This window comes from Pimephales promelas, chromosome 3 (genome assembly GCF_988280905.1).
Source record: "Pimephales promelas chromosome 3, fPimPro1.hap1.1, whole genome shotgun sequence".
NCBI classification, from domain to species: Eukaryota; Metazoa; Chordata; class Actinopteri; order Cypriniformes; family Leuciscidae; genus Pimephales; species Pimephales promelas.
Genome location: NC_142771.1, coordinates 31,660,539 through 31,729,799, shown reverse-complemented (window position 1 = coordinate 31,729,799; position 69,261 = coordinate 31,660,539). Strand labels below are relative to the sequence as shown.

The 69,261-nt window shown below is 37.9% G+C and overlaps 1 protein-coding gene across 6 annotated transcripts; it reads left to right on the top strand.

Annotated features, from left to right (window-relative positions):
* Positions 1–14,094: 14,094 nt before the first annotated feature.
* On the top strand, positions 14,095–62,145 carry axin1 (axin 1). 6 transcript variants are annotated; one of them, XM_039686155.2, is made up of 11 exons: positions 14,095–14,250; positions 21,194–22,168; positions 41,966–42,106; positions 47,050–47,146; positions 50,471–50,608; positions 52,930–53,477; positions 54,301–54,471; positions 54,587–54,835; positions 55,538–55,645; positions 56,199–56,348; positions 59,997–62,145. In XM_039686155.2, exons 2-11 carry the CDS (start codon positions 21,282–21,284, stop codon positions 60,121–60,123), a joined length of 2,616 nt encoding a protein of 871 aa, XP_039542089.2. In that variant the 5' UTR covers positions 14,095–14,250; positions 21,194–21,281; the 3' UTR covers positions 60,124–62,145. The 6 variants fall into 6 exon arrangements, with proteins under 6 accessions (XP_039542089.2, XP_039542091.2, XP_039542092.2 ...); XM_039686157.2 differs by lacking the exon at positions 14,095–14,250 and adding an exon at positions 18,248–18,662 and having other exon boundaries at positions 54,304–54,471; XM_039686158.2 differs by lacking the exon at positions 14,095–14,250 and adding an exon at positions 18,248–18,662 and having other exon boundaries at positions 54,590–54,835.
* Positions 62,146–69,261: the final 7,116 nt, after the last annotated feature.

Here is a 69,261-nt window from a genome sequence, read left to right as displayed (position 1 = left end):
TATATATATATATATATTTAATAAAAATGTGTTCTTAATATATAAAATATTTATTTGTACACATAATAGTAATTATGTATAAATATATATATAAAGTATATAGTATACATGCAAATAATTCTTAAATATATACATGCATGCGTGTGTATTTATATATACAAAATAATTATACACACTACACACACATATATTACGTAAACACAAACTTTTATTTTGGATGCGATTAATTATATATATATATATATACATTTATATATGAACACCATTGCCATTGTATTATGCATGTCCTATCATGACATTGTGCACATTAAATTATAAACTTATGAAATATGCAAATAAAGCATAAAAATATTCATAAAAGAAGTGTATTTTGATATAATAAGCTGCATACTAATCATTATTAGACTTTTTTTTTACATTATACATATATATATCATCTATAATATATATATATATATATATATATTTATAATGTAAAAATAGTCTAATAGTAAATAGTATGCAGCTTATTAGTCAAAATACACTTCTGCTTATATTAATATTTGTATGCTTTATTTTCATGTTGTTCTATCTAAAAATACACAGAGCTAGTAACATTTTTTCTAAACGTTTGTCTCAATTTTTTTCTTGTAAAATGATGAATGTAAATTGAATGAGTAACAGTTAACAGGGATTTATTGTCAATTCAAATAGTTCTTAGTCACGAAGGCACCAAACTTCTAATTTTATAGTAATTCAGAGATGACCATAGATTAAAAAAAAAGTATGATATTAAAGATAACTAGTAGAAGGCTGTCTACAGGTTGGTTATTTGGTTTCTTAATTTCAGAATTGTTTGGTCAAAGTCACATCTATTTTGTGTGCTTATATACTAAAACATGCGAATTTGCCGATCAGAAACGATTTCTTTGTCATGCATGAGATGGGATTTGATTCGTCAAGCACACTTTGTCTTAGTTTCTTCCAGGAGTGAGTTTGAGTCATTGGGGGATGGAGCGATCTTTGAGGTGTTGGATTTTGATTGTTATGCAGAATTGATTCAGTCTTCTGAACACCTTTGCTCTCCATTGATCTTCAAATCAATGCAGCACTGCAAACGTATAACCGTCCCTGAGTCTCAATATCCCTTAATGAGGCATTTTTATTCATGCAACAGTCGACTAAAAAGTCTGTTCGTACCTTCTTTGTGAGAACAGGGAATTCTGAGAATGTCTTCCAGCTGTGAATTATGTTAGGTGAACCGGTTCACTGTTTGAGGTGAGAAAAGCCTTTCTCTGTAGCTCTTGGAAGACAATTCTGAGAGATGATCCTGAGGATAACATGACTGACTGTCTGTCTTACAAAGGAAAATAGATTTCAGCATGTGACTCGCAGGATAAAAGTGTACCAGAACCCATGATTATGTTGATTTATCATTGCCGGTTGTCAATTTTTTAGGAATCGAGTGTCCTTTTGTTGTTGGCATGCTAATGTTCGCTCTATTTAGGAGGTGTGCCATTAAAGTGATATGAACTGTTTGCTGCCCTTATTTTGCCAGCAGGACACTGGATACTCTTTTGACACACCTTCAAAGCCTCAGGATATTTCACTCTGTTTTTGCTGACACTTTTAAGCCACTCCTCCTGACATTTCCAGTCTGTTTCAGTCCTTGAAATGGATACCTTACTATTATTTGACACTTCTTATCTGTTTAATCTCGGGCGAAGATGCGCCCTGACAACAATTACAATTTTACTGTCAAAGTTTTTTGTTAATCACATGTTCCACAATCTTTTTGTGTCAACAAGAGTGGCAGTAAAAATGGTTGAATCTCTTGTATTATTCAGAAGAGAATTCTCTTCTGAATAATACATCAGTCTGCTCTATAATAATGACCTATACATCTGACCTTAGCAACGGTATGGATAGGTATTGTTTGTTTATGAGCCAAACAAAAGTAGTTCGACTCTCCCCTGGTGCTTATGTTTTGTGTGTGGGTATTGTGCAGTATTTTAATGATGTGTTGCACTGGTGTATTATGTGCCCTTTCGGTGCCGAAGGGAAAAAGAGAACGGTCTATCTTTCATGATCAGCAAAAGATATTTCCCACTGCATCAACTGCAGTACTTTGATGAGAATAGGTCCTCTTTTTACTTTATAATCCCACTTTTAATAATCATTTGGAGCTTGTTGGGCTTGTTATTTATCATTTATCATCTACCTTACCTAACAATTGGGCTACGTATTTTTGGAATGAAATGAAAAACAAATGTAGCTATCCTAGCAACGCTGTTGCTTTTGGGCTAAAATAGCTCTTATTAATTGACTAAAATAACTTGAACTGGATAATCCTGACAAAAACAAATGTTATCCTCTGGGCTTTGAGATTCATTCAGTGTGTAGCATAATGGATATTATCTAAATAATTGCAACTTTTAAAGTAGCATGATTAAAACGTATTTTCAGACACGTGCGGATAAGTCAATTTAAAGGTACAGTACCATTCAACACAGCAAAACATGTTGTCTGTTTTAATATAGGCCGTTTTAAAATGTAATTTAATCCTGTGATCAAAGCCGAATTTTCCCATGATCCTCCAGAAATCATTCTAATATGCTGATATGCTGCTCGAGAAACATTTCTAATCATCATCAATGCTAAAAACCAGTTGATGAATTGAATACATCTTGAAAATAAAAGCATTAACCTCAAATGAATTATAGAACTACACTGTAAATAAATATTTTCATGATTTGTAATCACAACATTTTTTCTTTTGTCAAATCAACTTAAATAATTTATGTAGTTCAGATTACATATAATTTTGAGTTTCTGATGATTAAATCAATCTCTTTCATTGTATTAACTCAATTTTTCCATTTCAATCAACTTAAAATTTTAAGGCAACCAGGTTACTTTTTTTTAAGTTAAACCAACAAAATTTTTTACAGTACACTGTAAAAAATATATTTTCAAGATTTGTTATCACAACACTTTTTCTTTTGTCAAATCAACTTAAATAATTTATTTAGTTCAGAGTTTCTGATGATTAAATCAATCTCCTTCATTGTATTAACTTTTTTTAACTTTTTCCAGTTCAATCAACTTAAAATTTTATGGCAACCAGGTTTAAACCAACAATATTTTTTACAGTGTACAGGACTTATTTTTTTCAGAGTTGCATTTATTATTCTAATTACATTTCTGTTCCTAAAAGAAATGTCTCTTTAACTTAAAGTGCTATAGCGTTTCCAGGATCAACGCCTACAGTTTTTTATTGATAAACAATGAGAAGGACTCATTAAATATAATGTATCTGCGGTCTCCCTCCCTCAGTCCAGAAACCCCCCACCTGAGTCGCCCCCCCCCCCCCCCCCAAACGCATGAGGGGCCACTGAGACTAATGGCCAGCTGCTATTTTGCAGTGACTTTCTTTTCTCAATAGTCACATCGCTGTTCTTGAGCGTGCGGAATCAAAAGTGTCTTTTCAATAAGAGTCCACGGCCAGCCGACGCAAGCCCAAAGACAGCATGATGTGAAGTCCTGAAAACAAGACTGAGTGTGTGTGGTAAATTTGTTTGAGAGTGGTGGCGCCAATGCAAATGCAAGTGGCAGGCAATACCAAGGATCCTCGCCAGGATGGTTTGAATGGAAAATCGGTCATTGTGGGAAGGGTTTGCTGGGTCTGACCCTGGCTGCTACTAGACAAGCAAGTGTGAAATCCGTATGAAAGGTAAGCAGCTGATAACATTGCCCAACAAAGGCAATATCATCTTTCGCCTTCTTTACGTTTTCCTTTCCAGCACGCTCATCTGCCTACACCGATTTTCTTTCGTCTCGTCTCGCTATGCGTATACGTGGCTTTTTCCCATTGTTGGTTTGTTGTTGTTTTCTTGCGGTGAATGAAATGCTCCCAAACATCAAACAGCATTGGCGTCAAGGTTTGAAAAGGACCGCTATTTCTGTGGTCTTTGTGCTTCCCTTTTCATCCTGCTTAGAATGGGCAGCATATCGGACAGCACTCGGCTTTGTTTTTTTTTCTCTTCCAAACCTTATTTCATTTTTGTAATCGCCACCCCAAGGTTCGTCACACTTTGTGATAATATCCAGTTCCATTTCTGATGTTTACTTTGCAATTAGGAGCAAATCACCCATGCCTGTGGGGTCTGTTGCCATAGTTACAATAGGGTTCCGAGGTCTATCATCTGGTCCTCGCGTCCACCAATCAGCTTGCAGAGCTGAAGCTGCAACATAAAGTAAAGATGCACATCTTTCAGCAACACAGTAGTAAGAAACAGAAAGAGATCCATGAGTATAAGAAAGTACTCCGGGGTTGGCGAGTAGGCGACTGCGCCCAGTCATGGCGGACCGCAGAAATCACAGTGGAGGAGACACCCAGCAGGAGAGGCAGGTGAGAGCATCAACCATTTTGAGACTTAACTCACATTATTGTTCTTGGAGTCGACTCTGTGAAATGTGTCAGAGATGGTGGTCAACGAGATTAGCATTCCCAGTCCAAATACAAGCGGGTCGTCCTGGAGCTCGAAGGATAACAACAGTCTAGACGGTGAACGTTGTGCAAACGCAAGCGAGAAAAAACGGCGCGGCCGTAGTTTTCAATATGGTTGTTGAAGGCTCTTCAGATCAATTTTTTCCCCCAAAGCGCGATCAAAGATCTCCAGCTGGGCTGTTGTTCGCTTTTCGTATATATTTTTTCCGTTAATTTGCGGATGGGAGGAATCGTCGCGCAAACTTAATTTGATCGGTCCGAGAATGCATATGTCCACGTCTATTGTGTTTTCATCTCCGTGTGTGTGTGTGTATGAAATTGGCCTAGATTAATCATAGCACTCTAAATCTCATTACTTGGAACATCTGAGGGAACGCTGTCTTTAAAGGGCTCTTTGGAGGGGGCTTTCAAATCGGGCCTTCATCAGATCAAAGGCCTCAGATCTGGGATGAATATTTGTCCTCGGCGGATATGTCTCGAGATAATCAAGCATGGTCATAGGATCCATCATTGGGTGAAGCACAGCAGCAAGAGCTCCATGTTCTCGTCGATTCCCTGTCGATCCCAACCGTATGATTTTCAAAAGAAGACCCCTCAAAACAAACCGAGAGAGGGGGCTGGGTGGAAAACAAGAAGATAAAGAAAGATGGAGGGGAGGACCATCGCCAACTAAAGCCAGCTGTGCTTAAAGATGGCGGCCGGGGATGCCGCAGACTGCGTATAGCACGAGACTCCATCTGTTGAGACAATCGGGATAGTCTACTCTACATTGAAGAACAGCTCAAAAGTTGTTCCCGCTCACGCTGAGGTAACCGTGAAGATGGCATGTGCATCAATTGTGTACCGTTGATAATGGCGGCAGTTTCGTCTTCCTCCACGTAGCGTTGTTTGTCGCTCTTTTCCCACTGTCTTTATTATTTACGTGTCTCTCGCTTTCAAAGACGCCGCTTCAATTGTTGCGACCGCTTGCTGTGCATTTCTAGCTCGTAGTGTTGGTGATGGTAACAATCTTTTAAGCTTCTCTGGCTGCGCATTTGTTAGCATTCACGATCTGAATCTTTCGTCCGTTTGTTGCTGGAGCCCCGTGTCATTAGCGCCACATTGTTCGCCAACGAAATAAGCTACGTTTTTTTTTTCCTTGTGGACACATTAATCAGTAGTTTGGTGTTAGACAAACCTCTAGCAACAACCTGTTAAATCCTCTGTGGCTAATCCACTCTTGGCCTTGTTAGCCACGATTTATTCAGCTATGACAAAAGATATCAGCAGGACTCCAGAGTGCATTCTGACAGTCTTTAGATACCACCTTTCTCCCAAGACTCGCGAGCGCTAAAAAGAGCAGCTTATCAATACACCAAAGACATTTTCCCTTTCTGATGTCCCAATCATTCAAATATAAATCAGCTTTTCTCAAACCAGACCCTCGTCGTCTTTGTTTCGCGCTGCTCCAAGCCCAACCATTTCAGGCATGTGCTTCTTTGTCTATTGTCGGTTGTATCTCGAAAATCTCAGTTTTTCCCTCATAATTCAAAGCCTTATTATTCCACTTTTTACAGAAGTGCTAAAAGGAGCCTTGAAGTAACTTATTTGAAGGAATAATTATCTTTTGTCGAAATGAGAAGAGCAGCACTCAGCTTTAACATCTAAATGGGCCATTGTCAACTGATCAGGCCCCTCAAAAGATAAGCCTATTTCAAGCACAGCCTACGAGGAGGGGTAAATTTGCACTGGCAGCTGTAACAAAAACCAACACAGAGGAATGCTGCGCCAGAAATGGCGTTTCTTTCTCCTGTCAAGAGGACTTATATCATGACATCAGAATAATCATTCAATTTGGTTTTGCTCATGATGCTTCTTGTTGTCTTCACCATGTTTCCAATGCAAATTATTACGTTAAAAGTGGCAAGCTGGACAAATCAAACAAACATCTGTCTGATTTCTGAAATGGACAAATTATAGCATATTGCTTTTGAGTTTCTTAGTGTAAACAGTGAAACTGTGGTGGATTTAGCAAATTGGGGGGGGCCCAATGCGAAGGTAGTATGGGGCCCCCATCCGATCTTTAAAAGAGAACGGGAAAAAAAATGTACCGGCTGAATGGTGGATAGGCAGGTAAATCTAATCTACCTGGAACTGTCGGCAGCTACGGGTAGCTCCTCCTCGCTAGCAGCAGTGCTAACGGTCGTTGTATCGTTAGTGTTGTTGTCATTGTCAGCGGGCATCACAAAAAAGTTGCAATTTTGCTAAAAACTTTTTGCTTCCTGCTTTTTTCAGCACCGCTTGGGTAGTTTCGCTTCAGTTTTACACTCTGTCTGTCAAACACTTCTTTTTCTCTGTCAGTTTTTTGGTGCATTACAGCCTTGTCACTTTCTCAGATGCGCAGATAATAGTCCAATGGGTAACACTTTAGAATACGGTTCCTTCGTTAATGAATAACTACACAAGAAGTAATGAGTAACACAATATTAACAATCTAGTAACTAATGTTAACTAACAAGAAACTCTGATTAACGAACTAGTAAGTAATAGCGCACAGACGAAAGTGGTAGTTCACTATTAAGTAATCAATAACTACTATTTTTTTAATACTTCCCAGAGAACTACTGAAAAAGTTTATTAACAATCTAGTAACTACTATTAACTAAAAGAAATTCTTATTAACGAATTAGTAAGTAATAGCTCACTGATGAAAGTGTTACTAGATACTTCTGTGGGAGTTACTAATTATTTGGATTCGTATTATAAAGTGAAGATCATTGGAACTAACTAGTAATTACTCAAGTGTTACTAAAGACATTTTCTAAAAGTATACTAAAGTTCACCAAAAATCTCAAACGTTTGCACAAATCATGACTAGATCATGTAGTAACACTTGAGTAATTACTAGTTAGTTCCAATGATCTTCACTTTATAATACGGATCCAAATAATTAGTAATTCCCACAGAAGTATCTAGTAACACTTTCCTCTATGAGCTATTACTTACTAATTATTTGGATCCGTATTATAAAGTGAAGATCATTGGAACTAACTAGTAATTACTCAAGTGTTACTATATGATTTAGTCATGATTTGTGCAAACGTTTGAGATTTTTGGTGAACTTTAGTATACTTTTAGAAAATGTCTTTAGTAACACTTGAGTAAGTATTAGTTAGTTCCAATGATCTTCACTTTATAATACGAATCCAAATATTTAGTAATTCCCACAGAAGTATCTAGTAACACTTTCATCTGTGAGCTATTACTTACTAATTCGTTAATAAGAGTTTCTTTTAGTTAATAGTAGTTACTAGATTGTTAATAAACTTTTTCAGTAGTTCTCTGGGAAGTATTAAAAAAATAGTAGTTATTGATTACTTAATAGTGAACTACCACTTTCGTCTGTGCGCTATTACTTACTAGTTCGTTAATCAGAGTTTCTTGTTAGTTAATAATAGTTACTAGATTGTTAATATTGTGTTACTCATTAGTTCTTGTGTAGTTATTCATTAACGAAGGAACCGTATTCTAAAGTGTTACCGTCCAATGTACTAGTGAGGTGGGGCCCCCCTCCTGTCTGCGACACTAATGTTTGATGCCATTTTTCGCAGATGGAGTTTTTTTTTTAGAAATATATAATTTGCGAAAAGTAAACTAGTCCGCCCCTGCAGTGAATTTTAACAATGCTTCAAAATCATTCAAAGTTATACCGTGACAGACTTTACCTTTCATTTCATTGGCTGAAGCCTTTCAATACACAACTATAAACTTTTTGACTGAAAAAAAGTGGTGTATGATGAACTTTGAAACAATTTTCACTCAGAAATTGCTAACACATAATTACAATGAAACGGCAAGTAACTGTTGAAATAGCATTTCCAGTCATCTGTGTTTTATTTACCACTGCGTAAAAAAACAATGTGGTGAACAAAATAGGCATGGTCAATGTTTTGTGCTTTTTTGTTTGATGATTAATGAATATACTGGAATCAAAATTGGTTTATAGCTAAAGGAGCACCTGCTGAACTCCTTTTCTTCAAATCCTCATTCACCTAACATGGCTGTCATCACCTTTTTATTGAACAGACATTAGTCTGTGACAGCCACTGAAATGGTTACGCCGAGGCGGTGCACACAAGACCTGGTGACATGCAGCTGAGAGACTGGAATGTCTATTGGCTTGTTGCGTTACAGTCATCAATGTCAGGAGCAATTCGATCAGTAATTATGATTACTGTACTTTATTTATTGCATGCTTTTAAAGGTTAAAGCAAGGGGAAGCAATACAGCTTTTAAAGGGGAAGCAATACAGATCTATTAAACACACTGTAAAAAATAGTTTCATGATTTGTAATCACAACATTTTTTCTTTTGTCAGATCAACTTAGATCATTTATATAGTTCAGATAACTTACTATTTTTGAGTTTTTAGTGATTAAATTAATCTCCTTCATTGTATTAACTCAATTTTTCCTTTTCAATGAACTTCAAATTTTAATGAAACCAGGTTACAAGTTAAACCAACATTTTTTTTACAGTGCATTAATTTAAGCAAGTATGAGTTTGATAATGTTTTAAAGATATAAACAATTATTTTAGTTATAAACAGTTATGCACATGTGAATGGAGATATTGTGCAACAAGTAAAACTGACTGTGAAGATTGGTTAGTTCACCCATAAATGATGTCATTAATCACTCATCCTCATGTCGTTCCCAATCCATAAGACATTCGTTCATCTTCAGAACACAAAAAGTATCTTTTTGATGAAATCTGAGAGCTTGCCATTCCTACACACGGTAAAAGGAAAGTTGCTGCCTTCAATTTTTAAGTAATCAACTTGGATGTTTAAGTCATTTCAACTTAAATTACATTATACTGTTATATATATATTGCTCAAGTTATTTTGATGAGTTAAAGCAAAGTAAAAACTTATGTTGTCATAACTTAATCATTTTTTTACATTGCAATATCACTTTCAAGCCTCAGAAAGGTAAGGATATCATTAAAGTAATGCATCTGACTCCAGTGGTTTAACCTCAATTTTATGTGTGACACAAGTAGCGCAAAACAACATAATTTACATTAATTTACAAAATACTCATCTCCTTGTGTTGCGCTAACATAGCACTTGTGTCGCCTCATAAAATTGAGGTTAAATCACTGGAGTCACATGGATTACTTTAATAATGTCTTTAGCTTTCTATGGCTTGAATGTGCGAAGACAGAAAACTGTCAGATGGAGGGACAGAAAACTGTCAGATTTCATCAAAAATATCTTCATTTGTGTTCCGAAGATGAATAAACGACTTACAAGTTTGGAACAACATGAGGGTGAGTACTTACTGACAGAAGTTTCATTTTTGGGTGAACCATCCCTTTAAACATATGTGTTATTTAAAAGATGAATGAAGTAATCTGACGAGTGTAACGTCTGTGAGGGTTCTGTGAAGCTACAGAGGGGGTCCCTCCAGATACCCACTCTGAGCAGATGGGGTGGTCACAAACAATAGGTTCATGGAAGAGCGCCGTGGGCTTGACTTAGCTTATCCTGCTTAGCCTGCCAGATGTGAGATGCCGCAAAAGGATGGGAGCCACCACATGTTTTAGTCAGAGGTGATTTAAAAATGAAAATGAATAACCTCGGGCAAAGAACCTAGGCTATCTTTTTCCTGCCACATTTACTGTCATGCTTAATTTTCATATTCTGCACCCCCTTTATGAGAATTTTAAAACATGAAATAGACGGTGCTGTTCTCTTGTGCTTTAGCAAACTAATGTGTTTAGGACATGAGTGTCTTTGCCCATTGGAAGAAAAATCGAAAAAAAAATTAAAGAAATCCCAAACGTTTCGCTGTGTAATTTGAAAAGTTTCTTTGGTCATATGGTGACTAGTAAGCAAAGGAAAACAATTGCTTTTGCATTGTGCAACACTGATAAAATATGCATAATAAATACAGTGAAATATTTTAATAATATTTAATACTATTATTTAATAATATTTAGTCTTTATATATATATATATATATATATATATATATTAAGAGAGTAAATATTATTAAATAATACTATATTATATATATATATATATATATATATATATATATATATATAGTGTGCACATGATTTTTTTCAATAGTATAACTGTTCCAATATATTTTAATTATATTGTTTATTGCTATATTTTTGGTCAAAGTTACAAATCAATGTTAATCTCAGAAATACCGTAAAAAAAAAGAAAGCTGTTTTATGTTTAGTTTACTGCCCAGAGAGATAACTGGGATTCATCACATCACTATAAGTCACATGTTGATGTAACAAACATTCAAACAAGAACATTTATGATGCCATTGACAATGCTAGAAAACAGGTAATCACTTTTATGGGCCTGCTATCATGCTTTGTGTCACGTACCACAAAGTTTCAGAGTTGAGTTTATGGTGCGGGATGTCCTTGAAGCTGAAAATTACTCTTGTTGAAATAGATTATAGACAAGCCAGAGTGACACAATAATCCATTAGTCAGACCTGAAAACCTTTGGAATTTATGATTACCAGTGTTCAGCTGAAAGAAAAATACTTTTCTGCATCTTTCCTCATCTCACAATCTTGAGAGGCAGTAACTGCATTTTTGGTCAAACATTTGTTATTACCATTTTCATGACATTCGAGGCATCCTTTGTTATCTCAAATATGTGTCGTTTTGGAGAAAAATGGTAGTCGTTTGTACAGTAACTGCAAAAAGCCAGAGTTTTTCTCAGTTCTGCACTCTGTGTAGTTACTGCCTTTTTGCTTTGTAAGGCAGAATGGTTATTCATGATTACATGCAATTAACCCTAAACCAAACCTGCACCAAAAGTACAGAGTTAATTATTGTACTAAATGCATAATTACACTGACAAGGACACCTTGAAATACAATGTAACCCAAAATTCTAGCCCTAAGTAGGCCTACATGTAGTTAAATAATATTATTCCATTTTTTAAATGTGTAATTACACTGTAACAAGAACACCTTAAAATAAAGTGTACAGTAAAATTGTCCAAAAACACCAATAACACATGCAGAAGTGATCAATTTAAGACTTGGAAGACATTTTTTACTTAAGTTAATGTTAAATACAGATAGTCTCCCTGAATTGATGTGTAATAATGGAAGGAAGTGAATTGAATTGTTGGTGCTGATAAAAAAAAAAAAAAAAGTTTCTGCCTCAGATTTTTAAGTACAATCAACTTGTATGTTTAAGTAATTTCAACTAGACTGACTTTTAAAAAAAAACGAGTTGAATCTTGAATAAGGTATACAAAAAGCTTTTTGTATCAAATTTTCAACTTAATTTGATGAGTTAAAGCAATGTAAAAACGTGTTGTTGTCATAATCATGTAGTTTTCTTTTACAGTGCAGGTGTTGAATTGATTCATCATTATATTTATACCGAATAGACTCTGTTTTTGACATCCCTGCTTTAAAAAAAAAATCCACAAAGTGCGCGTTTATTTGACTTTTCTTCTAAAGATAATGGGTTTATTCAACAGCCTCTGACAGTCTTTGCACTGGTGAGAGGAGAACTGGAAAACATTGTTTTCTTTGTCTATACCAGCAACCCCACTGCAGCTGCTTTGTAGAGGAGCAGGTACTTAAGCCGAACGTGCACCTGTCATGTCATTTGTCTAAGAGTTCCAAGGCCACTCAACAGGTAGCAGAATAGCAGCTACAGCTGCCAGTCACAACCTCCGTCAAAACTCACGCGGGAAGCTCGGCGAACACAGCTGTCAAATGACTCCAATAGTTTCCTCTGGGACCGTGACTTTCACTGTATGTAGAAGAACGGCGATAGAACAATCTGACATTCACCCATGTGCCTCTGACCTCTGGTTACAGTTTGCCAAATGACTTTATGCGGATTCCTGCTCGCCTCCGACTGTAACGCTCTTTGTGAACGTTCCAAAGGCAAGAATGATCTGGCTCTGAGCAATTACTATATGCTCTCGTAATCTGTCCGATCTCTCCAAACCGTTTCCAAACACCTCTATTTCATGCTAGTTACCTCTTGATTGTTTCCAAGTGGTTGCTCCGAGGTTGTGCACGGAGTTGGTATGCGCTCATGGCCATGTGTTGGCTCGTGGTGGGGGGCCCAGTAATCAAAGCCAGGCCTCAGGAAGGGCAAGGATAGATCTGAGTTTGCAGCTGCTGATGCCATCTGATTTGAGCACTGGCCCAGTATTCACTAGCCCATACATAGGGAAATATGTCCTTCGGCTGGAAAACACCATTTGAAAAAAATATACAAATCCAACACATTTACAAAAACAAGTCTCTCTCTCTCTCTCTCTCTCTCTCTCTCTCTCTCTCTATATATATATATATATATATATATTAGGGCTGTCAAACGATTAATTGCGATTAATCGCATCCCAAATAAAAGTTTGTATTTACACAATATATGTGGATAATTATTATATATATGTAAATACATACATAAATATATATTTTCTTAAATATACATGCATGTGTGTGTATTTATATGTATAAAATAATTATACTCAGTGAACCCACATAAACACAAACTTTTATTTTGGATCGCGATTAATCGTTTGACAGCCCTAATATATATATAAATATATATAGTTCTCTCAAAAAAAATAATTCTTGGTTGTTTTAACCAAATTTGGACAAACCCAAACTTTGAGTTAAAAATGTCTTTTGAAATGTTAACCCAATTACTGGGTTTGTCAATATTTGATCCAAATTTGGGTTGAAATAACCCAGGTTTTAGAGTGTATATAATTTTTGAAAGAAGTCTCTTATGCTCAATATTTATTTGAAAGTAAAATTGTGAAATATTACTATAATTTAAAAAAAAAATTCTATTTGAATATCTTTTCTTTGTTGGGTTGTTTTAACCCATCTTTGGGTAAAATATGGACAAACTCAGCCATTGGGTTAAATATATAAATTACATTTTTAACCCAACATTTGTCCATATTTTACCCAAATTTGGGTTAAAACAACCCATTTTTTAGAGTGTTCCTGTGATGCAAAGCTGAATTTTCATCATTACTCCAGTCTTCGGTGTCATATGATCCTTCAGATATTATTTTAATATGATGATTTGATGCTCAAGAAACATTTCTTGTTGAAAACAGCGTTCGGTGATTAATATTTTGGTGGAAACTGTGATATCTATTGGTTCTAACAGTTCAGCAGAACAGTTAGACTTCAACTTTTCAATGATATATATCACCATTTCCACAGAAATATTACGCAGCACAACTGTTTTCAACATTAATTATAATAATAAATGTTTCTTGAGCATCAAATATTAGAATGATTTCTGAAGGATCATGTGACACTGAAAATTGTAATAATATTACACGAAATTACATGCTAAGTATTTTTTACCGTATAAATGCAGCATAAGAGACTTCTTTCTTTCTTCTAAAAAAAAAAAAAAAACATATCTCTTGACCGCAATACATTTAAGGGCTTAGTTTGGAGCTATGTTTCTTCAAAAAATAAATAAATAAAAGTACACAGTTGAACATTTCTAATGATTTGATAAAGTTTTTTATACCTGTGTTTCAGATTCGAATGGACACAGTCAATAACCTGGAATGGACTGATATTTTGTGGACAATAACATTGGATTCTCTGAAAACGAGGAGGATGCGGTTTTTACTGGAACTTGAAGTAATCAATGGTTTTGAAATGGAATCTTCTTTCAATGGAGGGAGAGTTGGGGGATGCCAGAAAACACAAGACAGAAATATTCGATTTCCTCAGGTAATGCATTTACCTTTTCATTATTAACCAACTGAAGTATGGAAGTGCTGTAAAAAAAAAATCCTGTAAAAAACGGTAAACTACTGGCAGCTGTGGTTATGGTTGCCAGCATCACATTGCATATTGCTGTTCAATTAAAGTTGTATACTGTAGCTGACAATACAGTATTTAGCTGTTAATTTCAAAAACAGTAACACACCGTATTTTCACGGTATGATGCTGGCAACCACAGCTGCCAGTAGTTTACTGTTTTTTGTTTTACATGATTATTTTTTTACAGTGAGCGCACATGCATGCTAGATCTTTACAGAGTACTTTACAACAATAAGAGCCTTGCTAATTAATATATATTTACATTTTAAAACGTACACACATTCATATTTTGGGTCAGTAAGATTTTTTTTAAAGAAATTAACACTTTTATTTACCGTAACAAGATTAAATTGACAGTAGATTTCATTATTTTTTTTTAAATAAATGCTGTTCTTTTGAACTTTCTATACATCAAAGAATCCTGAAAATTGTGCATCACTTTCCACAAAAATATGAAGTTTTCAGCACTGATAATAAAATGTTTCTTGAGCAGCAATGATTTCTGAAGGATCATGTGACACTGAAGACTGGAGGAATGGTTCTGAAAATTCGACGTAAATTACTTTTTAAAATATATTCCAAAATAGAAAACTTTTATTTTAAATTGTAGTAATATTTCATTAAATTATTATGTTTTACTGTTTTCTGATCAAATAAATGCAGCCTTGGTGAGCATTTATATAACCCCAAACTTTTGAACATGACTGTATAAACAAACTGAAAAGAAAATGTAAAGGATCATTTGGTGAGGTCAGCAAAATTTCTTAGGAGAACTTGGCTTGGCAGACCTTGACAAAATGTTCCTTTAATGTTCTTTTGTGAACATTAAGGTGCGTCAAATACCGAGATGAATGCCTAACTATGCCCGGTCTTGATTTCCTATTTGCAATTTGTAATATGTCATTAAATTCATGGTTCCACACAAACTACTCTTTCATTTTCAGATGAGCTAATCAAATAAAGTCATAAAAAGGAGGAACAGGACTTCACATTCCAAAGGCCTTTGATCTTTTTGCAGTGAATCCATGAGATTACATGCCTGATTATATCCAGGTGTTGAGTCATAACTTCAGAGGTTCAGAGCATGAAGTAATATTCGTCTTTAAGGCCTGCTAATTTTTTTTTTTTTTCAAAGTCACAAGACAGGAATTCCTTCACTGAACTAACGTATACGTCCCACCTTACTTTCTGCATATCATTTTCAGAGGCGTTCGACTCTCTCACATGTAGTGTTTGTTTGTGTCCAGTCTGATGACATATTTCTTGCTCTTGTCTCATAGGAGAGGATATTTGTATTTCCAGTCATTTATCTATGGTTTATAAGACTTTGAAAACATGCATAAGGATTTTAAAGATATACACACACACACACACACCTTCTGCTGCATACTTTTTCATGACTGAAATTAAAGAGCGGTGTTTAAATCGCCTACATTCTTTCTTTCCCTGACATTGCTTTCATCTTTTGTCAGATGGAGAGATATAGTCTGAAATGCACCTTGATTCTAATCTCCTTTCACAATGAAAGAGTGGTGGAGGCTTTTGTTTCTTCTCTAGTTTCTCATGTTTTTGAGTGCTAAACTCAGTCCAGGGATTTTGAGTTATGTTCATTTCGTTGAAATTTTAATAAGAAGGTCTTTTATTCCACCACAATTTATATTGCACACAATAGGTCCTACACTGCAAAAAGTGATCAGTTCACTTTAAAAAAAAAAAAAAAAAAAACTTTTGCTGATAATTTACTCACCCCCATGTCATCCAAGATATCCACGTCTTTCTTTCTTCAGTCGAAAAGAAATTAAGGTTTTTGATGAAAACATTCCAGGATTTTTCTCCATTAATCTCCATTTAATGGACTTCAATGGGAACCAAATGGTTCAAGGTCCAAAAGACAGTTTCAGTGCAAACTGCAAACTGTTCAAAGGACTTTAAACGATTCCAGACGATGAATAAGAGTCTTATCAACAAATCTTTTCCAGAGTCAACTCGTTCATTTCGTTCGTTGAATGAACCAAATGACACAAAAAAAGATTTGTTCATTTTGATGAATGAGTTCAAACAGGAGAGTCACGAACGCGAGCAAGCATTTGATTTGAGCTTATAAAACTTTATTTTATTTTTTTTTAATGACTGACCGTTTCGCTTGATAAGACCCTTATTCATCGTCTGGAATCGTTTAAAGTCCTTTGAACAGTTTGCAGTTTGCACTGAAACTGTCTTTTGGACCTTGAACTGTTTGGTTCCCACTGAAGTCCATTATATGGAGAAAATCCTGGAATGTTTTCATCAAAAACCTTAATTTCATTTCGACTGAAGAAAGAAAGACATGGACATCTTGGATGACATGGGGGTGAGTAAATCATCAGCAAAAGTTTTTTTTAAAAGTGAACTACTATAACTTAAAAAAGTGAGGGAACCAGTTGCCAGTAAATAAACCTCCTGTTTTGTGAACTTGACAATTTCACGTAGCTTAACTTATTTTTTTCAATTGCACATAAAGTTTATTGGCTTCCTCACTATTTTTTAAGGTAAGTCAACTGATCACTTTTTACTGTAAATTCACTTACAAGGAAGGGCATTACGTGCACCCGGCAAACATCTGAAAAACTTTATTTGATAACAGCACCTTTGATCACAGCTCATTTTTTTTTTTTTTTTTTTTTTTTTTAGATAGCATGTCACGGAAGAGCTGTGAAATGTGTGTCAATTACACTGCGTAATTTATGCATAGGTTATAGTCCACTGTGACTGTACTACTCAATCTTCTGATGAAGCCTATTAATAAAGACTGGCACATCAGCATAAAAAAATTTGTTTAAAAATGTATAAAAATAATAGTTGTGCACTCATTTAGTGTGGTCTTGGGCTTTATACTGACCAGTCAGTTTGGCTGCATGAAGTTTGTTTACTAACTACTGCCTCTTCACACTAAAGTCACACTGATTATCTTTTGTTGTGTACCTGTTCATCTATTTTTCTCTGTCTGACACTATATATAATGCACATTCTTGCATTCAGTGTCAAGAATTTGTTGCATGTTGTTGGTGGTTCAGCCACAACCCCTCTCTCTCTCTCTCTCTCTCTCTACAGCGGCTGTGTGTTAGACGGAGGCATTTTGTGGTGTAGCAGCTGTGGCTGTTGTGTGTTTGTGTGCGGTGCTTGATCTCCTGCTGTTTATCCTTAGTCTGCATATGGAAGCTGCAGGTCATTGCGTATGTTTCATCACTACAGCAGGGAATGATTACTTGATATGCAAACGCTATTGACTCAGGCTCTAGTGTAATACTATGTCTGTAGTGCATACATATTCTAAAAAAGGTCCGTAAAAATGTATGTAGGACCCAATAGAGTTAGCCAGGGTAGACGCCATTTTGAATATGCAGATGAAAACGAGGCTGTGAGAGATGGAATGGCAAATGCTCTATAAAGTATAGCAATTTTCAAAATTCACAAACTTTCAAAACTATTTTATGTAGTTTTGTCTACGGAAAATTATTTGGAAAGATGTTTCATTGGCTGAATAATCGGTATGTTGTTAAACAACACATTTAAATCAATCACAGCATCAAATTCAGCTCTGTCAAAATTATATAAATAGGATTGAGGTACTGTGAAGGAATTTTCCATATTTCCACATTTTGAACTAAGGATGAATTGGATTGTGTTTTAGGGTTTAAGGAATTGCCTGTTAGCCTTAGAAAAAGTTTATTTTTATATTATTTGGTATGCTATTTGTTTTAGATCAGTACTTATTGTAAATGGAAAGTAAACAATATTAGTACAAGTAAATGGTCAAACGATTGACACGGCTGGTCATGTGATGTCAACATGGCGGCGTCCATGAGGGGGCGACCTGCTCATGGTAGAGTAAACGGCTTTTTCTAGAAGACTGCTGTCTTATCTCATCATGTGTACATCGTTTAAACTATATGTCTCAAAGTGCGGTTCACCTGAAACCGTTAAATTGGCAAACATTCACGAGAGCATCTTTAAAGTGTAATCGACGTGGATTGAATGCGCTCTCTTCACACTCCAGAGTTTCCTCGCCTTGGTCTTTTTTTCTTCTTCTTCTCCAGGCGGCAGTGTGATTTCTGGCCGTGCGCGGCGCTCACATCTCCTGCTCCTCTCTCACTCACTCACTCGCTCTCTCACTCGCACACGGGCACAGGAGTGTGAGAGACAGCCATGGAGAGGTGGAGAAGCGACTGTTTTCTTTGTTATTTTTAAACTCTGAGATCCGCATCGATGACACGATTCACATCTCGCCGCATACAACGCTATTCCCGATGCGCTCGGAAACGGAAAGTAGATTCTCACAGGTACAGTACGGAGCACTTTTTTCCTCCTCCTGGCTTGGGTGTAATGGGGGTTTGCGGTAGCGGAGGGAGGGAGAGAGAGAGAGTGTGTGTGTATATGTGTGTGTGTGAGAGAGAGAGAGATGAAACGCACCGTCGCTTTTTTCGCTGCTCGCGTTCGAATCCTCTGCGAGGTCGAGCGCGCGCGTTAATAAAGCTCTCGCGCTCGGTTTATCGGCGCGTGTTGGAGTGCGAAAATCAGTGTTGCAAAGTTGCACACTAGTCCCTGGGCTGCGGAAGGGCCTGGCTGTGTGTGTGTGTGTGTATGGAGTTTGTTTCTTACTTTCCCCTCCCCCATCCGCTCCTGCTGCTGCTGAGGCCGAGACATGAATGCGATGAATGTGGGGCTCACTTCAAAGCAGATCGCGAGGGCAGCGAAAGGGGTGTTGTAATGTCGTCAGCGAAGGAAAAACGCAGCGCGAGCGAACGCTATCCCTTTTTAGATGGCCGTTTCTCCCCTGTGCATAAGTGGGATAATCGTATATATTGACGTTTTTAGTGATTAAAGATGGCTAGCGGTGACAACGTGTTCTCACACTAGTTGAGTCTGAACCGTTGAGTGGATCAGCAGAACAAGCTCTCTAGAAATGTCGGCTCGTGCACTCAAAGATGGTGAAAGTGTTTTTCACCGTCTATGCTCACTTGTTCGGGAAGGTCTCGCGCCGCACGTACTTCCTATCCTCGCGCGTTACGTTCTTTGATGCGGTGGATGTTCGCCTTATTTATGTTTTTAAATACTCAGAGCTTGTTTTGATGCAAGCTAGTTAGTAGCCTCTTTCATTTTACACCCGGTGGTGTTTACCGGGGCTTTGTTTTCAAATAACAGCGTTTGTGTGCGTAAAATGTTTATAAATTCGCGTCTTGTGCTGGATTAGCCTGCTAGCTCATCGCCATTAAAGTTCGCGCTGTTAAAGTTATTGACTAGGGAAGCTCAAGGTTTCTCTCCTCCTTAGCTGGCTTCATCAAGCACATCAGACGAAATGTAGCTGGCAGGCAGTCACAGGTTTTAAGGTCGGAACTTGAAAGTGTTGGATTTATGGTTGGTGTCATAAATCGTGTCACAGGTGAGTTCAAGACTGTTTGTGCCATGATGGCTGCCCTTTTGCACTTTCTTTGCTTTAAGATAGATGCCTGAAGCCACGACACGTTTGCTAGAGGTTGTAGAGCACTGCTGGGTTTAATTAAACTTAGTAACGTGACAGGTTTTAAATTGGCTAAAAGCTGTACTGTTAGTTAACTTAGAGCCATTATTACTGTGCTATTGACTTGCATCTCTAAAGTTCATGTCTTCTATGGTAACGCTTTATTTTAACGTTACATGCTCCACTAAAGTAATAACAGTAAACTATGCATTATATGATTATAAGTACACTGTTAAGTAATACTACCAGTATCTATTTGACTATTTACACTGTACCAAGGGCACTTTAAAAATAGTCTAACCACCTTTAACTTAAACACTTTAGCTTAAAAAAATAAGTAACCTGGTTGCCTTAAGATTTTAAGGTCATTGAAAGGGGAAATTGAGTTAATACAATGAAGGAGATTAATTTAATCACTAAAAACTCAAAATATTTGATTATCTGAACTATATAAATTATCTAAGTTGATTTGACAAAAAGAAATCATTTTTTTACAGTGTTTACTTTCTTCATCTTAATGCTATATGCAATGCACAGAATTAGCTTTTCATAAGCTTAATTATGATGCAAAAATTGTAATTTTACTCGATACATCTGCAACATTTGGTCATAGTGTTATACATGAAGAGTTCAGATGCAAAAGCCTCTAAGTGCCATTTGAAATTTTCTTCTAGAATGATGATTTTTATCAAACTTGTATAATTAAGTTCAGTAATTTCACTTAAATGGCAATGATAATTACCTATTAATTGTTATTTAAGTGAAATTACTGAACTTAAATATACAAGTTTGATAAAAATCATCATTAAAGAAGAAAATTTCAAATGGCATTTAGAAGTTTTTGCATCTGAACTCTTCAGATCTTTATATTGTCATATAAAGTCCACAAAAAACACACTGTGATACGAGTCAATTGTACACTGTAAACATCACTGTAATCACAACATTTTTTCTTTTGTCAAATCAACTTAAATAATTTTGTTCAAATAACATAATATTTTGAGTTTCTGATGCTTAAATCATTCTCCTTCATTGTATAAACTCACTTTTTCCAGTTCAATCAACTTAAAATTTTAAGGCAACCAGGTTAGTTCATTTTTTTTAAGTTAAACCAACAATATTTACAGTGTAGTTATTGATGACACTGTGCTCTCCTTAAAGTTGTTGATATAAAGTGCCCAAATTCAAGTTGAAGTTATGTCAATTATGCCATTCTTGACATTAGCAGCACTATTTTACACAGGCTTTTACACGGTATTCTGCATCAAGCATTATTACTTTGCTGAACTGACCATGTCGAGCCTCATTGAATGTTTTTCCATGCCTCTCTCTCTCTCTTTACTTCTCTTATAGGAGGAATTCTTTCACAGTGGCATTAATAGAAGTCTGGATATAAACTTTCTGCCTTGCGGGCTGTACTGGGACAGGGTGCAGGGACACTATGAGCATGAGCGTAAACGAGAACTCGTGTTATCTAGCAGACCCGGGCAGCAGCTTCACTGAGGATGCCCCCAGACCCCCGGTCCCCGGGGAGGAGGGCGATCTGGTGTCCGGCGATGGACGGCCACAGTACAGCCACAGTTTTTACTCGTCCAAGAGCGAGAGCCTCAAGAACGAGGCCCCCATAGCTACGCCCAGAAGACCCGACCTGGATCTGGGCTACGAGCCAGAGGGTAGCGCTTCCCCGACGCCGCCCTACCTGAAGTGGGCCGAGTCCTTGCACTCGCTCTTGGACGACCAAGACGGCATCCACCTGTTCAGGACTTTCCTCAAGCAGGAGGAGTGCGCCGACATGCTGGACTTCTGGTTCGCCTGCAGCGGCTTCCGCAAGCAGGAGAACAACGAGGGCAACGAGAAGATGCTGAAGCTCGCGAAAGCCATTTACAAAAAGTACATCCTGGACAACAACGGGATCGTGTCGAGGCAGATCAAACCGGCCACCAAGAGCTTCATCAAAGACTGCGTGATGAAGCTTCACATCGATCCCGCCATGTTCGACCAGGCTCAAACCGAAATCCAGACCATGATGGAGGAAAACACCTACCCTTTGTTTTTGAAGTCCGACATATACTTGGAATACACCAGGACGGGCGGGGAGAGCCCCAAGCTGTTCAGTGACCAGAGCTCGGCGTCAGGGAATGGCAAAATCCTGCCGGGCTACTTGCCGACTGTGAAAGAAGACGAGGAATGGAGGTGCGACCAGGAGCAGGAGCAGAACTCCGAAAGCGACCCCACTCCCAGCAACAGGCTGACCCAGAAGCTGCTCATGGAAACCGTGCCTCAGCGGGTGGCCAACAGTAAAAGATATCAGGACAACCGTGAGTACAGGTAAATCCCTGCAGCTTTGAAAAGCGCTGTCTCTCTTTTCCCATCCCATCCCCCCCACCTCGCGGTGCAATCGCAGTCAGAAGAAAAAGATAAAAAGGGAATCTGAGTTAAGCACAGCCTTCCACAGGAGATGAGAGGAATGCAGTATAGGCAGAAATCTCTAAGTAGCTGCGACTGAGGTAGCAAGACAGATACTGGGTCGCAGCGTTGTCTTTGCCTACTGCGAGTTGGTGCAAGTGGGTGCTCTTTGTGTTCTCCATGCAGGTGTCTCTTGAATGGCAGGCTTTGGAGTGGAATAAAGGTTTCTTCAGGAGAACCACAACATGGATTCTCTTTAGAATGTGCACAAAGGAAGAAACTGCATTGAATATTTTGCAAGAAAGAAAGAATGTGCACTTCCAAAAAGTTTTGAGGTATAGATTTAACAGAGGCATTCAGGGGCGAGTTATGTATCTGATCCAATGCCCTTTGAAGTCCATGGCTGCGTATGGATTTGTTGCGTTTCTGAATGCTTAGATCGCTATCTCTCATACCCCCCATAGTTTGCTCGGCGAACAAGCGTATTGGAATGTATGCTTCAGGTATTGTGTTTTGCAATGCAATTTTTCTTTTTTCTTTTTTTTTGTGCTCAGACATTCCCGAGGCATTCCTCACCACCGGTTTTGACGGCCCATTGTGCTCTTTTATCTTTCTCGTTCATATCGCGCATCGCACCGACATCGTTTAATCTGGAGGACGTGGTGAAAGTGCCTTTTTTTTAAGCCGTGCTGCTGTGAAATTTACAGCAAATCACTTGATGCATCAGAGCCTCGAGTCCCTCCATATGAGCAAAATGGGATTTAGAGATGTGACTGCTAAATACTTTAATCCTTGTCCTTCTGGAATAGAAAGCGGTGCATGTGGGCCTTTGAACAGCCTCTGCTGAAGATTACAAAGCTTTCCCGCCCTAGATTTAAAAGCAAATATCGACAGGTGCTTTCACAATGAGATATCAAAGCAACAAGGTTTCTCCAGGTATGGGTCGGTTTTAGGCTTTTACCGTGGTAAAACAATTTTTTATATATATATAATCAAGCTACAGCAGGTTTTTGTGCAGTCAAGCAATTGCATAATTGAATGTTTGATGGATGCTATGCATGTTGTCATATGACCTCTATCTTCAAGAGCATGCACAAAATGCCAAATGTAGGACAATTTGAATGCATGTTGGACAGAGCTGAGCTAAAATAGCATAACATCTTTCATTTGCCCAACCTCATGTCATTCTACACCTGTATGACTTTCTACTCTGGAACAAAAAAGAAGAGATTTTGAGAAATGTCCCTTCAATTGTAACAAAAACCTCAGAATATCTTATTTTTTTTGTTTCCGCAGACGAAATTCATACAGGTTTTTTTTTTCGAAATGAGGGTAAATGATGACACAATTTTCATTTTTGGGCGAACGATCCCTTTAAAAATGCTGTGTTGATGCGATTTCAGCCAGACTGCAGTGCTTGCATGACATTTTAAAAAGACCTATTTAAGACCTATTTTGTCCAACTATTTAAAGGCCACATTTTTTTTTTCATTTATGAGGATTTATGAGGATTAAGAATAAGAATTTTTGCATCTTTTTTTTGTCTTTCTATCTGATAAAATATTTTGTAGCTTTGCATAACTAGAAAACTGTGTCCAGTTATAAAAATGCCTATGGATGACTTATACAAGTCTATAAATCATACTTTGTGTGTCACATTTTTATAACGCATTCACAATTAGGCTACCTCATTTAGGTTTTTCAAGAAAGAAGGAAGGAAACAAAAACTTTTCTTTATTTTTGGTCGTTTTTGTCTCCTTTTAAATGAGCTTTAAATCAGTAGTTCAATTTAAAAAAAAAAAAAAAACTATTGCTGATAATTTACTCACCCCCATGTCATCTAAGATATCCACTTCTTTATTTCTTCAGTTCGAAAATAAATTAAGGTTTTTGATGAAAACATTCCAGAATTTTTCTCCATATAATGGACTTCAATGGGAACCTAACGGTTCAAGGTCCAAAAGACAGTTTCAGTGCAAACTGCAAACTGTTCAAAGGGCTTTAAACGACACCAAACGACGAATAAAGGTCTTATCTAGCGTAAAGATCGGTCATTTAAAAAATAAATAAAAAAGTTTAAGTTTTATAAGCTCAAATGGTCGCCTTGCTCTGTTCTGTGATGAGCGTTCGTGACTCCTGTTCGAACTCGTTCATCAAAATGAACGAATCTTTTTTCGAGTCATAACTCGAAGGATCCTAGACAAGACCCTTATTCATCGTCTGTTGTCGTTTAAAGCCCTTTGAGCTGTTTGCAGTTTGCACTGAAACTCTCATTTGGACCTTGAAACGTTTGGTTCCCATTGAAGTCCGTTATATGGAGAAAACATCAAAAACCTTAATTTCTTTTCGACTGAAGAAAGAAAGACGTGGACATCTTGGATGACATGGGGGTGAGTAAATTATCAGCAAAAGTTTTTTTTTTTTTTTTTTTTTTTTTTTTTTTTTAAAGTGAACTACTCCTTTAAGGCCTCTTTAGGCCCTTTTGGAAGTTTGCTGAGGACCCCAGTGGGCCCCTGGTTGAGAGCCACTGATATAAATGCATTTACTGTAATGCATTTATAAAACGGACCGTAAGATACAGTAAAATAGCAAAATGAGACACCATCTCATCAATAGATAGTATTAATCATAACAGTCAGAATAAATAGTTATACTGTTGTCTGTTTGCAGACGTTAGGGGTGGCACGGTTCACAAAACCCACGGTTCGGTTTGTATCACGGTTTTAGGGTCACGGTTTTCGGTTCTGTACGGTTCTTGTTATTTTTTCTTTTAATCTTAACACTCAAGAAATGTACTTCAACATGTGATATATCGCTTAATTATCCACACTTTAGGATACAATATTAAAAAAATATATATTATATTCATGCAATCATGCACAAACTGAATTTGACTCTTTGATTTTAAGCACATTTTGGGACTATCTCAGAGGAAAGCTATAGGTGAGATTTAGATACAGCAAGAGAAAAGACATTAACATGCTTTTTGTTTATTTGGCAAAAAAAGGAGAATGTGTATCACTATCTCTACAAGAACTTGTGCATTTTTATCACATAAATCTTATTTACACAAAGAAATTAACTTTCATGTATCAACTGCTAACTTTTGTAGCTCTTACCAAAATTCTATCTTTTAAAAGAAAAAGAGAGGAACTCTTAAAACACTGTCTTTTAAATGTCAATATACATGAAACCTCATTGCCTATAGAAAATTAAGCTATAGCAATAGGAAAGGCCATAAACATAAAGTGAAATTTAAGTTCAGCCTCAACACAAAAACAGTATCAACAATGCTTCTATTCCCAAAATGTGAGGGTACTTTTTTCCACTTAAAATTAAAGTGCAGGATTTGGAAACGTATGACTGAAGCTCTTATCTATACATAAAGTGCCACTGTAGCGTTATATTAAAATATCATAACATGAAATCCAAAATGTTCCCACACACCGGACTTATACCATAGACTCATACGACGCTGGCGCATCTTCCAACTCCCTCATCTCTCCCACTTGCCATTTCTCCGTGTGCCGTGACCTGCAGCGCTCCATACTCCACTTTTACTGGCTTGTTTACTAACTTGAACCGGCGCTGCACAGAGCGATCGGTAATGACATCAAATACCGCGAAAGTGATGAATGCATACGGAGCCGACTCGCGCTAGTTTGATATTCACCGATCGCTCTGTGCAGCGCCGGTCCAAGTCGAACACGTTTATGTCGCGCGAAAAGAAAACACACGTCACATACGGGCACGAGGTTACATTGCGCATGCGTCGAACCGTGAGACGCACACACGCTCCGAACCGAGACAAGCGAACCGAACGGTTCGGGTGTTTTTTCATGTACCGTGCCACCCCTACTAGACGTGATACAACTTAGTAACTTGCCACATTAATTTCAAAAGTGGCGTTTCGTCAGGAACCGAACCATCTTTTATTTATTTATTTCGCACACCATGTTTTTCCCCCTCTCGGAGCTAAAGCTTAAATTCTAAGCAGGCATGGAGGAGCTGGAGGAGGATTTACACAGCTTGATTTAGCCTCTGTAAAATGCTCAAGCATACATTGTGCTCTGATGTGCTCAACTGCACTGTGTTCACTGCTGGCACTCCTCCCGCAAAGAGATTGAAAATTGCGGAAATCTACCCCTAGACGTTGACCCAGTTTTCTCTCAACTGTCTGAGACAAACCTTGACATCTGTTGATGGTGCAGTAACCCTGTTCTGTCCAAAACCTCAGAGCTTTAGATGTTCAGGTGAGGTATAAAGATGAGAAACATCCCCAGGAGTGTTCTGAAAGGAAACGCGCCTCTCTTTGAGATTGTTTCTGCGGCATCTTCTTCCTCTCCTGCTTTTGACTCGCATCTTCTCCCGACAGTTTATGTTTAGCATTCGGAGGGCTTTGTGTAGCATTTTAATTTTTGGATGTCGTTAAAGGGTACAAACATGACAAAACGAAAGACTCCGACAGATTGATATTGTTAAACTGCAGAAACTCCCTCCACACTCCACCCAGCTCTACGTATGTTCCATTGCCCCTGGACCTGATGTGTTTTTAATTAGCGGGAGCAATGCATTTGTGAGGCTGTGTTCAAATGATTTTTTCATTAGGCCTACATGAAGTATTTGGCTTGAAGTACAGAAAGACATCACGTTTATTTTTAAATAGCCTTTTAGGTAAATGCTTTAGGGTTTCATGCATGTAAATTTTGCAGGAGTCGTATGTCTTTCATTTGCTGGCAAAAACTAGGAAGTGAGGGGGTTCAGAAGTTTCTTTAGTAATAAGTTTGGAAATAAGGCCACAGTGATTGTCTTTAACGCTAGAAATAATTCCTCGGCTATAAGATCAAAATAGAAATATAAATCTGGAATTTGGTCCAGCAGGACTTCTGATGTCTTGCACTCGCGTAGGATTTACTATATTGAACGAGCAATAAATCCATAAAACAAGTTACTTCACATCAACAGCTTTATCAAGGTTTCATTGCATTTCATAGCCAAACTTGAATAAAATAGGGATTTACCAGCATATTAAAGGGTTGGTTCACCCCAAAATGAAAATTATCCAATTATTTGCTCACCCTCAAGCCATCCTAGGTGTAACATGACTTTCTTTGTTAAGCCAAATATGATCAGAGATATATTAAAAAAAATATCCTGGCTCTACCAAGCTTTGTAATGGGAGTGAATGGTACCTGAGATTTTGAAGCCCAAAAAAGTGCATTCATCCATTATAAAAGGAATCCATACCATTGCAGGGGGTTAATAAAGGCATTCTGAAGCGAAACAATGTGTATACATATTATACATTTATAAACTTTAATCACTGTGAAGTAGGGCTGCACGATTAATCGAAAAAAAATCACGATCTCGATTCAAACATAAATGCGATCTCCTTTCTTAGGCGATTTACTTCCGTGTATTTCCCTGCATTCAGATCATGCTGCATTCACGCGTTATATTGGTCACACTCACACAAAAACAAAACAATAATTCACAAATCAATCATGCGGACGTTTCATCAGGGAATGTCTAAATTAAAGTTGTTGCACGTGAGCAGCGCATATTTTTTTTGGGCTTGCATGTTAATCAAAGTATTCACTGGGAGCAGGGGCAGCGCGTGAGCAGCAGTGAAACGCGCGCTCAATTAGAGTGAAAGCACACTTTTGAGGGACAAAATTAATGATTTCACTCAAAAAGTAGTTTCACACAATGTCTAGTCAGTTTTAACAAGAACTGAAGTACCTTAAAACTTATATAAAAATAATAGCCGAGTCCCATAGACGCCTGTATCTTTTACACGCCTGTGTGGCTGCAGGTTTGGGTAAATAAAAGCTCGTCTCAAATAGGGCGGGTCTGTTTTTTAATTTCGGTTTGTTAATCTTCTAAAACCGTCAGATCATCTGCTTTTTGGAGGCCGCTTTAGCACATATTAGTCCCGCCAAAGCCTAGTTTGATCGGCGAGTGATGATGTAGAATAGAAACTGCTGCGCTTGAAAGGGCGGAGAGAGAGAGAGAGAGAGGTCTTCAAACAACACGAAAGTTTGGAAAACCGCAGTTTCACATAGAGCATTTTGGAGAGTTTTAGATATGAAGACTCAAATATTTATAGAAGATTTAGGCTACCCATTTAAACTTGTTTGTAATTATTCAGTTTGGGTGAAAGTGTGATGTCTGATTATGAAAAAAAGCTATAGTAAACTAGCCAGAAAATATTAAATATAGCCTACACTTACTTTTAGTTCATGACTAATACACAGACAGCTACATAGGCTAGCCCCAAAGAATCAGCTTAAACAATTTAGATTTTTTTTTGTTACTGCACTTTATTAGACTGTCTTGTGTTTTTTTTTTTTTTTTTTTTTACTTGAGTGCAATAGGCCTACATTTTGGATGGAAAAAAAAAAAGAGAATCGTGTAAGAGAATCGAGATCTCAATTCCCATGGAGAAAAATCGTGATTCACATTTTAGCAAGAATCGTGCAGCCCTACTGTGAAGAGTGAATTCTGAGCCAATGAATGATGCATGCAGAAGCGCAGAGGATAGATCAAAACAAAACCCCGCTCACAAATTAGAAGTCAAAACAAGAATTTCGACAAGAACAATCTGAGGTTTTCGATATAAAAGAAGAGGAGCTTGTTGGCCAACCCTATTTGATTGAACCATGAGAGGCGTCTACTCTCACTTAAGCTTTGTGCTACTCGACTCGTATACGGCCGTTACCGGAAGTCAGTGATTTATAGTTTATCAAAGTTATAAATAAGGATAATTTTCTGACAAAAACGCATGGCTTCTCTTCAGAAGGCCTTTTTTAACCGTCTGAAGCCACATCGATTACTTTTATGATGGATTAATGCACTTTTTTGGGGCTTCACAATCTCAATCCCCATTCACTCCTATTATAAAGCTTGGAAGTAATAATACTACTACGACTTAATAATAACAATTTAAATATATTTTGAGTTCTGAACACTAGGGCTGTCGCGGTAACCGCAATATTGTAGTACCGCGCTTCTGACAAGTCAACCGCAGAGGATTGCACGTAACCGCAGCAACCGCGATATTCACGTTTTTTTTTTTTATATAAGGCTATACCCTTCTTGTTTTGAACTTAATGCATGTGTATTGAATGTTAAACAAGTTCATAATGATAACAAGACTGTTTATCGTAGTGATGTGTAGCCTACAGGCTTCACACAGACAGTGAATGAGAGAGACCGGCAGAGCGCGTGCAATTACCTGCGTCTGTTTTTGAAGTCGTGAAAAGCTTGTCGTGTCAAAGGGAAGCGAAATGTTTGTCGCATCCTCATTTTAACGTTCTCTTCACGGGTATTTTCCCATAAATGCACGTCAGCTGCAGCGCTGGTTAGCATCCCACAGCACGTGGAAGCCGCGGGGAAATAAAATCAGCGAGTCACGCATTGAATCAATGCTATATGGGTCTCTAATAAGTGAAGCATCAGCTTCAGCGTTGCCCATGCGACGCATTGCTGCTCAGCTGAGCCTTGAAAAGTTGAACCTCAAAGTTAAAAATAATTAACATCTTGTTTCTTTACATCTCTTTTAATGAATCAGCTTTTTAAAATGTGTTCGTTGAATGAACGGTTCAATGACTCGCTCAAAGTCCGTTGTCATAACAATATGTGCGCTGAGTGAAAGTCTTTCAATGCGCATATACTGTAGACGCTGTTTAGTTTCGGTTACTGAAAATGTCCTCATTTTTGTCCACATCGTAAACTTTATTTATATAGCAACAAATACATATAAATTAAATAAATGGCGGTAATACCGCATATCGCGCTATTGAGCCACTCAACATTACCGCAAGGGAAATTCCATAACCGCGACAGCCCTACTGAACACTTTAGTTTTCAATTCAAAAGTCACACCTGTGTGACTTTTGATACCAAAACATAGTACTTTTTGAAGGTGCTGTAGGATATTTTTTATTATAATATTTTTACTGTACTAAAGCATAAAAACACTGTTTCCCAGGTCTTTGCAAAAAACACTTTCAAATTCTTGTTTATCTGAAAAACAATGTTACAGCCAATTATTCTATTTAGAAATTCCATTCTTTTTATAATGTTTGCTTTTGTTATGATCTGTTACCCCTTTTCCACCAAAGCATTTTGAGAGCCGGTGTCTGCGTGTTCTATGTGTTTCGACAGCCAAAGAGCCGGTTCTCGGCCAGGAAAACTGGTTCCAAAGCGGCACCAACTCTTTGCTGGACTAGAACCGTTTATTTACCACGTCATACTTACATTGGGGGCTGGGACGGGTTTAGATGTGTTCTAAACATCTTTTCTGACCATAATAAAGAATTCGCAAAGTCAGGAGAAACATTTGCATAAACACAATGAAGTCCACCTTTGTAATTGTTATGCTTGAAGTTGGCGCAAGCGTTTCTTTCTTTTTTTTACTGAAAACATTATCCACAAGTTTCCGAGGGGCGCTCCTGTAAAAAATAAAGTGGGTGAAACTTCCGGTGAGGCGGCGGAAGTAGCATTCCAATGGTATTTTGTGTGTTAGTTAGCGAAGAAGCTAGCTGTTTTTCGGAGAATTATTTTACTATTTAAAGACGCAAATCTTTATGAGAGATGTCGTTACGGAGCTCAGGGACAACATGTGCTGTTCGCGGTTGTATGTATAACCGGACTAAACTAATTCAGTGGCTTAAACATGATTGTTTTGAACATAAGCTGAAAACGAAATCACAGTGATCCTACCAGAGCCCGTCACTGATCCTGCCAACGACTGTAGTTTCCATCACCTCCCAAAAGACGACGAATCTTCCTGTGTACATTTTTTTTTAAATTCTTTATATTTTATAAACTCTATCAGCATGTGATCAGCTGTTCGCTACTGACCTAAACTCAGGATCTAAGCCTGTTGACAGAATACCAAATGTGCCAGTTAATGTATTCAAGCAGCACATTCATTTATAATTTTGAATAAACTCCAACGCACAATGACTAAGTGTGTATTTTTTTTATTTTAATTGTTTGTCAGCTCGCACAACTGTCTGTCACCATGCCTTGATGAGTATTGATTATTAATAATGTTATTATAATACTCCCAACCAACTACTGCGGAGGGTAAAGGTACTGTTATTTCACCCTTTTGAATTTGGTTGAGGTTGTGTTTCCACATCGTTAGCTAGTTTGGATCGCTATAACTTAATGACTGTCAACTGTTGAATGAACAAGTGTCAAGCATGTCAAATCGCGCTTTGTTTACTTCCAACCGGAAGTCGCGCCCACTTTTGACGCAAGGCATCATGGGGCGTAGGAAACTTGTGGATAAGCAAAGAAGAAAACAGTCACAATATAGAACAAATAAATGGAAAGAAAAAAAAGACAAGACAGGGTTACATAACTAATCAGAAAAGATTACATATCAAACTAAAAAAGATATTTTCAATTGTTTTTAAAGCCTTTTTCGTACACGAGTTAGAGATAATCCCAAAGTAATGTTGTAATTGCAAGCGTTTCTAGCTTAGACGTATAGCGACGTACACAGTGACATAACGACGTCGTTCACTGGGCGCTCTAGTCAGTTGAAAAACAAACAGGTTCTGAACCAACTTGAACCAGCACCAGTCCCGAACCAGTTCTTTTTTGGTGGAAAAGGGGTATGTGTGATCCCGTCCACTACCAATTTACCCAGTAGTATTTTTTGACACCCCAGGTTGCCAGTTGGTGGAAAATACAGTGTACTGCAGCCATAAAAGCCAGTAAATGAACTGGGTCAGAGATCGCAGATTCTACCCGACCTAAAAAGCCTCAGCAATATTTATGTAAACGTATACATTAGATGATCAACTTTTAAGTTTAAGGTTCGTCGCTTTTGCTTGTTCTCAATCTGGCTACCCATGTACGGAGGAGGGGGCGGGGACTGCATTACCCATTCCAACCTTTAGCTGTTAATATTACATATTGCACCTTTAAGTAATGTCATGAATAACATTAGGGATTAGTTAAGTGTCGGATTGGCCAGTATTTAGTATCTGTGTATCCCTAATAGTAAATCTAAATGCAAGATCATTTCAATTAGGATTAATATGGTCATTCTTGTTAATTAATGAATCAGATTTCACTCTGTCTGCATCAATATCAAGATATAATGTCAAGTGGAATGTCGAGCTGTCTCAAGTTGTTGTACTATGATTGTAATGTAATTTTTGTCCAGGTTAGTGCCTGTTAGATAGTTGTTTATTAGCCCGTCAGTGATTTTTCTCTTTCATTAATGTGATACTCGGCTCTCTAAGAGGGAAAGTGTAATCTGAATCTCACTCTTTTACCTGTGCTCTTGAGCGCAGATCTGCCTTTGAGGGTTTAATCTGTTGGAGTCTGTGTGATGTGATCACATGTAAAATGGGATGACAAAGAGCTCATAATTATTCTGAGTGTGGGGAGGTGCACAAATCTTAGGCACAGCAATGTAACCTGTACCCAGGTAATGGCTCCTTTCAAATGCGCATTGTGCTTTTGTCCCAGTGAAGTTGGCTTTGGATGCAAGGATTTTTAAGTGGTAATGGGCTGCGAGGGGAGCCAGTTAAATCCTAATGTGCCTGTGCTTTTTATTTTTTACCTTAGAGCTTGCTTTTTCTTTGTTGGAGATGTCACGGTAATTAATGTGTTCGCTCGGCTGGATGTTGGCATGTGTATGTTATTGAGGGGAAGAGAAAGCAGATCGATTCGTTTTGAATCGCAGTAATGATACAGAGATTCCTAATGCCCCCTGCCTGTTTTAGAGCCTTTGTTTTGTGGAGAATCAAATGGAATGGGGAATGCTGGGCATGTGGAGAGAGCTGCTGAAGGCTCGGGATCGTCTCTGAAGGCTTCTGGGTATCTCTAATACGGTGAATATTGACATTGCTGCTGCTTGAATCATTAGAAGACCGTGGATGGGTTGAGAGCGAGGGATAATCACTGGAGACTGCAGAGAGAACCTGGGTCTCTCTCTCTCTCTCTCCCTCTCTTCTCCCCCTCCCTTCTCATAAACTCCATTTTTCCTGTTCTTTCTGCCTCTGTCTGTTTCTTTCTGCCCCTCTGCTTAGGCTGGTCATAAAGAGATGTCTCGTTTTGTGAGAGGTTCAAGCAGTGCCTAGCTGTTCCCAAGTGCCACACAATAAACAAGCCTTGTATCGCTCTTATATACACAGTGAGAGCGCCATATTCTGAAATAATATCGTCTGGTACATTTCAAAACGCGTCCTGCTTCTTTTGTGGTTGCTTTAAAATTACATGCGGGCTGAATAATTTGAGAAGCGTTTTAATTTCTGTCATACCTGTTCTTCCTAGAAGGAATCCGTATTGCATGGTTGACTACGTTTTTACATTGCTGTTATTTACATCATCTCTGTCGTGCTCATGTTGGCCATCCTGGAATCTGGATTCATTCCTCAGTTGGCATGATGTATGTTAGCTGTGGGAAATTCAGTCTGAGCAGAGAATGCTGTCATTAATATTAAAATGATGTAAGGGAATAGAGTTTTATATGATTTCGTATGACATTTTCAATGCTTCAGCAAAAAGTAATGTGCTTTTTGAACACACATTGGCGCATAGCCAGGTTTTTCTCAATTAAATAAACATTGTTTGAGTAAACAGTCAGTGATAAAATAACTACTAAATAATATTTATTAAAACCAGGGATGCAAACAGAGCGCTTTTCGGCGCCTCCTGCTTTTTCACGTCTGTTTGGGCACTTGTATTACCAAATAAATTATGGTGATAATTAAAGGGTTAGTTCACCCAAAAATGAAAGTTAAGTAATTAATTACTCACCCCCATGCTGTACCAACCCCGTAAAACCTTCGTTCATCTTCGGAACACAAATAAAGATATTTTTGATTGAATCTGAGGGCTGTATCACTCTTCCATAGACAGCCTGAGGGACTGCCTCTTGACGGCCCAGAAAGTCATTAAAAGAAAAGGTTTAAATATTCCATGTGCCTACAGTGGCTCAACTATAACTTTATCAAGCGACGAGACTACTTTTTGTGCGAAAAAAAACGTAAATAACGACTTTATTCGACTTTCCATTACTTCCTTATGGGCGCATGCGCGAGAACTGAGACGAGACCGTTCTTCTTCGACTACTTTTTGTTACCGGCTGCTCACCGCTTAGGAGTTTTACCGCCCCCTACCGTATAAGATGACGTACTGATATAGCCGGAGGCGCAAAACGTTCTGTTTACAAGCAGTACGTCATCTTATACTTATGAATCGCGATTCAATCTTTACCGATTCAGAATCGATTCATAGAATTCCAAAAATCGATTCATAGGCTATATTTTTTAATGGCGTGCAGGGGCGGAGTGGCAATCGGGTAAGTCGGGACTTTTACCGGTTGTCCGGTAGTGTTTCTATGGTTTCGAGGCTGCGAGGGCCGGTCTGATAAATAGTCATTGCAAGTTCTTGCCGCCCGCTGGTCAAACTGTGCAGCCACTCTGCTCAACCCGTAAATAAATGCATCGATCCGCAGATCTTATGTTTGAGTTCTGTAGATCTTTTGCCAAGCGTGTCAGAGGTGACGGGTTCTAAACCGCACTCGTATAGTTTTTTCTCTCTCTCATCAAAACCGAATATGTTCATCACGTTTGTGTGCATTTTATTTTGTGATTTCACCGGAGTCTCCACAACGGCGATAGATTGAAGCGCGCGTCCGAGAGAAGACTGCGTGAGCCACAGAGAACACTGTATATCCATGACACTGATTGCAGCGGACACGAGCGCTCAGCTTGATTTCAAAAACAACATCTCTTATTTAATAGCGAACTAAATGAATGCTCTGCTAGTTAACTGGAGATACCCGCAAATTACGCGCCTATGAACGACTTAACTGGATGTAAACAAATCAATCTAACCATAGATGTTACCAGTAGCGGTGGCTTTTTTTAAATCTATTTAAAATATTTTCGCAAGGGTTTTATGAAATTAGTATATATTTTTAGGAAGTTCAATGTGCCCAGTCGAGTTCACATTTCAACAGTCAACCTGGTAGCTGAAGTAGGCCTACTCCTTAAACCACATTTAGCATAATTGTTTGTTTGATCTGACTATAGCACTTTAAAGCTAAATGTAAAAGCTTTTTATTTAAGTTTTATGGTAACACTTTACAATAAGGTTCGTTAGTTAACATTAGTTAACTACATTAGTTAATATGAACTAATAATGAATAGCACATATACAGCATTTGTTAATCTTTGTTAATGTTATTTTCAACATTTACTAATACTTGATTAAAATCTTGTTAACATTAGTTAATGCACCCTGAACTAACATGAACAAACAATGAACAGCTGTATTTTCATGAACTAACATTAACAAAGATGAACAAATGCACTAACAAATGTGTTGCTCATGGTTAGTGCATGTTAGTAAATACATTAAATAATGAACCTTATTGTAAAGTGTTACCAGTTTTATTTTAAACTTGAATTAAATGTATTTAAAAGCTGGCCAAAGCTTGGCACTTCGCACTTTTTAGTTGCAAAAGTTTTTATTTTTGTATGTGGACATATAAAGTAATATCAAACTTTTCTTTTAAATTATGTCTACTGCAATCAATCACATAGGAAAAAGTAAACTACATTTATGTAGACCTGCGAATCGTTTTTTGAATCGAGAATCGTTTTTGAATCGAAAATCGATTTTGAATCGAATCTCGAGACAAAAAATCGGAATCGAATCGAATCGTGACATTTTCTGAATCGTGCACCCCTAGTAATTAATGACTTAATTTTCATTTTTGGGTGAACTAACCCTTTAACTGTTTTGTAGCTATACAAACACTTAAATTAGACTTTTATTTATTCGCATAATTAGATTAAATGACATATAAACATATAAATGGTAGCTGTCATAAAAACTTGCCAGATTTATTCAAATATGCATTAAATATTGAAGAACATTAAGATTATAATGCATATGTAATATGGTGTATACAGTATATTTACTAAAATGCTCCTCTCTAGAGTTATTTTTTCTAGCTGACTAACGAGTTTATGCGGGTTTTCTGAGGTAAATGATACATGACATTGATTACAAGCTGTTTAACTGACGTCTTTCCACGGTTGGAACACTGATTGAGTGAATAAATGTGACATGATACGGATTTCGATAAGTTGTACTCTATCTTTAACACACTTTCAGATGCTCGGTCATGTTTATTTCGTGCTGTGACTGGTATTATTAAGCCGGAAGAGAGATCAGCGCTGCTGCTTCTCTTGAGCTGCGCCAGAGCGATCTCACGCTGCAGCGCCAAAACGTTATTTATGTTTTTGAATTTCTAAAGAAAATGGACGTACTTGAGACTTTGTTTCATATCAATAGTTACAAAGGACAAAGATTATTGCAATTTTTTATTTTTTTGTGGATGCGCGCAGCCGCGATACAATGTTCCATTCATTCGAATGAAACAGGATGACTAATCGATTCTTGAGATTCAAGAATCGATATCGGTTCATAAAACTGATAATTGATTAATATCGAGAAATTGATATTTATTACCCATCCCTGCTGCGCCAATTTGCGTGCAAGCGTTAACCAGTAGTGTTTCTTCCACTAGCTCGTGGCCTGATTGGAGGTAGCTCATCGGGCCGCGCGAGGATGGCATTGTGCGTGCTCACTGTGCAGAAACGTCCCCGCGCGTGGATGGCATTCTGCGCAGGTATACTGTTTTTTTTTTTATTGCCCTCGTATCCTGTGCGCTAGTTTTGAGACAAATTAAACGCCACCATTGAAAGCTCAGTAAACATGAAGGATGGGGATGCGCCTAGGGATGGGACGATAACCGGTTTCACTATAAACCGTGATAAAATGTACTGACGGTTAGTATTATCGTTTAAAATGTAATTATCATTAAAACCGTGTTTGATTATCGCGATTTTAATAACTCACTGAATCCTGTCGGCCAGTCTGACGCAGGCGCGCAGCACGCAATATTTTTTTTAAATTACTATTCGAGAAGGAATGGCAGAAGGCAGTGACTGTGCTCAGGAGATTTTTCAGCCTTTTAAGAGGACCAAATCTGAGGTGTGGTCATATTTTGGGTTTTACAAAAGTCCTGAGGGAAACTTGATCGAGGATGGTCATCCTGTCTGCCGAACAAAAAGTCACTGCAATAGAAACACTTCAAATCTGCCGAGTCGTCTTGTGTGATCATCACCCGAACGCAAGGCAAGTTAACTTTGACCTCAATACCAAAACTACGTCTGGGAAACAATTGGGCACGAAATGTTGTTTTGAGTTGAAACATTTTATGTCACTCACTTGAAATAGACGTCAAGCTTCCGCGAAGAAAAGTTCGTAGCAAGTGGATTTGAGCCAAAGACGAACAAACAACTTCAAACAAGACTATTATTAAGAGTGATATTTTAAGGGATAGTAAAGTATAGATACATCACGTATTAAACCGATTTTATTTTTACCACATAATTACGGGGACATATTGAATTGATAATGAGATTAGCTATAATGTTTCAAATCTTACCTGTTTATGAACTCATTTTGTCAAACAATCGTCCAGACGAGATATATCACACCAATATTATCAAACTCTGTAAACAATAAATCAACTGTGATTTCATTTTTGCAATACAATCAAAAATCGGAGACGCAAGACTGCAAGTTGTATTTGAATGAAACAAGAGCGCGCGTCCGTTGTGATATGGATGTGCGCTGTGTAATAATGCGTTGCTATTGACGACGGGCATTATAAAGAAGCAAATGCCATAGAATAGAATCTTGCCTAAAAAACTGCATAGAGAGGCTAGTTTTATTTGTTGTTTGTTGATTTTCAATTATAAAACTTGTTGAAATGTTTTCAGTGTGAGCATCAGTTCTTTTTGAGCACTTTCATTAATTTTTAACAAAACCGTGATAATATTGATAATCACGATTATTTTGGACACTGTAATCGTGATATGAAATTTTCATACCGTCCCATCCCTAGATGCGCCCATACACTTTTCTCTTCTCCGTAAATAAATATTGTAGCAGAGCTACAGTAAGCGTTTTTCGGTGGTAAAAAACTGAGTAGCTACTAAAACTTCGTTGTCGTTGTGGAGAGCGCAGTGCATGATTGCTTAGCAATGATAGACGCCATGGGAAAATCAGACCGAATTTTACTATTAATAATAAAAGGTAAGCTAATGTCGTGCATTAATGCAAATGTAAAGTAATTTTTTTTATTAAAAAATATTTTTATAAAAATGATTTAAATGATGAAATATGGGAGGTTTATCTTTTTATAACACCTTTTTTGTGAAAAACGATTTAAAGGCTGAAACATATTTACTAAATGTCCCTAGGGGTGGGCCGGGGATGGCAGGGCTTGGTGGCAATGTAAGCATCTGGATATTTTCCGTGGGGCGAGGGCTTCGATTACCTCTCTCTTTTTTGACCATACATGTGTTTGTATCCCTGTAAAACAATATTTACTGAAAAAGGGACCTATTAAAATCATTAACTCGCCCTGAAATTTCCATTCATTTTTATATATATTTTTTCAAATCTGTTTTTTTCTTTTTTAATGTTCAATTATTTTAATAATCAAACCATGTTCAGTCACTTTAATTAATACAACTAGAATAGTTAATAAATCAGTGTTTCATAAAGGTCATCATCAATATTGATTTAGAAGGACCAGGAGAAAAATATATTGCATTTAAATATTTTTATTTTAAACTTAACCTTCCTCTGATTATAATCCCGGTAAAAGTAACAAGTAAGTGTAAAAAGTTACTTTCCATATGGAGTAACTAAGTAAAGTAACAAATTACTTATTTAAAGAAGTAACGAGTTACACTGCTTTTTAAAAGTAACTTCCCCAACACTGCTTGCCACCAAGCATTAGTTTTCATACATTTTGGGGAAAATCTTTGAAGGATGAATCATAGTAAAAATGAACCTGCTAGTTTTTTTTTTTTATGAAAAAAAAATCACACTAATTCTGTGTTTTTACTGGTAGTAAAATTAAGCCATAAAACACATTTTATCATTTATCATAAACTTTTTGTCAAACAACGTGCTGCATAATGAACTTTACTGTTAAAATTAAAACATGGATTATTCCTTAAATTCAGTTTTGTTTAAAAAAAAGTCCATAATTTATTTGGATATTTTAGTGTTAGTATTATTACATCTGGACATATCTAGTTCATGCATTTCTGTCTTCATATAGGCAAAAAAAAAACAGTGCAAGTGTCACACGTGCTTCAGTGTGTGTGGTAAATGTGTGTCGGCTGCATTATTCATTCACACGGTACAAGGCAAGCAGGATTCTTATTTAAATAGTCTTTGTGGTTTAATATTCACACACACTAGTCTATATCGCGATTTGATTTCAAGTGTACTGAACCGCTTTCTATTTATTCCTCAAATATACAGTAAATTCTTTTGTTTTGACTGGATTTCGTTAATCGTTAGTGTTGTAGTCAAGACCACCTAACCCGAGACCAAGACAAGACCAAGATCGAGGGAGGGCGAGACCGAGTCAAGACCAAGACCAGCGTCCCACACTACACGACACAATAAAATGTGAAACATGATCAAAAGAGATCTGAAATCTTTTCAGATTGATCTGAAAGATCCACATTCCCATAAAAACAGAGATATTTAACACTCAAAGCTGAAATAAACCATCTTTATTCAATTCTCCTGGGTGACTTCCATCATTTAGTACAGAATGTAAAACAAGTCTTCACTTTTATTCGCCTTTTAACAATACATGGGCGACAGGCAGCGGTAACAAAAATACATAATTAGCAATGACCAGTGAGTCACGTTATAGCTTGGATTTGAATCAGTATGTTTTACATACCATAAAAGCAAGGATGTTAACAAATAAATTAGTCAATATACTGGCAAAATAGTGATGTTTTCACAGTTATGGTCTTGTCCATAGCGGTCAACATTGAAAATAAGTGAGATTTCCCGGCCGTCCCCCTAAAACAGTGGTTGGGGAAACACTGAAATGGGAGATGTGCAGCTTTAGTTTTTCTTATTTTTTCAAAAGGTAGACTCGTACTTCCATAAGTTTTTTTTCCATTAAAAAGTTTGTTTTAATAAATCATATGTTCAACCAAAAAACCCTTTATATACCCTTTATTTAATGATGATCGTTTAACACCGTATTCTGTGAAACTGTGATATTTTTATTGGTGGTGGCACCAGACCAATGTGAACTTTAACAAAATGTAGTCGCACCGGCAGGGAAAATGGTTGCAGTTTGTCGCAATATACTGCTTCTACAAAGCTGATCAGAGTCGGTTACAAATTGTGATGTCAAAAAAAAAAAAAAAAAAAAATGGTAATTAAGTATCTGTTTGTGGGTTGTTCTTTAAAAGATGATTCTGTGAGGAAATGTGATCTGGAAAATCTACAGAGAGGTTTGGAAAATTTTAGTCTGGAAGTTTGAAATGGAAAATGTGAAGAAACCCTGTAGCTATCAACAGGCATTAACCAGGTAATATTTTAAGAGCATTTAAACAGTGTTACACTTATTCATGCTGCATTTTTCATGACTAGATGGTGTCCTCACCTGTGTGGCATGTTATTCTTTTTTGTCTGTTTTAACTAATTGCAAGATAATTTGGTTTTCTGAGAATTTGATTGTCTGCGTGTTGCCTCCACCCAGCTGAAACTTAACTTTGAAAATGTTTAAGGTTAATTAGATGATGAAACTCTTGACGAGCTGTTGGCTATTATTAATAGAAGGCAAGTCCTTTTGTTAAAGAATTTTATCTTCAAGAATAAGACCGATCTGGTAGGGCATGGTGCTGTCTTTATGAACATTTAGACATTTTTGTATGTTGACACATTTGTGTCAGCTTCAAATTGGGAGGTATGAGGCGCTGACACATTTGTTTTGTTTAGTCTGATATGCCAATCCTTATTTGTTCATTTGTTATTTTCAGAAGCTCCATCATAACATGTTTTTGTAAGCTCTCTGCTAATAGACACTTATTTTATATACAGTCATAGTATGGGTGTGTGTGTGTGTGCATATATATATATATATATATATACACAAAGTATATATGAAGATATATACTTCTTCTTTAATGATGATTTTTATCAAACTTGTATATTTAAGTTCAGTAATTTCACTTAAATGACGACTAATATCAGCTGATACCAGTTTTAAAATGGATATTTTAACAGGCCTAAAAGCAACAAATAACCCCAAATAGCATACATGGGCCTATGAGTAAATAATTAAATTAACTCATTGGCGTATTACTTGTGTTAGAGCGTTCTGTATTTATTTATTATTCATTGTGTTCATGATTGACAGTAACTTTTTCAATGTTGTCATTTAATCATTTATTCATTACTTTTTTCATATTTACTCAATTTTATTTAACGTCTAAAGATTGTATATTGAATTTACATTCCTTGCCTTTTAATTTGGTTGATGTTGAAGGTAATATTAGTACCTCTGTTATTTGTTGCCCTTGGAAGGTGTTCCTGAATTTGTAAAGCAGGCTGGTGTCTATGGCATTATTGAAATGTGATATTTTCTGGTCAAGTTGAGAAACCAACAAACGAGCCATAGAAAGTGATTATCCACCGAATACAATCAGTTATGCCGTTATGTCTGATACTTAGAAATGAATGAATGGAATGTGTTTTCACTGAGATGACCAGTATTGTTTTCTTCATCACGTGTTTAACAGGAATCTCCTCTGTCCCATTTCTCATCAACAGACACGCGTCATGGAGGGAGCCAGTCAATCCGTACTACGTGAACACCGGCTATGCGCTGGCTCCTGCCACCAGTGCCAATGACAGCGAGCAGCAGAGCATGTCCAGCGACGCAGACACTCTCTCCCTGACCGACAGCAGTGTGTACGTACACATCTATAGACACACAAATACACACAGATCCATTCTCACCACCGCGAGCAGGCGGAACAAACCATCCGAGAGCTTAGAGCGATTCAGTGTCACCACCGTCCCGAGTCAGTTTAGCAGGATTTTCCTCCAAGAAACTTGCGGCCAGAAATTTCGGCCGTCGGACGGAAGATGTGCAGGCAAAGCTCGGTGTAACGTCATTGGCAGCTGAGGCTGGTCTCAGAGCAGTGTCTCGTGCATGCAGAATCGGTGCCATTTTCCCCCAGCTCTGCTCTGGGAACAGAAACAAATCTGCTCTCCTCTGAGGAGGACCATCTGCTCATTATCCACACCAATGAAAGCTTCTAAATGTCATTACTTATGCTAATTATAGAGCTTCAAATTGGGAGGTATGAGGCGCTGCAGGCTGTAATTTGAAGGCATTGGCTTGTTTTCCTTCAAATTAACTTTCCCTGAAAACAAAGGAAATGGCCTTCACGCTGTACCCTACACAAGCAGGTTACAGAAGGGAACAGGAAATGAAATATTGAAAACAAACAAGGCCTGAAAATAAGAGCTCATAAAGTAATAACCAGTGCTTTGGCCTTAGGTGTAATCACATTTGTCTCATTTAATGGCTACCAAAATATTTTTGGCTTCATGCAATTAACGACACGAGGACGAGGTCTGCTGGAGAAGATATTGCGATATGAAATGATTTTCCCTCCATTTACATGGAAGCCAATGTAAAGCTTTTAAAAATTTTTACTTTTGAACTCTAATGCAACCGATTCTCATTCCCTGTCGAGCTGTAGTCACAATTTTAGCTAAATTTAGTGGGTGAAAAGTTGGGTTGTCGATAGTATCGTGTATCGACGATATTCAGAGATATCGCTGATGGCTTTGACGATATCAATACGATAATTGGCTTGTTTTCCCATTAAATTATTATTATATGGCTAGTATTGGACCCTTCAATTAATTTGCCTTGCCTAAATTCATATCGAAATCACCGACACGCGTGTATGAGGACTCAGAAAATGTTTTCAAAACGAACTACAAAACTAGCCTACATCAAAATTGATTTGCTTGATATAACCGACGCATTATTCTTAAAGGCTACAGTTGTTTGAGCCAAGATGAAAATGACATTGTTCGTCAGCATTTTGTATCCATAGCACATTAACAAAACATTTAATAACACTAGAAAACAAAATGATTACAAAATATTATTATTAATATCACAAAAATTATATAGATCTAACAGTCTTTAGTTCACGAACGCATCACAAATCTGCCGTCTGTGAAAAACGAAAGAAGCTTCAAACACTTAAAACGACTTGTTTAACAAGAAATATTCATTTGTATTTCACTATCATTAGTATAGTTCTACAAGAGAAATATTGAGTCAGTTGTAAATTAAGAAAGTTGCTATACCGTCTTAAAGTTAACTTGACTCAGATAAAGGAAAACAGGTTAATCTGGTGAAGTATAAACCGATCGACTCTGCTAGATTATTGCCCCTTACCCTGGTTTCTCCCAGCATGTAAAACACATTAACCAGCATTTTTTGGGCTCATTTGAAATTCACTTATGTGATAGGCTATTTGACAGGAAAACGTCCTTACTGTGAATTTACGTGCATCCAGACGGAGAGCACTGATTGGAGGACCTAGCCTATATCGCAAATTCCGACTCTTTCTTGACCCAAGAAATTGTTCTCATCTCGTGCAGAAGTACTGTCGAAATGCTGCATCTGTAACGACATTAGAGGATAATATGTTATAAATTGTTATGTAATAAATTGTAAATTTCCCGCTGACATGTTGAAATTCTCTTCAGTTTTTAATGCTTTATTTAACATCACAACAGACGTGATAAATTGAATAGCCTACTCTGAGTCAGATACAAGAATGATTGGGATATTTTTTGGTTGGAACTACAGCTCTCACCCGTTTCTGGTTAGTATGACGTAAACTTAATTATACACTCCTGGCCAAAAAAAAAATATGGGCCATGCCAAAAATTGAAAAATATTTAGTGGTCTTATAATGGTCTTGAATGATTTGAATCACAATTCATTAGCACAAGTTACACAAATACTGTAGATAAAGTATCTTGAGGCCAAAAATCCAGTACAGGGTTCAAATCAGGACTCTAACCAGGTCAAACATGAGCCAGATGGACTTGTTTTCAAGCCACTTCTTGGTTGTCTTTGCCATTTAGGTTGGAGCATTTTCTTCAAAATCAAAATCTTTCCTCTTTTGATTTGTGTGAACAAGCCATTCTGCAGTGTTCTTCTGTACTCCACAGCATTAAATGACTTTTGACAGTGAAGTATCTCACCAATACCTGCAGCTAAAAAGGCTCCCCACACAAATGCACTCTTCCTCCATGCTTCACTGTTCTAGAGATTCATTTATTATTGAATTTCTCTCCAGATTTTCAAAGACAACTCTCTGTAGCATCACAATGCAACATGTGCTTCATTGGGATTCCTCACTCCATCAACTTCACATTTTCTGCCAGAACTTAATTCTGACTTTTAATGTTTTCTGAGATGCCAACGCCCATTAAAATAGTGCATATTACCAATTTCCTGATAATAATCTGTGGTTAAGACTTAAAAGCTTAGTGTTCAGCCATTTTGGGGCTTGGTCCATTGGTTTTGACCTGGAGTGTATATACAAATTAAATTATTTTGACAAAATAAGAAGTCAAATTTAAGTGTTGTGAAATGCTCGACCTCATCAATAACAGTTCTAACCAACGTGGTTTCAGCGAGGATATGCAGCAAAGTTACTATGGTTTTGGGAAACAGTTTTGACTGGCTAATTAGTTTCTCCAATAATGCATCGTACTTTGGTAGTTAAGAAGAGAGTTACATCGTTGTTTGGGAAACGCACCCCAGGTCAAAACTACTTGAACCCATGGGAAAACCTTTCACCTGTAATTCCCATTCATGTGGAAATTACTAGATTTTGCCCTCGAAAAAATAAGCCGTACAATGGTTAATGTGACCATACCTTCAGTCTGTCGTTTAGCGGAATCACACTTTTCCGTTCTGGATGTTCGTTTCGGGAGGGTTTCGACTGGAGAGGCAGCAACGGGGAGTGCGCCGAGTTCAGAGATGGTTGTTATACAAAAAAAAAAAAACATTAAAGGCACATCAGGGTAAAAACATGTGTCTGAAGTGGGCTAGATTAGAGGCCATTATCAGCTGTTTGCCAGGCAGAGATGCAGGGGGGTCCGCAGCAGGACCCGGGGGGATTAAAGACTCCCTGTGCATGTGTCAACGAAGGACCCCAAACATGCTCTGCTCTGAAGCGGTTGCTGCCACAGGGATTCAGTTTAGATGGGAGGAGGAGGACGCTTTCGCATTTTCAGTCCCACAACAGAAACGTAAACACCTGCAATCACTTTAGCTTTGCAGTCTGAGGTCTGTTCTCACACAAGGACTGTCTTGTATGCACATATTTGTTGCGAATCAACAGCATAATTTTGTTCCCTGTAGAAGTGACATTTCTTTATAAGTCACACATGCTAGTGAGGTAACATTTTGTATTTAGCAAGCACAGTTGATGTGCTGCACACATTTTACTATCACAAAATGGCCAGCTTCGCAAAGTGACATATTATGGAGATATGCTTACCCATCTCATGTGATTCCACACCTGTATGACTTTCTGTGTTATTTGGAACTGAGACTTTTTTTTTTTGCCAAATGTCTTTTGTATAATGAAAGTGATTGGGGACCAGGGACTGTCACACCTCTAAAAAAAGTTCCTAAGGCTTCTGAAATCATATTTTCTTAAACAGACTGAAATATTCACTGAAATTTAGATTTGTAACAGCCATGGTCCCCATTTACTTTCACTGTATGGAAAAAAGAGCAGCTTAGACTACTATTATTTTAGTATTAATATACATTTTATATTTTCATTTGTCATTTTTATTAGTTTTTGCGTGAGCACTTTACAATAAGATTCCAGTTGTTTACATTATTTACAAATGTACAAATGCTTCTAAACTAAGCATTTATTATCAGTCACTGTTATTTTCAGCATTTACTAATAGATTGTTAAGATTAAAAGTTATATCTGAAGAGTTCAGATGCAAAAGCCTCTAAATGCCATTTGAAATTTTCTTCTTTAATGATGATTTTTATCAAACTTGTATATTTAAGTTCAGTAATTTCACTTAAATAACAATTAATAGGTAATTATCATTGCCATTTAAGTGAAATCACTGAACTTAAATATACAAGTTTGATAAAAATCGTCATTAAAGAAGAAAATTTCAAATGGCATTTAGAGGCTTTTGCATCTGAACTCTTCATCTATTAATATTATTTAATGGGCCTATTTAAAGTTATAGTGAAGAGTTATTTTTAACTATTATTAACAAATTAGCCTATAATTAGCCTAAATACTGACACGTGTGTGTGTGTGTGTATATATATATATATATATATATATATGTATGTATGTATTTATGTATTTATGTGTGTGTATGTATATATATATACGTGTATATATATATATATATGTATATATATATATGTATGTGTATGTGTGTGTATATGTAGCTTATTGTTAGTTCTTTTTAGTTATTTTAGGTTTTTTATTTGTTTTTGTTTGGAAAATGTCGCTTGGCTGCTAACTGAAACAAGTTAATTTTTCTAATATTTGTTGTTATAGCTTTATTTCAATTACCGAAAATGATTTGTAATAGTTTTAGGCTTAACTATAACAGCACTGGCTTAGGCGTTATGCTAAATGGGTCCTTTTGATTTCCACGGAGGTAAGATAGTCATACAGGTGAGTAAATTGACTTTTTTTTTTTTAGATTATTTCTGTACTCCACCATTGGACCAATGAGGTGTTTTATGTAACAATGATTTCATAAATATTTTTTTTTTGTTTATTGACATATTCTCTATATGTTTTTCCCTACAGAGATGGGGTCCCACCTTATAGGTATCGTAAACCGCATCGACGTGAGATACACGAAAGTGCCAAAGTTAATGGGCGAGTGCCACTACCTCATATTCCTGTAAGTATGCCTTGGATTTCCAGAACACCTTGTTGACTTCACGGCACTTTTGGTGTGTGCGCTCTCTACCTTTTTATTCCATCTCTCTCTCTTTCTCTTTCACCCCCACTCCTTTTTATTTTGTTCTCTGTGCCTTGTCTCCGTCCATCATCTTCTGGTCTTTCCCTGTCATTCTTACTCTCTGTTTTCTTCCCCCTGCCTTGTCTCTCCCATCGCCCCTAAAATGAATGTGCATTCTTAAGATGCACAGCGGTGGCTGGGGAGCTTTGATCATGTGCCGGTGAATAGCTGATGGAGAGTGAGAGAGCGCGAGTGTGCTGTCTAAAGCGTTCCTGATGCTCTCGTCAGCTCTGCCTGCTCTGCCCCAGCAGATGTGAAGCCTCATCCTCTGATGGCTCGGCTTTCCCACTGTACCGGCTCCAGCATAATTGGAGCCTCTGAGATAGAGCCCAATTTAACAGAGCAAACATACACTTCCCCTCACTGGGGCCTTTCACTCATCCTATAGAGACTGAAAGTTGTGGAGGCAGCGAAGACACTTCAGCTCGTACGTGCGTGACGTACTGGAAGCTCTCGACTAATTTTTCTGCATGTGCCATGCGCACCAATATCTATCAAAACTACAATTTGCAGGTGTAGAACATTCTTAAAGAGATAGTTCATCTGAAAATGACAGTTCTGTCACTGTTTATTCGCCCTTGTGTAGTCCCAAACCTGTATGACTGACTTGCTTTATTTAATTGAACAAAATGTTCAAGTTTAACAGGATATTCAGTAGTATTTGTAAAATTACAGTGGTTTTGCTCCTGATAACAAATTGTGAAACATTTCCGTGTGATATTAGTAGAATATGGCATGGCTGGAAAAGGCTCTCAGCCAATCAGATTCGAGAGCTGGAACTAACAGTATATTTTAAAGATGTGCCCGAAGCGAATATACTATGTTTAGAAAGGAATTGGCATTGTACAGAGCCCTTAAAGGGACATGGTGATATAATATTTCAATGCTTTTGCTTTCTCTCCCAATTACATAGTTGGGTAATTTCATTGTATATAACTTACGGGCATCGGTGAGCGTTAATATGCAGGGTATTTGAATTGATTTTGAACGGATGCTTTTTACTTTCAATTTTGCTTGTGTGTGTATAGAGATTGGCGGTACTGATATTTGGGTAACACTTTACAATAAGGTTCATTAGTTAACATTAACTAAAAATGAACAATACTTCAGCGTTTGTTAATATTTGTTAATGTTAATTTCAACATTTACTAATACTTTATTAAAATCTTGTTAACATTAGCTAAAGCACTGTGAACTAACATGAACAAACAATGAACAGCTGCGTTTGTATTAACTAATGTTAACAAAGATTAACATAAACAGTAACAAATGTATTGCTCATGTTAGTTAATATAATGCATTCTCATCCTAGGGTGTCATATAGTGACGCTTTTGACATGGCACCATTTAGTGTCAATATAACACGCACACGAGCTTTGTTCGGTTATGGGTAGGTTTAGGTCTGGGTTAGGGTTAGACCACTAGGAGGCGCCTTTTGTCCCATATGTATCTGCGTCTCATATTGATGCCATGTGCGTTGGATGTAGACGAAATGTCAAAAGCGTCAATATGACGCCTTGGGATGAGAACGGGCTGGTTAATGGATTGACTAATATTTAATAAGTGAACCTTATTGTAAAGTGTTACCGATATTAGTCATTGGCGCTTACTAAGTTGCACACCCAAGTCCTCCACCTTTGTCCTGTCAGTCATCTGTCCTTATTGTTTTTCACATTATAAGTGAGATCTTATGTTCTGTACCCGACCACTGCAACTCTAGCAATGTCCCTTTAGGGGCTCCGTAGTATGCACTACTCATTTTCCGTGCCTTTTCAAATTCAGATTTAGGCTTCGGGGACATCTCTTATATATATATATATATATATATATGCAATGATGGTATGGCAATAGTAGTGTTTATTCAAATCACACAAATGAGGTTGAACAGTTGAGTAATGACAAATTTTAGCCTGTTCCTCAATTAAGATTCATTGTATGGAAAAGAGCGAGCGAACGCGATGCCTAACATCTGCTTTTTTTTGAATAAATTACATTTATATGGATTTTGAACAACATTATGTGTGAGTAAATGATATAATTTAATTTTTTAGCTGAACTGTTGACCTTTATTTCAAGTTTTCACTATCAAGTTCACACTATCTCACTTAAGATTTCTTTTGTCCCCTTTGGTTGTGTTCTCCCGTTCTGTCTCTGTTAAGTTTAAAAGGCTCTCTTATATTCTGTAAGCGTGGTCTGCGGCAGGGAGGCAGTGTTGGTAACCAAAACGCCTTGTCAAGACTTGACAGATTCTGCAGTTGCACTGGGCATGTAACCGTGTGGGCTGCGGAGGAGACTGATGAATCTTAAGCAAACAGAAGGCCAGAACAAAGAAAGCTGGAACAGACTTTAGATCAGATTTGGCCCTGTAATCAAAATTTTAACGGCTCCTGTATGGGTTTTATTGGACCTTGTCCAGGCACTGCCTGCAACTATATTTCTTCATGTGTCTGTCCTCCTCCCCTGTCTCTCTTTTTCTCCTTCCAGACTTCTGGAATAATACATTTCCTGGATGTCTGTTGTTTTGGAGTTTCATTGGTTTTAGAAGAGAAAAGGTTACAATAAAGATCTATATGCAGCTTTCCCCTGTGCAGATGCTCAGATGACGAGTGATTATCTGATAGGCAGCTCTTCTTTGTTATAAGTTTTGGGTTCATGTTGCAAGCGCTAGATGTGAAAGTGGATTGATTTGTGGGGTGGGAATTGGCAAAATTGTGATATTTGGGCTACGATTCTCAATATATTGCGATACAAGCAAGTATTGCGATTCATGTTCCCCATATTATTCAAAGACATTACAAAAAAATGAGGAAATAAGACTCCTCAACTCACTTTAATTAAATGTCACATTTAATTATGTAAACATTATCTTCTACACTTTGCCCTGCATTAACGTGTAGCCTACAGCTTACGCTCAATGGCTGTCCGAATTCGCTCACTCGTTTTCATTCACTCCTTCAAGTGGACCGTATTAGTGGACTAACTTAGGGAATGAGGGTTTACGTTGAAACTGTAGACCGAATCAGTGCATTATTTCTCAATAGCACAGTGTGTTTAGTTTGTGTGTCTAGCCTGAATTAATGTTCTCCTGCTTTGAATATTGTATTTTACACTGTTGTGTTATTGTTTAATCAGCAGCTGTAGTTCGTTTTTAAGAGCATTGCATTAAATGTGAATGTGTACTGACTCGCATTGTCTTCCCATCAGCGCACTAACCGGATACCAAAGGATATTCACGTTGAGCCGGAGAAGTTTGCGGCGGAGCTGATCAGCAGGCTGGAGGGGGTGCTGAGGGAACGCGAGGCACAAGAAAAACTGGAGGAGCGGCTCAAGAGGGTTCGACTGGTGAGTAGAGCACCCAAACATGCCAGGGAATCGTCCCGTCTCTACTGCGTTTCAGATCAAACACTGAGGCCTGTGCCTCCTCTCATCACGAGTGAACCAGTCGGATGTGTTCTAAAGACTTCCCGTCTTATCAAGGGGACTCTGCTCATCTCTTTCGTCTTTTTGTCCCAGTGTCAGGTGATTCACCTGCCGAGATCGAGCTACTTGCTAGTCTGCCTCAGTGTAATGACTTTGTTTGAAGTCAGTCGGGGCGTGAAGAAATGCTTGCGCGCACCGCAAATGGGAATCTTTTTCCCGACTCAAAGCCAGGTGTTACGTCTCAAGGCAGATTATTTATGTAGTTTGGAACTTCCGTCACAGAACAGTGACTTTGAGTTAAGAGCCGAAGGAGGAATGTCATTTGTCTCTTAATTGATATTCTCACTGGAGCCTCAGGTTTCAGCAAAGTTGTTTCCTATCAGCTGAACGACTGTCTTCTATACAGCGCTTGTGCTCTTTGGTCCACTGAGCAGGAAGGACTGTGACAGTTAAACATGTTTTTGCCAGCTACTGAGCCTTGACAAGTCTGCATTGCACCCCAGAATGAGGATTTTTAGGGTTTCAAGTCATTTTCAGATGGTTCAGTTTTTAGAGGTTGAATCGGCGCAATGGAAATTGGATGGTTTGCACGTTGCTGTTGGATTTGTGCCGTTTCCCACATCATCTTTTTTTTTTTTTGGCTTGATCTGTCAAAGATCATCCAGATCTCTGACCTGTACAGCTGTTCTGTAAAAATAAAATGATGCTCAGGCCAAATCCCCAGAATTCCTTTTCTCCTTGGACTTCGCTACCTGGAGAGAGAATCAAAGCATTGCCGAGGCCTTGGTTTTATTGACTTTCTCCATTATGAAAATGAGAAGACAACCAAATCAAAAGGCACTTTTGAAGGAGAAGGAAATTTGTTGGAAATAAAATGCACATTAACAGTTTAAAATACACATGCTGCCATTCAAAACTCACCATTTTTGGCTGCATTTATTTAAACAAGAATACAGTAAAAACTAATTCTGGTCTATTTAGAAATATTTCGTATCAACATAAATGTTGAAATCATTTATGCAGCTTAATGTTTTTTTGTGGAAAGGTATTCCAATTATATTTTTTCAGGATGAATAGACATGTCGAAGGAACAGCATTTATATGAAAAATTAATCTTTTGTAACAATTATAAATGTCTTTACTGTCAATGTTGTTCAATTTAATGCATCGTTTATAAATAGAATAAAATATATAAATTCTTTATATATATATATATATATATATATATATAATTATTTTTAATTTAATATATATATATTAAAATAATTAATTTTAATATATATATATATATTAAACTTGTATATAGTGACCTGACAAATTCGACAGTCAAGTGAAGTGTGTATGACTAGTCAATTCGTGAAATTTTGTAATGTCGACTAATTTTATATGAATAGATTATAATTTATCAGTTTTAATTAGGAACTAGCAGAAAAGATATTTTGTGAAGATAACTATGCATAGTTTAACCCACATTAACAAAGTGCAATGATGGTAACACTGCCATACAACTTACAAAATGTGGTAACTTTAAATTATTATTAAATTAGTATTGTTTAAAACTGTTACTCATAAAATGATTCATTTTATGGGGAAAAACAGTCAGAAACAACCTTAAGCTTCAAAATGTTGGATTCTACGCAGATTAAAGATATTATATTCAGTAATTAGGCCGCAACACTGCAGAGTTTGTATGGTGGAAACACGATTGGTTAAATTAGATTTAGGACTGTTTTCATAAGACAAAACTACATTTTCATTGTCTAAAAGTAACAAAACAGAATGTGACTAAAATGTAATTTCGTCACCAGACTGTGATTGAAACTAAATTCAGTGTTGAACCCCATTGTTGTTGCCAGTAAAATCAAAATCAGAGAAAATGATAGAACAAATAAGCAGGTAAAATATTAACTGTTATTATATTAAGAAAGCTGACATGTCCGATAATTTGATGAAGAGAGGTCTGTGCTTGTCGAGAAATATTATCATGATTAAAATGAACATTAAAGTCATGTTTTGAGCAATAAGATATTTCTCTCATGTCTCCGTTTCACGTCATTGTGTGTTTTTGAATGTGACCATGACATGCCAATTAATATAAGCTTGAAAGAGCGACATCTGCTGGTTCAAACAAGTTACTGCACAGTGATTCTACAGTCTATTTTTTTCTGCAATCGACTTGCTCACCTGACCTGATTCCTTGTTTAAGTATCTTGTCATCATTGAATAATCTCTGTGTCCTGTAGGAGGAAGAAGGCGACGATGCAGACGTCTCCACCGCTCCCTCCCTGGCCAATCACAGGGTTCCTCCTGCGGTCCACATGCAACATTATGGCGGTCGCTACTCTGAAACGAGCTACAACGGGCTGCAGCTACGCGATGCTCACGAGGAAAACCCAGAGAGCATCCTGGATGAACATGTGCAGCGTGTCATGAAAACCCCCGGCTGTCAATCTCCAGGCACGGGCCGCCACTCTCCAAAGTCCCGCTCCCCAGATGGGCTGCCGGCGGGCAAGATTCCCGGGCTTTTAATGCCACTGTCTGGTGGCCAAGGCAAGCACCAGGCTCGGCTAGGCCCGAAGGGTGAGGCGGCGCACCTGCACCATCACAAACACGTTTACCACACACACTATGCCGCGGGGGGAAAGCCCAAAGAACAGGTGGAGGCGGAAGCCACGAAGATACACGGGAGCTTACCCTGGAACATGGAGCAACACCACTATGGACCCAAGTCACGCAACTATGCAGATGGCATGAGCGTCGGTCCCAACGGCATGGACCCCATGGGTTACGGGTATGTGTCTCAGTGGCTTTTGTTAGAGATGTATATACACTACCAGTGTTGTAGTACTCAAGACTCGGACTCGTCTCGGTCTCGAGACCATATTTTAATGGTCTTGGTCTTGTCATGGACTCGTGTGCATTTGGACTCGGAATTGACTCGTACTCGAACATTTTTTTTTAGGACTCGGAATTATTCCCGAGTCCACTCGAGTTCAATTCAAAATATTTTTCATGATTATTATTGTATGTGAATAAAATATTTCTTTAAATTGATTGACACGCCCAGTGATTGGTGATTTTCTAGTGCGCAACTGCGCATGACAAATTGTAATAAAATTGCTTTTAACACCACCTACTATGTGGCCTTTTTACCCTAAACTGATCATATTTTTTAAACTCTAAGTAAATTCAGTTTAAAAAAAAAAAGGATTTCTCTAAGTAAATAAAAGTAAATTAGGTAATCAACCGTCTCTGGTCTCGGACTCGACTCGGACTCTCTCTGGTCTCGGTGTCGACTCGGACTCGAGTGAGGTGGTCTCGACTACAACACTGTACACTACCATTAACATCAAACTACCAAGTTTGATGTTAAGACTTTTTTAATGTTTCTACACTCACTTCTGCTAATCAAGGCTGCATTTACTTGATAATAAACACACCCCAAAACAGTCAAATTGCGAGGCAACTTATTTGAAAATCATGATACTTTTTTCAGTCTTTGATGAGCAGCATATAATTGATGAACAATAACTTTTGACCTACGGTGTACATTGTGAAATTTACGTGAGGCCGTTTATCTTCAGTGATTTTGATGTTCTTGTGTCTCACTGTAGCAGTAAAGGCAGCACTCTGTCAAAGCGGCCGGTCCGAAAAGGGGAAGATGGCCGTAACTATGAGATGCGAGAGCCCTTGCCCCTGGATGAAATGGAGAGGAACCAGAAGATACTGCAGTGGATGATGGAGGGTGAGAAGGAGGCTGGACGCTATAAGAGGAGCCCTTACGGGTGAGAGGCCTTTCTTAGTGTAGAATCTAAAGATATTATTCAATTAGTTGTTAGAAATTATGCAAAATTCAAAATGAGTCATGTAAAAGCTCTTTTGGTCTTGCATATTCCTTAGCAGCATCTCCGGCTCCAAGAAAGCTCCGAGTCACGAGGTGTCGAGGCCCAGTTCGGTGGAGCGGCCGGGGGCTGTGCACCCTTGGGTGACCGCTCAGCTCCGCAACAGCGTGCAGCCCTCCCATCCCTTCATCCAGGACCCAACCATGCCCCCCAACCCAGCCCCCAACCCCCTCACACAGTTGGAAGAGGCCCGCAGGCGGCTTGAGGAAGAGAGGAGGAAGTCTGGAACGCTGCAGGCCAAGCAGAGGTGAGAGGACAGGACGCGTCCACACAATGTCATTGTTCATATAAGAAACTCCGTGGCCTGATTTGTTATTGCTTGTGACGCTCATTTTTTTTTTTTTTGACCTGGATCATTCGTTCAAAATCAAAAGCAGCACTCATTAAAATTTGGAGTTTTCAGGTTGAAACTTTCCTAATATCATAATGTAGGGAAAAAACATCTTAAAATATATATATTTTAAAGAAAGTAATCTTTGTTACTGTTATTAGTAGAAATGATGGTTGTATCATCATTAATAATACTGATAATAATAATAATATTTAGAATTTATTCAGTTTCTGAAATAAATCTTTATTTAAAATCTTTTTAAATCTTTTTTTTTTTTAAACACTGCCAAATCAAACTAGGAAGACCAATGTTCTGTAACAAGCAGGGAAAAACAATACAGGAAATGATGTCAAAGAAAGGACCCCTGTAGTCCCTCATGACTCATTTGTTGAAAATGGTATTAAAGTTTCTAAAATCCACATTTTAAACGTAAAGTTGTTCTTTATATTGGACGTTTGTCAGTGACTCATCTATTACCCATAATGCACAATGCAAGGCTGCCTCCTCTTCCCCGCCCTGTTGCGGCACACACTGAGGCTGGCTGAGGTGCATGCGTGTAATGAGGCGGTGTGAGCCTGCAAACGCAGCCGGTGTGTCTAACTCGGGGTTGTTCCTCAGGTATGTGATGGAGGTGATCCAGAGGGGTCGCACCGCTGTCAGGCCCGCTCTGTTTCCCACGCTCAGTGTGGTGCCCGCCGTCTCCGACACGGAGCTCTCCGAGTCAGAGTATGTTCCCAATACTTCTTCATAGAGCGTAGCCCTTCCTTTCACCATCCCATGCCACTGATACATGCTCTTGCATGTGTTTGTCAGGGCTGTGCCTTCATGTAGTTCACTAACGCTTCTGTGTGTAGCGCTTTTAAGAGTATAATATAGACTGACCCGTCTTAGCGCGTAGTTCCTCACAGAGTTGGTTGGTTCCAGTGTATTAACCACTGATCGGCTGGAGGGGAACTCATGCACATATGCAGTTTAGTGACATCAATGTTGGTGTGGATGAGATGAAAGCGCCACAACAGTGCACATGTTTTGTTTTGTTTTTTTTCTTTTCTGAGGAACATGTCTCAGACATCTGGAATTCATTTTACTTGGCAATAGTAACCCGAGTCTCTGCTGTCCACTTCAAACCCAGTAGAGCACGTACGAGGGCTTTCAGATACGCCTTACAGGACATTCTCATTTTTTGTTGCTAGAAAAGCAAAACGCACCATTTTATCCCACCTTATTATGGACTAAATGCTTTGGGTTGTTTTTCAAGTGCCTTTCGGTTCATTTGCAGGCATAAGAATACGAAGAAGCAGCCATGTGAGAACATCACCGTGGCCTATTACTTCTGCGGAGAGCCCATCCCGTACAGGACGTCCGTCAAAGGGAGGATCGTCACTCTGGGACAGTTCAAGGAACTGCTTACCAAGAAAGGGAGCTACAGGTAAACCACCTACACCTCTTGTTCTTGGCGTCAGTTGGTTTTTAAGGATCGTCTGTGGTGTTTTTAGTTCAGATGATCAAGGGGTGGTTCACTCAAAAATGAAGATTCTGTCATTTACAAGTCTCATGTCGTTCCAAACTTAAATTTCTTCTGTGAAATACAAAAAGAGAAATTCTTAACACTGTGCTGGTCGCTCCTGGACTGAAGCTTTCAAGCTTTCAAAAAGGATGCAGTATCAGTATAAAAGTATCAAAGAATGGTTTCATACCACTTTCACATTAGTGTACTTAAAGAAAGAAAGAAATGAACACGTTTATTCAGCAAGGATGCACCAAAAGTGACATTAAAGACGTTTTTAATATTACAAAAGATTTCTTTCAAATAAATGTTGTTCTTTTGAACTTTCTATTCATCAAATCCTGAAAAAACAACAACCAGCACAACTGTTTTAACATCGATGATGATGATGATGATGATGATAATAATAATAATAAAAGAGGAAATGTTTCCTGGGCATCAAAACGTCATATCATAATGATTTCTGAAGGATCATGTGAAACTGAAGACTGGCGTAATGATGCTGAAAATTCAGATTTGAATTTTAGAATATATTCAAATTAAAAACGATTATGAGGATGCGCTTTTAACAGTACGGATTGTTTTAAAGCAGCTTTACAGTTATAATAGAAAATACCGTAGCAGATTGTTTAGGCTTTACAACAGCACCAGGATAAAGTTATTGTCCAGCTAAAGTTATGATTGATTCTCTTCCGTTGCGAAGATCACTAGTTATCAACGTATAGGCCACTTACACCATCGGTTCCCAACAGGGCGGTTGAGGGATCGGTTCCCACAAGGGGGCCTCAGTGAGCTCTGTGGGGGGTCGCGCCTTATTTTGACATATTTTGAGCAGTGAGCATTAAATAAAAATCCTTACATTTTTCTGTTCAAAATGTAAATAATGAGAGTTCATCAGGAATTCATTTTTCAATCCGTGTAAACACCTATACATTGGAACTATTCTACACTTGTTCTGATCACCGCCACAGTAGCCCAGTACCTGCGTGACTAGTCATAGACTACACAGAGAGAAGTAGTTCCAGCTATGTTCTTCCGAAAGACGCATTATTCTGTTAATAAATGCAAGTTTATTATTGCTCGCTATAGCGTAAAAATAAAGCCTCACAAATAACATGCAAGTATTGAGGCCCCAGACAGCAGTCATTTAGTAATAACCTATATTCTTTCTTTTTTTTTTTTACCTACACACTACTGTGAATATTTGTTTTTGGATTTCAAATAGGGCCAATATATAGGCTTCTCCTAGGCTTACATTTTTAAATTACAAAGGGCCTACTACTGTTTTTGTCATTGAATTTTCAATATTATAGGCTATTATTTGTGCATAAACATGTCTGGTTATAGCAGGGTTCCCGCGGGTCCTTAAAAAGTCTTAAAATGTCTTAAATTAGATATTTAAAATTTAAGGCCATTAAAAGTCTTATAAAGTCTTATTTTTAGGTATGAAAGGTCTTAAATTTTAGATGACACTTCGACTCAGTCATATCTTAATGTTTTCCAAATTAAAACCATCTAATTTGCGTACGTATTAATTTTTATCTTTGTGGATTTGCTTGTTCACGTGACAATTCGCGTCACATTCGCGGCAGAATAACGTCCGTCTCCTGCACGCGAGACAGGAGAGGAGGAGAGAAGAAAGTTGGCAAATGTCAGTTCAGTCGTAAGTTCATTCTTTATGTGCGTAGAGGTGTGCGATGTGTATTGTCTATTATGATACTCTATTGTTTTAACGATGGACGAGGCACTGTGAGTGTGAGCTGACATCGCATTTGTCTCTCGTGTTTTCACGGCGTGATGTGTGCAGTTATAGGCATAGACATGTATTTATTATGGTTATAGGTATGTCCCCAAATTTTTGCCTTATATTTATATCATGTTGTTATATTAGAATATCACATCAGTAAGAGTGCCGTTTTCCCGTGCACAAGTGTTCTCTATGTTATACAATAGTTAAATTAAAAATAAAGTGACATTTTGAGTTAGTTTTTAGCCATAACATAATCGATATTGTTTGTTTTCCCTTTATTTCGCCGACTAGAATTTCAAAATGAAACCATAGCAGAGTCTCAATGCAACAGACAGCGATGATTTCTTGAAGGAAATCCGCGTCTTGAACGAGTCATTTTAACGATTCAATCACTTGCTTCTTTCCCGTTTGAACAAATCGGTTGAATGAATGACTCCCTCAACTCGCTTATTAAGACAGCGATTTGCCGCCGCCTACTGGCGGTTTTAGTTTCATATTAAAAGTAAAAAATAAGAAATCATTTCACATTTAAATATTGAATATTGATTTTTTTTTTTTTTAAAAAAAACCTTATAGCTTGATTTATGCAATTGTAAATGGAGTCTATATATTAATGCCACTTCTAAGGCTGCTTCTGCGTCTACTCTGCACTGCAAAGATGGATTTTTGATTGAATGATTTAATTTGACTGCTAACAGTGGTGCTGTATAATTATTGTGTAATGAAATATTATTGTATAAATAAGTATAATTACTGTATATATGTGATGCACGTGATGCATAACTCTAAATCAGTTTAGAAAAAAAAAATCTCCATAAATAGGTGAAAATGCCCTGGAAATCAATTTAAGGTGGCAAATATTGCACATTAATTAATAATTTCTGTCACTGCTGTGAACTGACCACTGCATAGAATATGAAAAATATAAATATCTCCGCGAGTCTGCTGTCAACAACAGGCCTAAACCAGCCATGGCACCAGCACAAAAACACAATCAGTAAAATATCAACTAATTATTGTTGATAATAATTAGTTGATATTTTACTGATTTTGTTTTTGTTTTGTGTTTATCGACAAAATGTGAAAATATCGAGATATATTTTTGTCAATATCGCACACCCCTAATGTATGGTATTAATTTTGATTTCTTCAGGTCTTAAAAAGGTCTTAAAAAGCCTTAAATTTTACTTTAAAAAGTGTGCAAGAACCCTGTATAGTAAACATAGTTTTCAACAGTTTGTTTGAAAACAACATATTTTGTCATTCTTGCTGCAAGCTTACAAGAGTGATAATATCATTAAATGTGAAGGGGTGCCCTAAAACATTTTCTTGGGAAAAAGGGGGTCTCCACTGGCTCACACAACACCGTTCTAACAGGAAAAACTCGTAATCCGCTAATTGTTTAATTTGTGATAAATTGTGCGGATATTATTTTTGGACAGGCTGTCATACAAAGAAATTATGAACACATGCAAAAACAAGAACCAATGAATAACCGATTATGTTGCAGTCAAGAGTATGCTTTTCCTGTGAGATTTTTGTTTTACCATGTTTTTTTTTTGTGTAGTGTAAATAAAACCTATAAGAGTAGTTTACCTTTTTGCTAAATAATTTTGTCAGATAAATACCTTAACCAAATTTAGTGTTTTGTTGTTCTCCTTATATTTTAAGAACATGAAAATTTTCCTAATTTTAATGTTTCAATCGGACTCGTAGGGTAATAAACAAATACTTTTTAATTGTATTTAATTATGTTGAATTATTTGACTGAAGTAGATGTAATTAAACCATCACGATCCCTCTCCCTCACCCCACCTCAGGTATTATTTCAAGAAAGTGAGCGACGAGTTCGACTGCGGAGTGGTGTTCGAGGAGGTGCGGGAAGACGACGCCATCCTGCCCATCTTCGAGGAGAAGATCATCGGGAAAGTCGAGAAGATCGACTGAGACGGGAAGAGAGGGAATGGGTCTGCAGAGGAGCAGCAGCAGCATGTGGAGAACGAGAGGGAGCTGCGAGCAGGTGCTGAGATTGGTACAGCGAACGTGGACGTGCGGGCGAGCGAGAGGTGCAGAAACGGGGAAGGTTGCTGTGGAAAGTACACTATTCACTCCGAGGCTTCTACCTCTGCACAAACGGCTTTCAAAGTCAAGTCAAACAGCTGCTCAGTGCTCAAGATCACTGCGTTGTGCACAGAGAGCCCTTGGACTCACAGAGACGAAAGCGCGAGGCAGCGTTCTCTCACTTTTTGCTATATTTCTAACTCTGAAAAATGTAATGTAGCAATGTAAAGTTAGCCTAGAGAAAAAGTACTATGAGAATATGTTTACTAAAGCTGCATATTTTTGATATGACGTATCAGAAGGAACATATCCTTTCTAATTTAACAACTCTTGTAATTTTATATGTACTGGTACCAGATAATGTACAGACTGTCTGTTTAAAAAGGAAAAAGAGAAAGTTTTATATCTATTTAAATATTTAAAAAAAGGAAGAACAAAAAAGAGAAATCGGTTCAACCCATATCAACCTGACCCCCGAAACGGTGGTAGATTTCACGAAGCTGCGGTCACAGAGGCTGTTCGAGGAGAGGAAATCATAACCCACGCTTTCCCAAGTGCTTTTAACTCCTAAAACCGGTTTGTAATCAGTCCACATCAGAGAGGGAGGAGTCACTTTTCACGGCATTATGCATTGATGTCAAGGGAGAATCGCTTCAAGCGAAAGTCCAATACGACTATGCCTTCACACGATGTCATGACATGCATAATGCGTAATCCCTCTTCTCTTCACGCACACCATGTTTTTGAGTGGAACAACTGTAGGCCTGTAGTTTATATCCAAAATCTGTAAGGTTGCTTTCCAGGTGCTCGCTCGAGCGTGTAAGACCCATTGACGCCTGTTTATGAGCAGGAGAATGTGAGACTTGAGGAAGAAGAGGACACGAAGTTCTGGTCGTCCTGGGGTCCATCGTCTACCGAGTGCCATTGGACAATGTAATGATCATGTTTACACTTACCTTAATGTATTACAGAACAAGAAACGAATAAAGAATTGTAGCCTTTTCAGTTCAACTCGGCTAAATGCGGTGCCTGGCGAGAATGGTTTTTAAAAAATGTAGTTTTAGCCTAACGTGGTCTGCCTTGAGATCATGAAACACCAAAGAGAACAATCTATCACAGGAGCCGGTTGAAATCCGTTTGCGTTGTTTCGGCGACGAAAATGAAGCTCCTCCATAGAGTTTTCAGGCTGCGTGTCGTAACGAAACGTGTAGTAACCGCTAGGGAAGTGGTGCTGTAACGTTAGAATGTTTGATTTGTTGTTCTGGCATCCCATCTTAATGCTAGTTTTTAAATTTTAAATTCCCGGTGTAGTTTGATTTTTAAGTTGCCGTTATCGTCGATGTTTTTTTTTTTTCAGTGATGTGTTTTTTAGTTGTTGTTTTTTTTTTTACCTTCATTCAATTGGAATTATTTTGGTTCTCCATCAACTTGAACAATATGGGTACTTGATGCAAAATATGGAACATTTCTCATGTTTGTTTTGACTCATTTTAATTACGGTGTAATTATCAACTTGGATGTAAAGAGTTAACTACTGTGAATAGCTTGGATGTGAGCTCTTCTCATGATGGATGACCTGTACATAGACGTCACAGAGTGCCTTTCTCACCATTCTCATCTCTGATCCACTGTTTGTTCTCCTCACTCCATGTGTCCAGTACCAGGGACTTGCATTGTTTTTAAGTTTCTTAAGAGTTTTTGTTTTTGTTAGATTCCTATGCGAAGAGCATCAACACACTTAAAGTCTTTCGATGTAAATATGTACATTTTTTTTTTTTTTAATGCGTCTTCAACTACAACCAGCAACCCGATTTGGATATTTAGTGCCCTGGTTCTGCTTAAGTGTGCCGAGTTGTACAGTTATCATTTTATGGTACTTTGGACAATAAAGATATGTAATAAACGAAATGTGTAGTTCTCTTACTTTTTTGTATGAATTTATATAGAAATTATATATTTGTTTTTGTAGTTATTTTGGTTGTTTTCTCAATGCTTATTTTGACTTTCTCCAATAATTTGAAGTTTATTAAGTCTTAACTAAACAGACGATGGCGCTCTTGTTTCCTAGCAACAGTTTCATGAGCTTTGCAAAGATCTCATGCTGCATGATGAATTATGACAGATTATATAAAATAAGCTATTAAAAACATAATAAATTTTGATAAAAATTAACATCAATTATTGTAGTCAATTAAAACCGATCCATACTGGTACGTTTAATGATTTATAATTTGAGCAGTCGGGACTGATTTCGCGGGAAATGTCAGATTTTCAGTAAAGAAAAAAAGTCATGTATTGGGTGTCAGTTCTGACGGCTAATGAGGAACGTTATTGACACTATTAATCGATCCAAAAGGCAATTATCTGAGGAATCGTCTGTTAGTAAAACAAAGAAACCCCGTTCGAATAGCTTATTGCTAAATAACAAATTGATAGCCATAATAGCTACAACTCATATCAAGATTTTCAGGGATGATGACAACTCACGAGATATGAAAGGATTCATTTTGCCAACCCAGAGATGGCGTTATTCCCTCAGATAAAATAAAGAGCGGAGCCGAAACCTGACGTATAGGCTAATTACCATAACAATCTTCCTCCACGAGTGACTTGCAGTTTTACTCCTCGAAAGTTATTTACAGGGTGGAGGACTATGTGGCAAGGCAACACCAAAGCAAGCATCCATGCGTAAGCGTGACTTCATGAACTTTATTGTTAATGTATCTAAAACAGTTGCATTGGCCTAAATAGTAATCATCTGTTTAAAAATAATTAAAATAACTAAACTTCAATATAAAAAACTTGTTAATCACATCAACAAATTTGCCTTTGAGCTTAAGAGTATGCATATTATTACTAGGAAGACATGTAGCCTTGTTTTATTAATATAATGGCTACTTGGATGATATCTAAATATCAAGTTTCAGTGGAAGTTAAAACCTCTGAATATGCTTGGAAAGAAATATCAAAGTACATGAAGTGTGCTATTTGGGACAGGGCCCAAGTCCCTGCTCCTAAGGTAGTAGTTTTTGGACACTGAGCATGCTGATTGGTTGAGTTCAAGCAGCATTTTGACTGGTTCTGGCATGGCTGTCGTCGCATCATCCAGGCTCCATTGACATATCTATAAGAAAAATTTTGAAGGCCCAGACAGGTAGGAAAGACATCTTTAAAATAATCCATGTGACCACAGTGGTTCAACTTTAATTTTATGAAGCAACGAGAATACTTTTTGTGTGCCAAAATAACAAAATAACCACTTTATTTAACAATTTCTTCTCTTCCGTATCAGACTCCGTTGTGAGACTAGGGTGACCACCCGTCCCGCGTAGCGCGTGCGCGCACAGCGTTTGAAGCCCAATTCATGCGTCCCGCAAATTGAGACTGTGTCACGCATAATGCTTGCTCAAAAAACAAACAAACAAAAAAGTCGGTCAGTCTATATCCTCGAGACCCAGGCAGCCAAATGTTGTGCCTGAACTCGTTCATATTGTGGGTGAACTGAACGTATTGTTTCTTTTACTGCCTGTCCTGATTAACGTGTGAACTCGTTCATTCTGGTGTCTGTGAACGCACGCTCTCTCAGTTTAACTTCGTTCAATGGGGTGCCAGATTTCTATAGAGCCTTCCAGGCAAAAGCCCGGCTAAAACTCAACGTAAACAGGGCTTAATATGTAGCGAAAAAAACACCCAATCTGGCAACACAAGCCACCAGTGTCGCACCGCGGCCGCCGTCGACAAAAAAGGCGTCATATGATAATTTAAACGGATTTTATAACGAGGTCGGTGAAGATGGGAAAAATCTTACATTTCTGTGCAAATTTTGAACTGAACTAGTTCATTTTAAAATGTGTGAACTGAACTTTGAACTACCCCAAGACTGGTTGCCACTCCCACGTGACCTGCTGACTAGGTTGATGTCAACTTTTTCATTGTTGTCATGACAGCACACCTTGTCGTTCCGTGAACCTCTGGAGTTGTGAGTTTAGACTTTTTTTCGACTTTTTTAAAAACTGTTCCTGTGGTGTTGAGGAACTATAATTCCTTTTAATCCTATAATTTTATATTTTTATTAATTTAAAGTGAATTAATTGTAATGAAAAATAAATAAAATTAAATAGCTAAAGTAAATCGTAAGTGGAAGTGCATCTGTCAATTCATTGAATGTTCAAAATATTAATTTTATTTAGAAAAAAAATACACATTGGTTGGCCTATTCATGAGCATATCAGCAATTACACATGTTTAGGGAATAGGGCATTATTAATGTATGTGCTAAGGTATGTGCTTTTTTTTTTAACAATTATTCATGTACAAACAGTAAGGCAATAGTAACAATTCTAGATAGGGGTAAACCACTATCAGAGTCTGCCCGTGGGATGGGGGCACCGCCGCGCCAAGCAGTGTCCCACATTGTCCCTCAGAAACATACCCCTTGTCCCCCCTTGGGCTTATTAGCAGGTGGTCACCCTATGTGAGACAGAAGACAAGAGTGTAACGGCTTCTCGAACAAGAAAATATGTAGGGTGAGGCTTGATTTTGTCTTTGGGGAATTGATTGGATTTGGATGGTTGTGGTTTGCTATTGGTCGATCTCATGTGAGTGACAGGTTGCCCCGCCCTCGCTCCAGTAAACACGTCATCAGAGAAGAGAAGAGATGTCACTGCAAGAGGGAGGGGGACGTTTTGATTAAAGATTACGAGGGCACGTGAATTTAAAAAAAAGTTATGCACATGGATAAATCATTTATTATAAATAGGCCAACTGCAATATAAAACAACAGCAACAGATTTGTCCATTTTGATTTCATGGTGACTTTAAACAAAACTTGTTGTCTTTGTAATGCGACAGGAGGCATCCAGGAGCTGTGGGAACTCTGAGTGCTTTGGTAGGAGGCTTTCTTTTGTAGACGGCACTTCTGAGACCTAATGGGTTTTTAAAGAGGTCCTTGGAGAAAATAACCACAAAACTGCATAGCTTGGACTCTTTTTAGCTTGAGAACATTGTAGATATAGCATGAAAAACAAAAAATGATTTAATCGGTGGCTGCTTCCATCTAAGAGGAACACAAAGGGTTTTTTTTAATGATCAAGCCTGTTCCCTATTTGCTCAGGTCTTTGCTTCCACGAGAGGCTGTGGGTGCTGTTCCGTTTCATGTTTTCTTCAGTACCGCGAGGTTTGTTGATTTGGGTCACTCTCCCGTATTGGACTTCCAATTAACTCTGGAACAGCGTGCAGAGCTCAGGTTACGATAACTGAGATGCTTAATTGAAAAGGAAAGATCATTAGGGTGTCCTGCCGCAGTATCTACCCAAGCCTAGAACGACCAAATAAAAACTAAAAGGCTTTTTAATTAGCAGATGGTACATCTCCAGGATATACATATGCAGTGTTTTTTCTCAACTGGCCCCTGTGCCCTCTGTGATCAAAGCTGCTAGGCAAATGTTTGATTTAAGGCTCTCACTCATCAAATACTGATCCGATGCTGTAGTTCACACTTCTGATTGAAGCTGGATCAGATCAGGCCACCTGTACCTCTGTCACTCTCACCGGACCTGTCTCGGCTTCAGTAATGATGACTCCTGCCCGCTGTGGCAGGTTTAATGTGATTTTGAGCTCTCTGTCTCCCTGTGGTTGTGTGTGAGAAACTGATTTTGTCGTGATTTATGAGTTGTGCTCAGTGTGCCCATTTTGTGATAACCTCAACCACCAAAAAACAGTTTTCACACTTGAGCAAACAAAGCAAAGTGTGTCTTGATGAAGTTCTTTTGACAGTTTTTGCTCAGATTAATGTTTGCTGGATTGATGTATTAATTTATTATAAATAGTGTATTTTTTTTTTATCTTACTCACCTTAAAGGGATAGTTCACTTTGAAATTAATGTTTGATATGTTTTAGCTTACCTCAAGGGCATCCAAGATGTAGGTGTCTTTGTTTCCACAGTATTTTCAATTTTGACATTTTTCAGTCAAACCGTTGTTGTCTGTCAGTCATACACTGGAGGCTAAGGGGGTCCACCAAAAAGCACAGAGAAGTCAAAATTAAACATGATTTAATGACTCGTAAATGTAAGTACACATTGATGGCCTAAGACACGAAACGAGCGGTTTGTGTGAGAAAACAAACAGTATTTATATCGTTTTTCCTCTTCTAATCATAGCCATGACAAAATGATCTGACGGCACGGGCGCTTCGGTCTCCGCATGCGTCGGAAGTGTCGCTTGCGTTCCTACGTCACTCTTTGTTTATACAGAGATTTCGGAAGTTTTACCTTTCACTAAACATATTTAGATATACGGGGAACCGCAATGGAAGACGATTTCGGTATATCTAAATATGTTTAGTAAAAGGTAAAACTTCAGAAATCTCCGTGTAAATATTGAGTGACGTCACACGCAAGCGATCACTTCCGGCGTAACATTGAACTGATTCAGTTCGGTTCAGTTGGACATTGCACAACTGATTCAGATCACTTGGACGTCACTGTGATTACACGAGGTAAAAACGATATAAATACTGTTCGTTTTCTCTCAAAAACCGCTCGTTTCATGTCTTAGGCCATTAATGTGTACTTACATTTACGAGTCATTAAATCATGTTTAATTTTGACTTCTCTGTGCATGCTCTTTGTGGTGGACCCCCTTAGCCTCCAGTGTATGACTGATAGACAACAACGGTTTGACTGAAAAATGTCAAAATTGAAAATGCTGTGGAAACAAAGACACCTACATCTTGGATGCCCTTGAGGTAAGCTAAAACATATCAAAAATTAATTTCAAAGTGAACTATCCCTTTAAACGTTTAAACATAGTGTTTCTTCAGTATTTTTAGCTAGAAATAATATAGATAAACTACATTTCATTGGCTGTAAACAATCAGTGAAAAGCTTGCTCTATGAACTCAATACATTAAAAAAGTATCACAATTAGATGGCATTAATCGACTCACCCTTCAACCATCGAACATTAAAATAAAATTTAAAAGTTTAAAAGAATCAAGGTACTTTCAAAAGACCAAAAATAACCCCAAAGCGCACAAGCCTTTGTAGTCTTGTAGATTAGTCTGTAATCTGTATTGCATAACAAGCCTTAATCAAAAATGTTCATTGACTTCAGTATTACGTGACACTATATTAAAGTGGTTTCCGTCATTTTGACAGATTATAAATTGCATTTACCCATGAAAACAAACCTGGAAAGAGACGTGAGGATTTGAGGAGAATAACGAGAGATTCAAGTGAATTCTTAATGGAATATTAAATTCGGGAGAACAGACCACAAATGTGCCATATATGTTTTCCTTTTTCATACTTTCACAACGGATTGGAAAGGAAAAAATAAAACTCATCTTGAGGAAAAGAAATCAGTGACTGAAAACAGAAAAATAATACAACAGAGAAGATAATCGTTTCTAGAAGATAATTGCGTCAACGTCCACCTTAAGCTAGGCAGATCAATAATATTGTTGAATATTAAATGTCCCCAACTACGCAAGCCAAAAGCAAGGCAACAGTGGCAAGGAACCAAAACTCCATCAGGTGACTGAATGGAGAAAAATCCTTGGGAGAAACCAGGCTCAGTCGGGGGCCAGTTCTCCTCTGGCCAAGGAAGGAACAGTGTGTGATTCGGGCAGCATTACAAGTCAAATTAGATTGGAACATTAAAAGTATTTGTCCATTTCTATCTGTTTGGAAGACCAAGTAATCACGCCGGTATGGAGATGAGTTGTTGAGGATGAGTACCGATGGCTGTCGTGTCGATGAGGCCGACACTTAAGCATGAGTTGGGATGGGTCCAGGCGCAGGTCCACCATAGAGGGTCCCTCGGGATAAACAGAGAGACTAATATTAGCGTAGACGCCATCCTTCTTATGATGTACCAAGTACATCAGGATTTACGGGACGTGTTCCTGGTTCCGCCTGATCTAAACTATGTAGCTTAATTTTGAATTAAGGGTGTCTATAGTGTGTTATGAATATCCTAGGCCAAAGAAATGTGTTTGTAGTCTAGATTTGAACTGACAGAGTGTGTCAGTTTGGTCAGAATGTTAGAAAGATTGTTCCAGAATTTTATAGGAAAGGGATCTCCCGCCTGCAGTTAATTTTGATATTCTAGGTATTATGAGACTAGATGATCTGAGATGTCGTCATTGTAATTGAGATGTCGATATCTGAAATTGTCATCGTATGTGCATGTCCACTGTAAGATTTTTTAACTATTTATTTGTATGATACAGCTGCAAATAAGTATTTGAACACCTGAGAAAATCAATGTTAATATTTGGTACAGTAGCCTTTGTTTGCAATTACAGAGGTCAAACGTTTCCTGTAGTTTTTCACCAGGTTTGCACACACTGTAGGAGGGATCTGGCCCACTCGTCCACACAGGTTTTCTCTAGATCGGTCAGGTTTCTGGGCTGTCGCTGAGAAACACAAGGTTTGAGCTCCCTCTAAAGATTCTCTATTGGGTTTAGGTCTGGAGACAGAACCTTGATATGCTTCTTACAGAGCCACTCATTGGTTATCCTGGCTGTGTGCTTCAGATCATTGTCATGTTGAAGACCCAGCCTCGACCCATCTTCAATGCATCTAACTGAGGGAAGGAGGTTGTTCCCCAAAATCTTGCAATACATGGCCCCGGTAATCCTCTCTTTAATACAGTGCAGTCACCCTGTCCCATGTGCAGAAAAACACCCCCAAAGCATGATGCTACCACCCCCATGCTTCACAGTAGGGATGGTGTTCATGGGATGGTACTCATCATTCTACTTCTTCCAAAGACGGTTAGTGGAATTACGACCAAAAAGTTCAATTTTGGTCTCATCTGACCACATGACCACTCTGGATTATCCAAATGGTCATTGGCAAACTTAAAACGGGCCTTGACATGTGCTGGTTTAAGGGGAACTTTCCGTGCCATGCATGATTTCAAAGCATGACGTCTTAGTGTATTACCAACAGTAACCTTGGAAACGGTGGTCCCAGCTCTTTTCAGGTCATTGACCAGCTCCTCCCGTGTAGTTCT

What these genes read in the sequence shown, in the direction of transcription:
- axin1 (XM_039686155.2), top strand. Translation starts at nt 21,282, where the DNA reads ATGAGCATGAGCGTAAACGAGAACTCGTGTTATCTAGCAGACCCGGGC. An exon ending in ACGGAGCTCTCCGAGTCAGA is followed by an intron (nt 55,646 to 56,198) that starts GTATGTTCCCAA and finishes GTTCATTTGCAG; the next exon opens with GCATAAGAATACGAAGAAGC. An exon ending in ACCAAGAAAGGGAGCTACAG is followed by an intron (nt 56,349 to 59,996) that starts GTAAACCACCTA and finishes ACCCCACCTCAG; the next exon opens with GTATTATTTCAAGAAAGTGA.